Genomic DNA, 72089 nt, shown 5'->3' with positions numbered 1-72089 from the left:
AGTAAACATGGCATGGTAGAAATTGTGTCTACTCGATCAAGCAGCTGTACCTGGGTTTACAGATGTCTACTTGACTACCACAGAGAACTTTCAGGTTAGTTCCATGTACATATGAGAACAGGCTGATGGTGCCCAGGAATGTCTATCAGTCTGAACAAAGATCCGGGGGGGGGGGTGCTGAAGCTTGAAATCGGGGCCATGTACCTTCTAAGCTTGCTCTCTACCTCATGAACTCCCTCCACCCTCGAATGGTGCGATATTCTCAGACAAATGCAGAATAATACATTTTCGGTCTGACCACAATAATGGGGATGCTGCAGATCGAACCCGGGGCCATAAACCTACCAAACATGCTCTCCACCTCCAAGAGCTACATCCACCCTTGAACGGTGCAAACTTTCCCATCATTACACATTTTATAATTCGAATCGCAAACGAGGGGACAGTTTCAGTATGCTGTGCTCATCCAATTGAACCGCAGGAACTGAACACTGCCTGCCACCCCTACCGCAAGCAACCAGCCATCTTGGCTACCCCAGAGCACCCACGGCCGCCACCAACGCAAAGCCCGAGTGCACACCAGAAAAGGATGGGTGGGGGTACACAAACCGTTTAACACAGTGGCAAATACTGACCCGCTCTGAACCGAGCAGAGACATAAACCGTAGCCATCTGGACTCAGTAGGGCGAGTGCGCATGCTAACCAACCACGATCTGGCACACATGGCAACGTAGACCCGCTGCCAGGTGGAGGGATTTGGAGAAATTCCACCCGCCAGAAAAAATTTTGGGAGAATATATGTAGCACGACACGCGCCACATGTGTAGGAGCGCTTAACAAGAGCTCCCGAACATTACACAAGGACACCTTCATCGTGTTGTGAAGATTTGCCCAGAATCGCAGACTAACGAGTGACCCTGCAACCCTAGACTCGAACCCATTTCCCCAGCTCCGAGGTCGGCCGATAGGCCACATTCTCTCCCCAGATCGGATGAAGAATTTCATATTACAATGCCGATGTGTCGGACCGCTACCCTAACGCCTAGTCCAAAACGGTTTCTGGCACTGGATGGGTCAGCGTGGAGTCCCCTCATGAATTGATCATACGCGAGCTCCGACAATCTGCCTAAAGTACACGTCGTGGAGCGGGCTGTCATGTCTTAGATTCACTGTGCATTATTCTGCTCATTCCTCATAAATAGCCACACCGTAATAGGCGCTTGAATGGTGTACCGCTGTACAGACCAGCAAGCTGTGCTTAGCAGAGGTCTACTTCATGAATGGCAATCGTACGAAAGGTAAATACAAGAAGCCACGGCCAAGATGGCGACCAGAGGCGACCTCGAAGAACCAGCACCCTGCTAAGGTGCACCTCTTCCCCCGAGCCATTCAAAAACACTAACTCCTCCTCCTTTACAAAATCCAACAAACCACTTGCATACGCCTATGCAAAATCAAAATGGCTGCACCTGGCGCTATACCCACATGGGTGGAACCTCTCGCCAGATATTGCCCCTGGGAAAAGCCAGATCCGGACGCCATTACCCACGCGCGCCGGACTTAATGGGACATACTGCCCCTAGAAATTGTCCACAAGCGGATCATGTTACCAGCAGACTGAGAATATACCATCCTTTCACATCCCCCAAATAAGCCCAGGAGGCATACATGGTGAATTAGTATAAACATAATCCGCCCGAAACCCGTTTTAAAAAAGTCAACACAAGACTACGTGAAATCATCGCATCGTGATGGGGCGCAGCGTAGGTTGTGTTGGTATTTACACGGAGCTTTCCTCCCCCCTTGAAATTCTTGTGAATGTTTTATGGTTCAAGCGCCTTCACCCTCCGGGTAATCTCTGTGCGGTATCTTTGGCGGTGGGGGAATTGGCGCGAATGCCCGTCGGCCTTGTCCACCGCCCCCCCTCCCTGGTGGCCATTTTGTTAAAGGGTCGGTGCCCCACCCTTTGTACCAGGCTGGCTTTTGCCTTCGTCATGTCTTTTGGCGCGTTCGCTAAGTATTTATTTGATTTATTTATGGGTTTTCTAGCACAGACTCTACCCGATGGAGTCACAGCGCTTCACAATAGGGCCGGGATTTTCTAGTAAACAATGGGGACAGCACTGTGGCACACTGGCCCCTGGAGTGTAACCGGTAACTTATCAGGACAGACGAGCCAAGGTGGAATGGGCTACGCCTCCCGCCCCCGTCTCCTAAGCCAAAACGGTCCAGGGGTATGTGGCAGGGAATGTGCTTCAAACCCTTCGCCTGCATTCCGACGCTTGTCGCACCCAGCGGGACGAGGCCCCGAAAAGGGATTGCCTATTCGTCCACTAGCGGTGGAAGTAGGGTGAACAAAATTTTAAAGCCAAAACCGGGACATTTACAGAATAGAAGGACCAAAATTTTACTTCAAGGATGAGAGCGCTCCTCAGCAGAGAATTACAGCACAGGCGTGAAGAACATACATGAAATTCAATTTTTAAAACATTAGCTCGCCTGTTAATTAAATTGCTTTCTTAAAACAACTGCTAACTACCCCTTTGTTCGTAAGACATAAACAACACCTTCCACCATTTTCAGTCGACCCCCTCTAAAACCGGGACATAAGAGAATTTCTTGCTATTTGCTGGGACGGCTGGCTAAAACGGGGACCGTCCTTGCAAAACGGGGACGCCCGGTCACCTTAGGTGGAAGGCTAGTGGCGCGCTCCGCCACAACGGCTCCAAACCTACTCTAGGCCTGACCTACTTTCAAATTGGCAGGCCGGGAACCGCATGTCGAGCAGTTTGGTAATTGGTCGCACATACGATTTACACTGACCCCCTAAGGATGAGCGCCAATCCAGCCTGGAAGCAGCGCATCTTGCGTGCCCTGATGAACCTCATGGACAACGCAGGACCCGGCACCCGCACGCCTCCTGTCCAACTATGTAGACATGGCTACCCTGCCAGACACCCGGTGCTACTAATAAATGACATGGCTGAATAATAGCTAGCCGCGTGCAAAGCATTACCGCAAGGGCAGCTTGTCCACAAGGTAATGTGGACCACCAATGACATTTCTGCGAGCTCCTGCGCACTTTCTGGCTTTGCAGACTGTGGTCTGCATGTATTCTAGCAAAGCTCCCACTTAAAGCCACTATAGCCGGGACTGCAGCGCGATCCTCTGAGCATGAGCAAGGACTGCCCGTAACTCACACACAGGGGGGGGGGAGCATATGCCCAACCACTTCAACACGCCCCAGGGGGGCGGGAGGCGGTGATCATATGGTAGCCGGATGGCGCCCGCAGTGTTGGGGGCGGAGCGATGTATCCCTTGGAAGTGCCTCGTGCATGGGCGATGGTTCTCTCTCCGGGCTGCCCGTGGATGGAACAGAGGCTAACAGAAGCTGCCGCTGCTGGCAGTACCGCTGCTCTCCTTACCACTCCCCTTGAAATGACTGCAGCACAGTTACAAGTATCCCGGCTTGGATGGAAGAGACGCAAGCGGCCCCAGGCTCCGTCCCCCATGCTGCGCGCAGGGCACACCAAATCCTCTAAATCCCAGAGCTGGCGACCTAATAACACAGAGCGAGTAATATAGATCTCTAAAGCGTGTACACCCATAGGTCTGTAAGACGCTATTCGAACCCAGCTCAATGATGCTTCGAGGGGTCACGGGGTCAGTGGCGCTGCCGCACTCCGAACCTGAGGCCATGATGCGCGCGCAGACAGGATGTAGGAGCCCACTGGCTAGTAGACTGGCTACCAGACACGCCTCCCCGTGTAGGCACCGAGCGTGTGGAAAGTCTCAACGGCGATGCCCCGTAGGCCCCTGTCGCCCCCCCGCCCCCTGAGCGGAGGGGGTAACGGCCAAGCTTCCCCCATAGTGAGCGAGAAAACCGGGTTGCTAGTTCCGCAATCGCTCCCCAAATAGACCCGCTCGGGGGCCAGGTGGGGTGGGGAAGGGAACCCCGTGGACCAGGCGAGGACTGACCAAACTCGACCCCTTTTTAGGCGGCTCACCAGCATGGCCGGGCCGCCCTGCCCTAGTTGCAAAACCACCGGGAAGGCTGGGCAAGGGGGTGGGGGCGATGCCAGTCCGGCACAAATGCACTCACTGTGCCACAGCTGCTCCAGAGCTGGCCGCTCCCAGAGGCCCGTCGTCCCCGAAGGGCAGCAGACCCCCACCTCCCTTGATCAGCACGCCAAGACTGACACCGCGACGGCCGAGCACAGGATCAACCACCACGCGGCGTGACCCACGCGGCAGCGGCCATGCGAGTCCTGGTTGGGAGGGAAAATGTGTGTCTTACACGTTAACGGGGCAAAGCAGACAGGATACGGGTGGGGGGGTGGAGAGCCACCACGCTTACCTTGGTTGGGGCCCTCCCCGCAGCCCCGGCGCTCTCCCGCCACTCCGACCGCTGATCTCGCCGGACCCCTGCCCCCTCAGCGGCCCGCAGCTAAGCAGGCCGCCGCGCCCTGCTCGACCTCCCGAGCGGAGGGAGTAGGCAGAGGGGGTGGAGGAGAAAAGGCCCGATGATCCTCACTCACAGCAAAGTAGAGGATGTGATCAGAAAATGTGTGTCCCCCCACGAGGACACTCCGACGCGTCCGGGGCGGCAAAGAGGCAGAGAAAATGGCGAGGGGGGCTTATGTACCCCTCGCCCTGCCTGCCGCACCGGACGTGCCCATACAGCTCCTCCTAGCTCCCCTTGGGACTCCGCCTGCCCGGGGGAGGAGAGGGGCTAGAGAGGGGCGGGGGGAAGCCCTCGGTATCTAAGGGGCCGCCCTCCTGATGGCCGTGGCGTGGCCTCGGGCAGCCGCATAGTCTTGCCTAATGTACCAGAATGGAGAGAAATTAATAACTGTATGGGATTATGATCACTATGAGGAAGAGGGAACAGTCTGAAGAAAAGAGAACAAATCTATTATAGTAACCTTACCTCTTCCTGTAAAAGTAGGAGGGATTGCATTGCCCTAGCCATAAACATCTGAGAAAAAGGTTAAATTGTGTGTAAAGACTATGGGACATATTATCAAGAACGGAGTTACAATTATCGCTGGTTTAGCGGCAGAAAAACTGGAGAATTCCAATAGAAGCCCATGCTCACACCAGAACATGGACTTCTATTGGAATTCTCAAGAGCATATTATCAAGCCCATTATCGCCGCCAGTTTTCTGCCGCTAAAACGGCGATAATTTTTAACGCCATTCTTGATAATATGGCCCCATCTGGTTTAAAGCTTCACCATGAATCGAATGTATAAAATAGGTAGTGTCAGCCCCATGGTCATTAGAAAACCTGCATATGTGGTTCCCACTATGAGTGCATTTAGTGATATCAAAATTGCCTGCCTTTATATTTGATATTTGATTTCTGTGTATATTCAAACATTTTAAAATTGACTTCCCCAACCCTTGGATGATGCCTGTGGCTTGTACAGAAACAAAATAAAAATAAAAATGTATTAATACTATATCAAACAGTTTTAGCAATTGGAGATCTAAAATTTGGTAACATGACCAAGATGTTAGCAGTGCTTAATTTGTAAAATAATAAGTGCAGGTGCTCACATTTTTTAAGGAGGCCACACTCACTTCCCCCTGCTCCGCCCTTTCCTCCAGTGGCTCCATCCACTTCACGTATTAGCCCCACCCACACCCATAAGCCTCAACACATCAAAGCCGCCTCCTCACTTCTTGAATCCTGCAAGAAATTGAAGCCCTGGGTCTTCACATAAGCACCTCGGCGGCCTCACACCTACACACCTGTCGAAGTGCCTGGATGCCCTCTTGAGTGATTAGTGCACTATTTAAATCAATGTAACATATCATAATATTATATATGGGAACAAGGCTGAGGTGCTCCTGGTTCTGTGTATAACCGAAGGTCGAGTTGTGTGGAAAGATTGTTTGATGAATAAGTGACCGCCAACCTACCGCCGAGAAGTCTTCAGCGTCGATGGTGGCTGGCATGGCTGGCAGGATGTAAACACAAAACCTGCTGTGTTTCTGTCTTGAAACACTCTAACACTTAGCAAATATTAACGCCAAGATATCGCACCAAAGCTTTTATTGATGAAATAATAACTCATATATTCCGTTTTTAAAACATATATTGTTTAAAGTGCTGTGTTGCGGTCTCAGTGATTACAAATAGCTAGTCATTATGATTTTGTGTTTATTTATTGACGTGGCCAGAATGTCAACTTAGTTTTTGCCTAATACGCACAAACTGTACTCCGTCCTTTTCACTTTTCATTTGTATTTCTTAAAGGAACATAGCTGGTAAGGTTTCAAAAAAATCAACTTCTGTGAGATTAACTTTCTTTCTCCTGCCATGATTGGTCATTCTTCTGTTCTTGTATCCAAATTTCTCAGATTGGTACTGATGCAATAGAGTTTTCCGCTAACATTTCTATAGATTGCCCACAGTGCAATCAATATCTATTGAACCTGTTAAAAGTTGCAAACTTTAATTTTCACACATCATTCAGTAAATAGCTGTTTTTGCATATCAGGTAAAATGCAAATGTCGGTACAAAATGGTACAGCAGGAGAGCAAAGTGTATGAATCCTGATCATGGCAAACAGAAGTGGGACACGGAGGTTGAGTAGAATGATCAAGGAACTATCTTATTTGGAATGGGAAGCCAAGGTTTGATTGTAGAACATTTTGTTCCAATAGTGTAGCCAGTATGTCATGGGCCCTAGTGCAAAGCAGAAAATGCCCCTACCCACACCCCACTCCTAGCTGCTGTTAGGATTGTAAACAATAGCAGTAGGCCAAATGAATGAGCCTCAGTGCCACTGCACCTGCTGCATCAATGGAAACTATGCTCCTGGTTAATTTGAAACCAAGAAAAGTAGTCAACATCAGCCCCTGCAAGTAAAATCCTAAATAAATACTCTGTTAGGTCCTTTGATAAAACTGAGACACATATATCTCTCCCTGTCACCACAACAGAATCATATTTCCGTGCCAGCTCCTCGCTGAGGAGTCACGGGACCTGGGAGTTAAGAGTGTGCTTGAGATATGGAGGGGGGGGGGGGCTCTTCCTGTGTGGAGCTTGTTCTAGAGTGTAACGCTGCTCTCTGTGGGATGCACATTCCTGTGGTGGCCACGGTGGCGTGTTGATATTGCTCGTCATTGCAGCATGAATGACTGGCCATGCACTCATGGCACTGTTCTGTGAAGCACGAGTCCTGTGCCGCCCCCTTGTGCACGGAGTATAAGCGATAGTGAAAGGTAGCCTGGAGTCCTTGACACACAACATTTGCCTCCGCCAGCGCCAAGCACTTTCTCTGACAGAGCGCGCACCACATGGGGCCTGAGGGCCAACTGCCCCTTCGGAAAATGACTGGAATGACCAACTGTGGGTGACCGTTAGAAACGCTGGGCTTGGACTGGCCTGTGTGCGCCTTTTTCCTTATAAAATATTCAGAGACAGATCTTTTAAGGGCACACCAGGCTCTTGGAAGAGACTACTTCTGCCAGGCTGCCCCGGGCCACCGAAGGGGGCCACCTGAGAGGGCAGCCACCTTTAGTGCCACAGGATGGCACAGACCCCCAAAGAGCGGTCTAGTGTTGGGGACCCGGAGGGTCTCCAATGAGGTCACTTCTGGCAGGGGAGGGGCGGAGCTGAAGGGATATGGCCTGGGGTCGCGGGCCTGGCGCCCTCTTTGACCCCCGATCGGCCGCGTGTACGGACCCTCTCCCCCCTGTCCCGGACGAGAGGTGCTGCCCGGACGCTGTTTTCCCTGATGAGTTATTTCCCTCCCGGTCTCTCTGCCCCCCCTTCCCCTCGCTGTCGTGGGTACCTCCCTCGGGGTCCCCGGTTTCAGTCACTGTCCATTTGATGTGGGAGGTTGTTTGCTCCTTCTGCGGGCCGTGGGCGGCTCGTTTCAGGCGTGAGGAGGGTGGCGGTCGCGGGGTGGGGGTCGGGCTGGGGGGTCAGGGTGCCGTTGCGGTCTGCTCTTGGGTTCGTCCTCGGTTGTCGGGGATGCTTGCCTGGGAGGGCTGCGGCACTTGGTATGGGACCAGGGCGGGTTTTGCCTGGTGGATATGGGCATGGTCTGGCAAGCTGTGTGGGGAGCGGGGGACCGTCTGGAAGCGTGGCCTGGGGTCAGGTTGGGCGCTCTTGTGCGCGGCTGGGTCCCATGTGGTGCGAGGCTGTTGGGAGGAGTTCGGATGGGGCTCCGGGCCAGGCGTTAGTGGGTGGCCTCCGGGGGAGGGGGGATGCGCTCCCTGGCCGGGTGTCACGCGGGCAGGGCACCATGGTGTGGCCATGCGGACTAGGCCCAGTGCCGAGTGGGGGGGGGTCATTGTGAGCCCGTAGCGTCTGCGCTTTCCGGTGCCTTTCGCTCCTCCACCACCCCTGGCCCATGCCCTCCGGTTCCTGGTTGCTCCCTTCTTGCCTTGTGTCCCGGTAGCGTTTCCTGACACGGGCCGGAGTGCTCATCGGGCTTGTGGGCTCGTGAGACACCAGGTGGAGGTGAGGCCTGCTTTCGAGGTGCACTTTATGAAGCTCAAGGGCGTGGGGGCGGGGTCCGCTGCGGTATTTACGGGCTATGGGAGGGAAGAGTATTTGGCGCATGCAGGGGCAGAAGGGGCCGGAGGGCTTTGCGAAGGTTCAAGGTGTGGTTAGGCAGCAATGTTGTAGCCTCCCTGAGACGTTGTTAGAGCTGTGCATGTGTGGTACAGGTTGTGGGGTGAGCGTGTGCAATGCTCGATGGTGTACGAGCATTTTTGCCGGAGGAAAGGTTCCTGTCAGGCTTGGTTACTGCTTCCCTCAGGTGATTTATTTGTCTCGGAGGAGCTTTGGATAGCGCGGACGTCGCCTTGGGGTCGGAGCGCTTCGCGGTATGGGTGGAACTGATGCTGGGGAAAACATTGCAGGAAATTATGTACATTAGCTAAAACGGGGGGCTACATTGGGCAAAAGACAATTGTGAGCAAGCTGCATACAAGAGGTGTAAACGGTGAAACACAAGAACTTACATTACGTAGGCAATGGTTGCACGAAATATTGGTTGATTTTACGCAATTTTATATAGCCCGTGACGGTAAGCGATTAGGTGGGTGTCAAATTCATACAACTTGCTCCTGCATAAAAACGCACTTTGGAGGGAAAATATTATAACGTACTAATAATTCAAAATGCAAATATATCATTCAAAGCTACAGTTTAGTGCAAAATATGTGACGGACAATATACAAGAGGTAGCAAACGATGCATTAAAAGGCAGAGAAGTGGCATGTGTGCAGGTTACTAAGGCGTTCTTAGTACAAGGAGAGGTATAATACTGCAATAAATGGCAGACGCTCGAGCGCAAGAGCGAACGTTACGTAACGATGTTCTTTAAATACGTTTATAAGTAGCATTAACATCACCCGAAGGTGTACGATCGTCTCATAGAATTACCAGCTTCAAGTTGGGTAAGTAATGTTCCTGCCTCCATCAACATTTAAGCAGGAATCGTGGCTAATTCTTGTTAAATACGAGTGGATATAGCCCGAACTTTACCCGAAGGTGGCAGAAGCGCTTCACACAGAATTGTGGATATCATGAGAATAAAGGGGAATATTATGATAGAGTTGCTGATGGACAAGAGGCGAGGGGAAGTGTTTCTATTGACACTTACAAGGTGAATGCTAATTTAGGTGTGCATTGTAAGACCCGCGTACAAACTTTCTGGCTCACGTCGTGTAGGTACTAGGTCATGCGGCAGATATAAGTGCTATGGCCCAAACCATGTGATCAGTTAGCGTCCATTTTTCTCTAGCCCATCCAGCCCCCCCAGGGCCGGGTGTGATGTCTATGTTGGGCGGGGTTGGGGCTAATTTCACGTGTTATATGTCCATGCAGGCTACCATCCAGAAACGGACTTTGGGGCACGCCTCTTTGGAGGTCACGGTAGTGACCATGGGTAAACAGGTGTCGGCACACTGGGGTCCGTGGGCCCGATGTAACGGAAAACAGGTGTGGTTTGAGGCTAACATGTTTTTCTAATTACAGATTGTCTGTTGGCATATTAGACGACTAAGAGGACGTGGGATTTGATTTGGAGCAGGTATTGTTGGACATGTGGCGTGGAATGTGGTGGTTGGCAGCGGGAGGGGCCGTGCCTGGGGCTCTACAACCAGCTGGTTTCTGGAGGCGAGAGGGCGTGGAAAAAAGTGTCATGTGTGCAAGTTACAAGTGCGGACAATGTACAAGTAGAGGTAACTCACTGCATTACAGGGCAGACACATGAACAAATGTTACGTAGGCAATAGTGGCACTTGTGCATGTACCAGAAGCGAAGACATTGTAAGGGGTAGCATACAGTGTGTTACAAGAGGAAAGTGACGTGTGCTTGTTACTTTAGAGTACCAAACACAGGTAGAAGGATAATACTGCAATATTTGGCAGACTCTCTAACCACAAGAACACACTGGGAAGACACTTCCATAGTCAAGGAGAATAGAATTTTCTATATTAAAAGGTCTTCCGTCAGATGAGAGAGCATAAATGAAATATGGAAGTGTCTTTGAAGGGGGAGAACTTTGAAGTCAGATTTAAAGGCCTGGGGGAGGATGTGTTTATGAGAAGAATAGTAAGGGGACGAGTGAGAGGTGACACTAAATCACACACTCCAAAGTGCAATGGTCATTCTCTGACTTAGTATGTGACGAATTGACTTAGTTTCAAGACACTACACTTCTGCATCAGGCGTTGGAGGTACGCTAGTATGTGCCCCACCCAGTGCTTAATTTGTAAAAAAAGAAGTGCAGGTGCTGAGAATTTTGCCAAGGAGGCCACCGCTCATGTCTTCCTCCGGTGAGCCCCACTTTCAATACTCTCACTGCCTCAGTCTCTATCTTCTAATCTTGATCTGTTGTCTGTCCCCTAAGTCTTTGCTCTAAGAGTCTATCCTCTCACCTCTCTAATTGTTTTCTATCACCTTTGTCACACCCTGTATTTCTTATTTGCCCTCTATTCGTTTTAGCCCTGCCCTTTTTTGTCTACTTTTATCCATGCTCCGCTCTCTCTCCCCTCCATCTTGGCTCTTTACTATCACTCTCTAGCAGTGATTAGCTATGTCTCCATTGTATCATTTGTCTGCTTTTTTTCCTCTGGCCTGTCCTCCGCATCCTTTCATTCTATCTTCTCTCTTCTTAATGCTCTCTTCTTCACATCATGGCTGCTTTCTCTTTGTACCTGATTTGCTCTCCTCCTTTTCTTCTACTTTGCTCCTTTTTACCTCTCTCCTCTCTTGTTATTTCTTCTCCTCTTTACTCTTGCTGTCTCTCATCTCTAACACTGCTGCTGCCTGGGACCCCTGTCAGCAGCCTGTACATGTGTCCTGTAACCGATTCTGAACCACCCAATACTGCGGGAGCGAAGATAAATCCCACTTCCCTACCCTAGCACCCGTCGCCAACACTATCAAAAATTACAGTGATGGCAGGCAAGAACCATGGAAGAAGGTGGGGATCAAAAACGAATGTTCGGATATCCCTGGACCAGCATTCATGGACTAGTGGACCCCAGAACACCTACAGAAGGTGAGAAGAAAGAAAATAGATTAACTCCATGCATTCATATTCATACGTGCGTGTTTAAGCATAACTCTTTGAGCAAACACAAGGAATCTCTTACCCTCTTTTTAGGGTCCAACTGTTTATCTGTGTCTTTGAAGGTAATGTCTTTAGGTCCTCATACAGGCTTCCTAGTGTGAATATCCTCATAGAGTATATTTACAATGTCAATTTCCAGATATTCAATAACAGATATCCGAAAGGAAAATACACCTCTTCACTTTCAATATCATAAAGAAAGAGGGAGAAGGGGAGAAAAAGGCCAGAAAATACTGCAAAGATCCCCCGCTACAAATAAAAAGACAAGAAGTGAATTCGGGTGCACCCACTTTTGCCACGATATTGACGTCGTGGCTAAAAGTAACTCTAATAGCGTTGTCCGTAAAACATACAAACTGAGGAAAGGGCAAAAAACAGGACCCCCCCCACAAAGAATGCAGCCACATTTACCTTGTCAGTCGATTTGACCGCACATAGGATCCCCTACGGTGGCGGCAAAATGTGGTACCAATATTCACCAAAAACAGAACCACGAGACAAAAAAAGGGAACAGAAGAATAGGTAATTTCTACCTAAATTCTTAATCTTCGGAAAACGCTACCAAAATCCCAGTGAATGTCCCTTACAAATCCAAAATGACGAGGCTCCTCACGAGTGAAACAATCCACCAGAAGTCAGGGAAGACGGAACAACAGGAAGCTACAAAGAATCCGGAAGCACCAGGAAAGACTTTCTGGGTCACAGGACCGGGATAGAAACCAAGCGCTGACTCAATGGGAGCAACGCGTTTTAACTGCGTATAGCTCCGCCAAAATCAAGCACGCATACAAGGCATGCAGGCAAGAAAGAATGGTAAGGAAACCCGCCTTTACAAATTCCCAACAACATGTCCCTGTTATGTTAAACTCTGCGTTTTCCTGTTGTCATTCCTAAAGAAGCGGAAGATGACGTGTTTTATTTTCTTACCTGCACAGAGTGCAAAAACAATATTTACACCAAATTTTTATTGCGGAACAGGCGGCTGCTTGAGCACAGCAGGTCATGTCACTGCTAGTGCTGCCTGTAATTAGTAAGTCCAGTGATGGAGACGGCATCTGCATCCACTGCTCAGCTTGCTGTGATCCTGCCTGCTACAGCACAGGATTGTCCCCAGCAGTAATGCTGCCAATGCCGGTAAGTATGACTGTGGTGCCTACTGGACTCACTCACGCTCAGCAATTACCATGCTGGGGTGCAGCGCACAGATTCTACTGGTGACGCCATGTCGCACAAAAGTTGTGTTGGGCACCAGCCGCATCGAGCACATTGAGGATAGCAGAAATGCAGGGCTGCTGGACATGCTACTCTGGCTATGCAACAAGTGGAAAGTCCACACTTACTTTCATTTATTCTTCCACAAGAGCCCTCACTCCCAAGTTCCAAATGCGCTCTTGCAGATTCCTTGCCTCAACTCCATCATGAGCCAGCGCCCAGCTACAATTATTCAACGGGAGGTTTAGGCTCAGGCAGTGGCAGGGAGCAGCAGACTAGGGGAATAGAATGCAAGCCATAGTTTGTCGATAACTTCTTGGATTTGTGATCAGCATAATGACATCATCACTAAAGTGGTGATACACAATCATGCCTGCCTGGACAGGCGTATGCCGGCCTGCCTATGAACATTTACCAGCCCGTCACCATGCAATGTATATTATTCTTTTACTTTTTAACTAGCTTACGCGTTGCGCGTTGCTGCGATCTCCGAAGAAAGGAAATTCAAGGAAACTCGTTATGATAACATTCAATTTACATTGTGTCATTTTTATTTAAACTTATTCATTTTAATATGGAAAACATTTCAAAGTGTCGTTTTAATTCTATTTATTTATTCGAGTGCTTGTGGATACCCAATTTTTAGTTTTTCCGTCTTGTGCGTACATCAGTATTCAAAAGATTATGAGGGCCCTGGAGGGCCGATATTTTAAAAAAATGTATTCCAGAAACCTTCGCGGGAGTGTACTCAACAACTTCCCAAAGTTTCCTGGCGATCGGATGAATGCTGTTTTAATTACATTTATTTATTCGAGGGCTTGTGGATACACGGTTTTTTGTTTTTCCGTCTGGTGCGTACATCAGTATTCGAAAGATTATGAGGGCCCTGGGGGGCAGATATTTAAAAAACATTTATGCCAGAAACCTTTGCGGGAGTGTACTCATCAACTTCCCAAAGTTTCATGGCGATCGGATGAATGGTGTTTTAATTCTATTTATTTATTCGAGTGTTTGTGGATACACGATTTGTTGTTTTTCTGTCTGGTGCGTACATCAGTATTTGAAAGATTATGAGGGCCCTGGTGGGCCGATATTTAAAAAAATGTTATGCCAGAAACCTTTGCGGGAGTGTACTCAACAACTTCCCAAAGTTTCATGGTGATCGGATGAATGGTGTAGTAATGCATAAAGGACAAACAGACAGACAGACAGACAGACATTAGTTTTTATATATATAGATTGAACAATTAATATTGAGACCACAACCTGCGGGTTCAGAAATTGTAGCCCCGGCCCTCTGAAAGAAGTGCAGGTGCTGAGCACCTGAAAGCACCTGCTCAAATTAAGCACTGGCCCCACCCAACTCCTTACGAGTATGTATGGTGGGCAATGTAGTTCTCGTAAGTGACAACAAACTGGGCCTTGGTGGGGTGGGGGCATTGATAGCCCTGTCCCATTGCAAAGAATCCATATTGCTATATGGAGGGGGGCAGGGCTTCTAATGGATGTTTTATGTCTCAAATGCAGGAACCGCGCTGGAGAACCGCCCCACTCACATGGGGGCCACCTGAATTATCAACAGGTAGAAGGGTCAAAGCACACTGGGGGCAGTGTGCTAGGGTCTGGGACACCCAGGTTCTCCCCAGGTGTCAGGACTGTCCCTGTTGTGGGGCCCACAGGTTACACCCCATGGAAGTATTACATTGGTAGTCAACTGGTGGATCTAAGCTTAGCAGATAGCTCCTGTACAAGAGTTGGAGGTTTTATCTTGTAAAACATCGGATGAACCTTGGCAATTTGATTTACTGGGCAATAATTGGGGTGTTCTGTTGGTAAGCAGTGGGAGACTGTGGGCAAATCATGCATGCCTTGTGACAATAAATTGAAATGCGTTTTCTTTTACACATGTGATGTGTCTGGGGATAACCATGCTGCCCATGTGCAATAACAGAATGTGATCTTGGTACATCACCTGGTGTGCAAGTAAGGGGCTCTGATCCTGGCGATCGAGCTAGCAAACTAGTTCTCGTAAACGACAAACAGGCTTGGCCTTGGTAGCGTGGGGGGCACTGATGGCCCCTGTGTCATTGCAGAGAATCCATTTGGTATATGAGGGGGGCATGGCTTCTAATGGATGGTTTATGTTTCAAATGCAGGAACCACGCGGGTGAACCGCCCTACTCACATGGGGGGCCATCTGAACTATCAACAGGTAGAAGGGTCATAGCACACTGCGGGCAGTGTGCTAGGGTCTGGTATTCCCAGGTTCTCCCCAGGTGTCATTACTGTCCCTGTTGTGGGGCGCGCAGGTTACACCCATGGAAGTAATACATTGGTAGTTAACTGATGAGTCCGTGCATATAGGTAGCCCTTGTGCGATATTTGGATGGTATATTGTAAAAACAACTGATGCGGCTGGCGAATTTGTTGTTTTACGGGGCATTACTAGGGGTGCCTCTCTGTAAGCAGTCGCAGAGTGTGGGCAAATCATGCATTCCCGGTGACACAAATGGAATGCGTTTTCTTGAACATACTGGTGTATCTGGGCATATCCTGAATCCCATGTGCAATAAGGGAGTGTGAGGTTCTGGGTCAGCAGGTCCAGGATTGGAGTGTAACCTGTTTTCTAATTTCAGGACAATCGGATCAAGTACACAGGCACCACTCTGAGAAGGACTGATGGGTACGGAAGCAGGAATGGCCAGGGGTGCTCCGGGCTCGAAGCCTGATTGCTGTTCCTGGTTAAGTGCTCTTGGGGGGCAAGGTGACAACCCGGTTATGACTTCCTGTAGGGGGGAGTAGAAGCAGGGTTAAGTGTAGCGGTTGCGCATTTACCATCCCCCCCTTCCACATATGCCCCAGTTGTACTCAAGTACTTTATGCAACTGCTGGCCTCAGCTCATAGGTGACAGGAGGGGTAACCACAAGGGTAGATGGGCGGGAGACTGGTAGGGTTTTCATTATGGGGGTGCCCCGGGGTCTTCTCCAGAACCTATCTGAAGGTCAGTACTTGTGTCTCACTATAAGGTTGCACACAGCAGGGGAGAGGGCCTGTCCAGGAGGTCAGGGGAAACAGTATTGTCAAGTCTGGACTTACGTAAGCGCGTCTAGGGCCCGCCAGGATCATGAGGGACAATTGCCTTTGGCCCAGGGCATCCTTTGAGCCGTAAGGGGGCCTGGTTCACTTCTTTTGACACACTGCTGTGGGATACAAATGGGTCAGTTCTGTTGGGATGTATGCTCCATTGGGTAGAGCTCCTTAGAGTAAGGCGGGTGCAGCATGGACCTGGGGTACCCAGCTCAGGCTTGCCCATGGGTGTAAAGTGGATGTGCTGGGCCTACGGGTGCTGCACCAGGTGTAAATGATATAGTACAGCATCTAGTTTACCAGCTCGGTATAGGACCATCATTAGCAACAGCAGCTGCTTATATGGATAACAGTATAGCCTTTCTTAGTTCGCCCAGGGTTGGTGCGGGCAAGGTCAGCAGCTTGGCAGCCGGAAACGGAGTAGAGAAAAATCATATCCGGGACGGAGCAATGTGCACTCGGCAGTCAAGCAAGCTATGTTTCAACAGAACCATGATACACTGTCGGGAATAAATGCAAGGTTACGGGCCACTCATAAATAGGCCTTTCTGTGTGCAGGGGGGCGCGAGTGAGCCATTCCCAGGAGGGTGTGATGGGTCTTGACAGTGCTGAAATGGAGGGGATGGAGCATTAATACGGACATCTCCAGAGCAGAGTTTGCAGTGTTAGTTGAGAGGTTCAGGGACATTACGGATACAGTTCTCAGTCCTGATGAGCGGCAGAACTGATAAGGGGTTTGGTTGCTGGGCAGCACTGCTGTCCAGAGGAGGAGAGGCATGATCTTGCTTGAGCCGAGGGAGTCCCTGAATGAACAGGCTGTAGGTTAATGGGTTTAGAGGGCCACTCATTCCGTTTTTGTAGCAGCTCTCTTTTCAGCAACTTTTGCGCTGGCTTTCTGTGGTGCATTTAGAATGAGGGAGCTAGTGGCGAGTTTCAAACAGGACACATCAGGAGTAGCCTTGTGCAGACGGGATGCTGTCCTGACAGGCGAGGTCCTGGCTCTAAGCTGGAGGAGATCTAAACGGACCAAGAAGGGGCAAGAAAAGTTATATTGTTAAACAATTTGGAGGTGCCAAGTACTGCCCAGTGCGCCTAGTTGAGAGATACCGGGTGCTGCGCCCCCCCCAGGCGAGGGTTACCTCCTGATGCATGCTGATGGGACAACTTTGAACAAATACCAAGTACAGGGCATAATGGAGGTGTGTTTGGAATTCGCAATCAACAAGGTCCAGGGCAAGCACTTTTGCAGCCACTCCTGTAGAATAGGGGCAGCAACCATGGCTTGCCAGGCAGGCTTGCCTGTAGAACACATAAAACAAGTGGGGCGTTGAGAGTCAAGTTGCTACAAGAATTACATACGTCCTTAAGAGGCAGGTTTAGGCACGGATCTCGAATTTTGATGTGCCGTGGTTGTGCGACCTGGAGTCGGTGTAATCATGTTTGCAGTGTTTGAAGAATTTGGTTGGTGTACATAATGAACAATGTGCAAAACATCTGCCTGGGGCGCAGGGGCCTATGGGCGAATTGGGCAACTTGCTGGGGGACCTGTGAGATATGGTGGTCCGATATTCCCCGAGGCTATCTTGGCGGGGCACAAGTTCAGGGGAGGCATTGGAGGCCTCGCGCAGGTGGGTGAACAGCGCAACGCGCAATTCACTGAGCAAAGAGGATTTGGTTTTGTCACTCAATAGGTTGCTACATGCAAAATGCACAGGGTGCTTGAAGAAAATGGCATACACCTATCCAAGTGGTCTGGACCTATTCCTGCTAGATTTAGCGGAAACGTTAGTAGCGGCAGGTTGTAAATAAAAGAGCAATAGAAGGTGGGGGGGCTCTGGGGCGGCGGCGGCCACACCCAGAGCCATGGCGGAGTTACAGGGCGATCCAACGCTGGAAGGTACAGAAGGGTACCCTCTACAGGAGCACAGTAAGGTTGCGAGAGACAATTATCCCCAGGGAGATCCTCGGTGGGATCCTGGAGGAGTGACGGCGCCCCGTTAGTCCTTCGGGCGGTTGTGGACCTGAGCAACCGGGGGTTGCCTGCAACGCTCAGCCCCCCATAGTGGGGAGTGGCGTGAGTAAGGGGTGGAATGGAGGTCCGCCGGGGGGAGGGGCTAGCCCTACCCCCAAAAATTGACAACACCCCCGCGGTTAACACCACAGGGGGTTTATGGCTCATCAGGTGGGCAGGTGGCGAGAGGCGGCCTGACCCTGGATCGCCCGTAAGATAACCCAAAATGTTGGCATAGTGTTTATGCAAATAAAGCTGCAACAACTTTCTCCAACAAAACATTGTGTGGTGTCTGTTATTATGGGAAATTGTTGTGAGCGGTTTGGGGTATGGGCCGATATTGGCACTATGCCAGGCTGCCCCGGGCCACCGAAGGGGGCCACCTAAGAGGGCGGCCACCCTTAGTGCCACAGGATGGCACAGACCCCAAAAGAGCGGTCTAGTGTTGGGGACCCGGAGGGTCCCGAATGAGGTCACTTCCGGCGGGGGAGGGGCGGTGCCGAAGGGATATGGCCTGGGGTCGCGGGCCTGGCACCCTCTTTGACCCCCGATCGGCCGCGTGTACGGACCCTCTCCCCCCTGTCCCAGACGAGAGGTGCTGCCCGGACGCTGATTTACCTCCCTACCGCTAACCCGGCTGTCGGGCAGCAGGGGGGGTAGTCATCTGATACTATTTTGCTTTGTGTTGCAGGCGGAGTTACAGGGCGATCCAACGCTGGAAGGTACAGAGGGTACCCTCTACAGGAGCACAGTAAGGGTGCAAAAGCCAATTATCCCCAGGGAGATCCTCGGTGGGATCCTGGAGGAGTGACGGCGCCCCGTTAGTCCTTCGGGGGGTTGTGGACCTGAGCAACCGGGGGTTGCCTGCAACGCTCAGCCCCCCGTAGTGGGGAGGGGCATGAGTAAGGGTTGCACTGGAGGTCCGCCGGGGGGAGGGCTAGCCCTACCCCCAAAATTGACAACACCCCCGCGGTTAACACCACAGGGGGTTTATGGCTCATCAGGTGGGCAGGTGGCGAGAGGCGGCCTGACCCTGGATCGCCCGTAAGATAACCCAAAATGTTGGCATAGTGTTTATGCAAATAAAGCTGCAACAACTTTCTCCAACAAAACATTGTGTGGTGTCTGTTATTATGGGAAATTGTTGTGAGCGGTTTGGGGTATGGGCCGATATTGGCACTATGCCAGGCTGCCCCGGGCCACCGAAGGGGGCCACCTAAGAGGGCGGCCACCCTTAGTGCCACAGGATGGCACAGACCCCAAAAGAGCGGTCTAGTGTTGGGGACCCGGAGGGTCCCGAATGAGGTCACTTCCGGCGGGGGAGGGGCGGTGCCGAAGGGATATGGCCTGGGGTCGCGGGCCTGGCGTCCTCTTTGACCCCCGATCGGCCGCGTGTACGGACCCTCTCCCCCCTGTTCCGGACGAGAGGTGCTGCCCGGATGCTGTTTTCCCTCCCTACCGATAACCCGGCTGTCGGGCAGCAGGGGGGGTAGTCATCTAATACTATTTTGCTTTGTGTTGCAGGCGGAGTTACAGGGCGATCCAACGCTGGAAGGTACAGAGGGTACCCTCTACAGGAGCACAATAAGGGTGCAAGAGCCAATTATCCCCAGGGAAATGCTCAGTGGGATCCTGGAGGAGTGACGGCGCCCCGTTAGTCCTTCGGGGGGTTGTGGACCTGAGCAGCCGGGGGTTGCCTGCAACGCTCAGCCCCCCGTAGTGGGGAGGGGCATGAGTAAGGGTTGCACTGGAGGTCCGCCGGGGGAGGGCTAGCCCTACCCCCAAAATTGACAACACCCCCGTGGTTAAAACCACAGGGGGTTTATGGCTCATCAGGTGGGCAGGTGGCGAGAGGCGGCCTGACCCTGGATCGCCCGTAAGATAACCCAACATGTTGGCATAATGTTTATGCAAATAAAGCTGCAATAACTTTTTCCAACAAAACATTGTGTGGTGTCTGTTATTATGGGAAATTGTTGTGAGCGGTTTGGGGTATGGGCCGATATTGGCACTATGTATTATTAAAGATCTGGCAAGAGGACTTTTTTTTTTCCTTTTGCTTAAGTAAACAGACTCCCCCAGCTCCCAGCACTCTTCTCCATCTCTGCCTCTTTGGCAACATTTTTTCCTAATGCGTACATAAAATATGGCATTAGACTCTCTGCTAATCACGGTTGTTCATATTCATACCATAAACAAGCCCCTGCAGCAATCTACACGTTTGTTAGAAAATAAGTTTTAATGTGTCACCTTGGAGAAAACTGAAAAAGTATATAGTTTTAACATTGACCCTATTTTACAAAGAAGACTGAACATCAGATTGTTTTTAGTTCTGAGGGTGTATCTCTTTCTGGTACTAACATTGCTTCTCTTAAATCTCTCACCTCCAACTGCACTGACCTTTTATCCAGCGCTCTCTTGCCAGGAGGTTTTAGGGGATTCACAACGGTTTCCTCTGCCACTTCATCTGCTTGCTCCACGGCCTCTCATCGAACTCAACTGCTCCTTCTCTATTCCGGAAGATTCCTTCGCGGCTGGGCCCGGGGGCTTGGATAGGGACAACCAACCAGCTCTCACACTGCCAGGAGTGCCCCGGAAGACCATTTGCGCCGAGGCCTGCCTGTTCCATCTGCACTGATGCCTGCCTGTCCCTGCAGAGCCTTGAAGCTGCCTCCGACCACAGCCCCCCTCACCGCTTCACTACTTGCTCAGCAGCTGACCAACTCCGATCGAACCTCAAACAATGAACGAAGCTTCACAATGAAAAAGTAGGCACCTGCAAGACTCCTCAGCCTCTGGAGCATACCCATGGCTCTCAATTCTATAGAGCCGGCCCTGAGAAACAGGTGCCGGTGCTTAGTAACTGAAAGCACCGGCACAAATTAAGCACTGATGCTAAGACTTTGACCTTCAGATTTCTAAAAGTGCATGACACAAAGATGGCCCATCTCCCTTTTTCTTGTTCCAGCAGGTGATGGGGTTGCATGAAAACAATAAGAATGTTGCATGAAAACAATAAGATTTATAATCATTTACATCAGTTGAGTCAAAGGCCCAGGTCTCCTAGCAACATATAATAAAGACATTCTGAATAAATGTTCACCAGTCCTCGCTATCAAGTTTCTGGCAGACCCTCACAATGTTCCAGGATAGAAACTGTATGCCTCGCCCCATGAAGGGCTATGGGGCAGATTAATACTAGTCCCAAATTTTGCAGTGTCAGCAACACAGACACTCTCCCTTGCATGATGTTAGTAATTTTCTTTTAAGCCAGAGAGGACCATAAACCTGTTTATAAAAGTGGATAAAAATCAGGTTGGAGTCTAAGAAGGGTTTGATTGGAAGTTTGAACCCAGATTTTCTGTGGGGTGACTGGGGCTAGATGCTTATAAAAGAAGCCCAGTGGTAGGACCCTAATAAAACTTGATTTACCATCCTAGCTCTTGCTTGTGCCAAGACTTCACCAACTGCCTTGGTGTTCTGAACATTTATGATTATGGTATCACCATGGTGTTGTCTTTCCAGGGGCCCAAATCCCCTACACGATGCACAAAAAAGATCTCATTATGAAAGTCCCTCCAACAACTCATGTTATTGTCCAGCCAATAAATCATTGAGATCTTGGGTTGATTTAGGGGAGTCAGCAGGCAAACTGGGTACATTGCCTAAAACAATTACATACGGGAAAGAAGCAGGGGGGAGGGCAATCACAGGTCAAAGATCCGAGCGTATGCAATTTCTATCAGGCAGGCTTTCAAGATGTGACAAAGGGGCCGAGACATGCCCCCCTGGATTATCAAATTAGGAGTTGCTCCTGAAGTTTTAGCCAAGGTTTGGTTATCGAAACCAACACTTTCCTCTGGTTCGCTCTTAATAATTAAAGATTGCAGGACTGGTATAGACTTTAATGTGGGATTATACCAGCAGCTGTAGGTGGCTGATTCTTCTGTAAGCTCAGGAAGCCATTCTCCCCATATTTTACCAGTTTACTTGCACTGGCCTCAATGGTGACAATCCAATCATACAACGGGCATAATGTATCATTCAGAAATTTGGCACGGTGCCCACTTAAAACGCCCCTCAGGTCAACTCCATGAGATGATAGAGTCTCTGAGTCAATCTGCCTTCGTATCATTGGTATCTGCTTGGGATTGGGCGGCTTTCATTTCTGTGTCCTTTTCCTACGTTTAGCCACAGACCCTGGGTCAGGTGAACAGGTAGAAAATATGGTGCCATTATTTGGTTCAATCCCATCTACATATACAGTACGAGCAGAGCCACTGTAGCCAATACTGTCCCCTTCAGATAAAATCCTGACACTAACAGGGTATACTGGGGGTGGGGGGCAATGATGTCATCATTAATCAGAGGGAGGGCTTGAGCGGCATAGTCATGTGCAATGGAGATATAGAGATGTAACCGGGTCCTTGGTTATAAAAGAGAGCTGTTACCCCATCAGCTTTATCTTATTTGAGACAAGGTCCACAGTCCGCACCAAGAGGCTAGCAATTGTTGTGCATGAGTATACTTGAAGACCCATTGCGGTCGCAGATATAACATTTCTTTTCCCCATATTGACCATAGTAGGAGAAAAAGGTGATTAAATGAACAATCCCTCATAAGGAGGCAGGCAGATCTTCTGACATCCAACAATGCGGAGGAACCAAGGGGCACTGGGCCCGATTCACAGAACTAACTTACTACAAAATCCTAAACTTACTACCATTTTGGTATTCACAGTATGCACTTACTCATTTTGGTATTCACAGAATGCACTTACTCATTTCGGTATTCACAGAATGCACATACTCATTTTGGTACTCACAGAAGGCACTTACTCATTAATGAATAGGTGCCTTCTGTGATTACCAAAATGAGTAAGTTACACAAAATGAGTAAGTTACTCATTTTGGTATTCACAGAAGGCACTTACTCATCAATGAATAGGTGCCTTCTGTGATTACCAAAATGAGTACGTGCATTCTGTGAATACCAAAATGAGTAAGTGCATTCTGTGAATTCCAAAAAGGTAGTAAGTTTAGGATTTTGTAGTAAGTTAGTTCTGTGAACCGGGCCCCAAGAGTATTAGCACGGATTGGCCTCTGTCGGTCTATGACCGGCTAAGACGGGCCCGCAGTGTGTCACCACACAGCGCTGTATGAACAGGTTGCTCCAAGGTGTGCACGTCCAGGAGCCCATCAGGAATCTGGGACTCGTGGTCCCGCAGAAGTCACACATTTCATTTTCCTTAGATTAATCTCTAGGCCCCATAGATTGCAAAAATCATGGAATTAGTTTAGCAGTTTCTGAACACCAGCTGGGGCTCTTGATATGAGCAGGGGGTTTTGGCAAACAACAACCCCGTGATGGGGAGGTCATTGAGTTTTGGGGGCGTCACGGACACATTCAATTAGATGTTGGAATGTATCATTTATGTACAGGGAAAACCGACAGGGCAAGGACGCATTTGTGATGCACCCTGCGAGTAACAGGAAACCTCTCTGTTAGATCCCCACCCATGCCCCACGTAACTTGAGCATAGTTCATCTCATGGAGTCTCAATAAACTTTCTACCAGAGCAGATAAAGCTCTCATTGACCTGAGAGAATCCCAGAGCCAAGCCCTGGAGACCTGATTAAATGCTGCTCTCAGGTCGATGAAACCTACATAAAGGTGTTCCTTCTGGATTTTAATGTATTTCCACAGGATTAGCATGAGCCTAAAAACTTGCCCTATTGTTCCAACTTTGGTTCTGAACCCAGCCTGAATTGGGGATAAGAGGATGTTTTCTAGGGCCCATTGCTGGATTTTGGCTAAGATCTAGCGACAGAACACCTTTTGGAGAATGCCTAATAGGCTACTGGGCCAGTAGTTGTTTGGATCAAATCTTGCACCTTTTTAATAAATCGGGATTATTACAGCCCCTCTCCAGGAATCAGGAAAGGGAGCAACCGACATAAGAGACAAGATATTAATATTCAGGGCTCAGATCTCAATCTCCGATTGATATAAGTCACCAAGTATACAGTAGCGGCTCGTGGAGGGAGTGCTGCGGGGCGGGGCGGGGAGGAGCAGGGTGGGGGGTAGTAAACTACGGCATACAGCCGAACAGAGGTAAGTAAACAAATAAATTAAATAAAACGAATTTCATTGCATTGCCAAATGCGATGCAGCGCGCGCAACAAAATTTCTTTTATTTATCTATGTGTTTACTTACCTCTGTTCAGCTGCATTCCGTAGTTTACTACCCCCACCCTGCTCCTCCCCCGCTCCGCCCTGCCCCGCCCCACAGCACTCCCTCCACGAGCCGCTACTACAAGAATAAGGTCCAGACCTGATGCTTTCCCCAGCTTCAGGGACTCCATCGCCTCTCTTGTATCAATTAAGGAGAAGAATTCCAAGGCAGACACTTCGAAGCAACTACTGGCTGAAGTGCACTGGTCTTTGCTATGTAGCGCATGGTTAGTTAGGGGTGTATAATAAAGATTGACCTGCTGTTGGATATTATGTATAGTCGGAGAACGACCTTTCAGACTGCCATGCGCAATTATTATACACCAAAATGAGGACATAGCCTTCCCCTTGGAAACTTCTATCAAATACTGCCTGTTCTCATCGTTTCAACTTCTATTGCTCTACGCTAGTACCCCTTTATAATGATGTCTAGTGTCATGAATCTGTGAAGGACTCAGAAATCTAACAGCAGTCAACAAGTGTGCTTTAGCTTGTCTATATTTCTTAGTAAACCAGAGGGATGATTTAGGGCATCTTTTTGGTCACACTCTTTCCTGCCTCAAACAGATGTTTTAATTAATCAAAGAGGTGGCCATGAATGTCTGAAATGGGAATTGCACACACATCAACATCCTCAAATGGGGAAAGGGCTGAGGCAAAAATATCATAAACTGCAGCTAACCGTGTAGGACAAGATTGTATTTTGGCCACTTGAGGACCCTCGTAGTGTTCCCAATAATGACATTACCATATACACTATTCGATGGAATAGGATCAAATAATCCCTCTTTCAATGTTAAGTGCTGGTTATCAATTTCTTTCCTGATCATTGCTCGAAAATCAAACAGGTGAGTCTAGTGGTTTAAGGACATCAATATATAGTCGATTCTACTTTTCGAGTATCCCCTAGTGAATATATATACCATACCCATATTGGAATCTGACCTTTCGCTGCATGCACTCATCCTGTAAGCGATAGTAAATGAAGCTCATTGAATAGCAGCAGTTCTATAAGATGTTAGAATTGCCGCATTTAGGGAAGTGTGGCTCAATGGTTAGAGCGGCAGACCCTGATGCAGTAGTCTGGCCAGGACCAGGGTTCAATTCTCGCCTCGGCGGGTCTTGGGCTCAATTTCCTCGAACCTGATAATTCTCGCTTCGGTGCCTATTCTAATCATCAGTCCCACTCTGCACCTCTGGGCAATAGCTTGCTTAATCTCTACAACGGCCCCAACAACGCTGAGGATGCCTGACTTCACCTTGGGGGTGCCCAGGAGTGGGTTCCTCACAGGGAAAGGCCAGGAAGGGTTCCTCTGTGGTATTCGTACAAGCGCCGAGATGCCTACGGGTAGACGTGCGCTATACAAGTGCATAATCATTCATTCATATTATCAAGGACGGCGTTAAAATTATCGGGCTTGATAATATGCCCTGGAGAATTCAAAGGTGAAGTATCGCCGCTTTTTCGGCGAATTGTGCCCGAGAAAGCGGTGATAATTCTAGCGCCCTATTAACAAGGGCATGCTAACGCCTGCCTCAAGCCTCATACCGCCCCACTTTGCATGTCAGCGATAAGAATCGCTATTGACATGCAAAGTGGGCGTTCCCACGTCCAACTACATGTAAAATGTAGTTGGCGGTGGGAACGCATTATTTTCAAGGCGGCCCGTGACAGGCGTTGAGAGACAAAAACCTGCGCTAAACTCGTTTATCGCAGGTCTCCCAAAGCCTGCTATTTTTGGGTCTTACTCATACTTTGCATGGGGGGGTGGATTGCAATGCGGAATCTACCCCCCATATTCACAAGGTGAACATTAGCGCGTGAAAGCATCGCTTGTTTTCACGCGCTAATGTTCACTATCACCGTCTATCGCCGGTTTGGACATCGCCTGTTAGCTGAGCATTGATAATACGCCTCTAACAGGCCAATGCAAATCGGCGATAGACGGCGATAGGATTTTGAGCGCTAATCGTATTTAGCGCAATTCTTAAATAATATGCCCCTCAGTTTTCTGACGCTAAACCGGCGATAATTTTTAACGCTGTTCTTGATAATATGCCCATTAGTTCTCTGACTGAGCAGATGTAACAATAGGAAACAGGAACTTGCAGAAAATATTTGCATTCTGACTAAAGAGGTCCTAAATTTAAAATCTCTAGTAAACTCCCTCAAGGTGTAGCTGATTACAAGCACAGTAGTACCCTCTAACAACCCACATGTAAGAAGTACGAAGTTGCCCAAATTACTGATTAAACCACCGCCTAGGTGCAACCCAACATCCCAGCCAGCACCTAATAGAGCACAGGATAAACCCCTACAAAATGAGATTGGAGGGAAACTAGAACGAAGGCAATCACCCATGTGGCGTAAGAGAAATGAGTACATGCTAGGCATTCAAATAAATAGCAGGAATATGCCAAGGGGCCTAGAAGGAAGAGAAACCCCACTAACACAGCCCCAATACTTGTTATACAACATCCAATTAAATATCCTTAGCATGCACCAGGAAAGGTACAAGCACATGATGCTATCAAGGACACAATGGAGAGGTGACTATATGCCTAAAAGCATACACTATACTAAATCCCAAGAGAGAGCTGGAAGACAGAGAATATATCTATTTAATGTACCTAAACTCAGCAAGGGAAGCTGGAAGGAGGAGGAGGCGCTTAAAAATAAAGTAACCTACCGGATCAGACACAAACAACACTGTTTGTCGATTGTGCACTCAGATATATAACAACGGCAGAGCGCCTCTGGGGGGGGCGGAGGGGGGACGAGAGCCCAAATATTATCCAGCTGTCCATCATTAACAAAGAAATAGTGGAGTGATTAATTGCAATCGACTTAAGAACAAGTGTAACAGCTGAGAAGATAATGTGATTTAAACGGCATAGACATCTTATATACCACAAACAAGATGCAGACAACCCTGGACCAACAAATCACTGCAGATTCAAGCTATGTCAGATATTGAAACTGTAGATTGACTGAGCACAATAGACCAGCCAAGCCCGAATATAGAACAGACACAAAACCAGCGGGTATTATTACTCTGATCTTGGAAGAGACAAGGGCCCCCTTCATAAGAAATAAAGGAAGCGAAGAACAGATTGGAACTAGCAACGCAGAACTAATGCCAGAAGGACAACCCAATATCCATAAAGTAGTGGCAAAAGGGCATAAAGCCAAAGCTATAGTCTTTTAGAATGAGGCAGGTCTAACATATAAACTTGAGGTTCCAGACTGTCACAGTTATATAGAGCAATTCAACATCTGTCTCTTCCACTAGGCATGGCTGGTAAACCTACCACAAAAGTCGGGATATAAAACATACTACAGAAATGCAATCCCATCCTCGAGTGTTAGGCCCCCAGGGGGTTGGTAATTTGTGTCAAAATCACTTTGATTATGGGAACTAGCATTTGTAACATAGTTTCACCCGACATACACTCAGTGTACTTAGATACCAAAGATAAGACCCACCTTCACCTATTTAATATTTATAATAGACTAGCTAGACAGAATCAAAATTCTCAGATCGTTGATTCATTAAACAGTGCTCTTAACTGCATAAAGCTACACAATACAGTAATCATATGTGGTGACTTTAACTGTACATATGAACCACTGAATGGCCTTGAAACATTATCAGAGGAAGGGGGAATGGTTAGGGGTCACCCCCAGTTAGACGCAGGACCACCAGCACTATGCACCGTTGCTGCAATCCAGCTAATGCAGTTTACCTTCGAGCACGATCTAAGAGCTTGTAACGAAAGGATGAATAACAACAATGGCGATAATCCCCCCTATATACATTCAAAAGGGGTAGAGCTCAATCAAAGTTAGATTACATCATGCATAGCACACACAGCTGGCATAAGATCGTTGGCTTAAGCTAGGTACAAGAGAAGATAGTGACCACTATCCCCTCTACCTCGAAATAACAGGGTACACAACTGGAGAACAGCTACCTAAAAAAGCCGACCACCAATACAGCCTTTGATAGGGAACAATGGCAGAGTAATCAAATTACCATGTATTACTGACAATAAAGAGAACTTGGTTAACATCTACAAGGCATTTGCGGATGTAATAGGCCCCTATGCACAACAAAATGGAACCCCAGTAATGCTAATGCACTAATTGTTGGTAACAACTCTAGAACCCCTTTTAACCAGAGCTTCTAGAGGAAAATGTAGGCATAAACCAATAACTGACCCCAAAAGCAATCCCTGTTACACCCTGGATTGCTGGAAGTCTAAGACATTTTTGCTGGAAATTTAAAACATTGGAGCACTCATTTGACAAGGGGAGCTAGGTATAGCTATAGGAAAACATTGGCCAATGCAAAAACGAACTGGGAGGAAAATAGTTGGTTGGACCTCCTCCTGGCAGCAAAATCCACCAATGCGGTAGTATTTTGGAAAATAGTAGTGCTTGGAGGCAAGGATAAGTTGGCTCACACCGAGCACCATTTGGTTTCTGCAACCTGGACTGAACATTTTACCAATCTATATTCAGATTCCAAGATTCCCATCCATGACCATTACTGTTTTGCAAACAGCAGGGGACATACAATCCATTTTAGCCTGGAAGAAACAATGCAAGCAATCAACACTGTCGAGCTGGGAAAAGTGCCAGGACTAGACAAACTGCCAGGTGACTTGTTCAAGCATGATAAAGAGGTGCGGGCCCCTATGTCAACTTGGTCACTAATGTTATAGCTTTGGGAGCGCCAATCCCAATTTCATGGAAGGTTGGAGAAATATACCCTATTTATAAAAAGGGAGTAAGCGAAAACCGGAGAACTATAGGCCCATCAGTTTAATTGATGTATTGCAGAAAATCTATGCTAGACAGCTCCTGAATAGGCTAAATGAAAGGATGGATGATAACAACATGCTATCCTCATACCAGGCTGGATCCAGAGCTTGCACAAGCACAGTATACCATGTATTTAGATTCCTGTGCATTCTCTGGAAATGCAATAAAATAAAGGGGTGCCATATCTACATAGCTTTTGTGGATCTAGGGGCAGCATTCGATCTTCAACTGAGAGGACTATTGTGGGCCTCGCTGGAAAGCCAGCGAGTACCTGCAGATATTTGAGACCAGATAGTAAGAATGCTCCAGGACAACCAGGTGAGAGTCCGCGGGGGTATGAATGGGGAGCTTACCGAATCAATTCCCACAGACAGTGTGAGGCAGGGGTGCATGCTTGTGCCCATTCTGTTCTGTTGATAATTCTGTCGACTACCTTAAAAAATCAAAAAACAACCCCCGTAACCTCAGCGGGAATGTGGTTCCAGCGCTACTATTTGCAGATGACACCATCTTGATCTCGCAGATTCCCTAGGGGCTCCAAAATCTATTGCATTAGTTTCATATTTATGGAAAAAGGTCTAAAAATAAATATTAGAAAAACCAAACATATGGCCATAAATCCTCAAAAGAATTTCAGGAGAAATATCATGGTGGGCGATCAAAATCTAGAACACGTACTAAATTTCACTTATTTAGGTATAACACTCATTTCTAGGCTGTTATGGAAATCACAAATAAACCATTCCACAATGGTTTTAACGCAGGGTTCTGGTGCCATCCTCCATAAATACATCTCATCTATGAGTAAACCGATTACACCAGTGTTAGAGATTTATATACACAAAGCACAGGCAGCTGCCTTATACGGATTTTAACTGTGGGGCATTGGTAGCACTAAACAACTAACATCTGGGGAGAACACGTTCATGAGAAGGATATTTGAGCTACCATTGACAACACCACTTCTCGCTATGTTCCATGACCTAAATTTTATGCGGATAGGGCATGTGGCAACACTACGTTCGCTGCTTTATTTGATTAGAATATGGACAACCCTAGAGTTGGTGGACAATAGAGAGTGAATCAAAGAAATGTTAGAACTTGATATACACCTAACCTTTCCTTGCCTTAGGTACGTCAAGAAATGGTTTATAGAACTCAGCCTCCCCTCCTATTGGATTGAACCGCAACAGCTAGTGCACAGTTCTAAGAAAACCCTCAAACAAATATACTGGGAACTTATTCTAAATGCACTCCATCGTTACCCCAATCTAGGCAGACTAACAACACAATTTCTTAATATCAAACTAAACCCATGTCACGAAGAGTTTCTTGACACTATACAGCCACACTTGGCAAGAAGCTTGTACATGACATTTCGGTGTAGGACTCTCCAAATCAAGAGCATACCGCAAAATGGGTAATACAGGGAGAAATAACCTGCACTTCATGTACCTTAGGCCCCACTGAAGACATTGCACATATCCTGTTCTTCGGCCCAGCATATGCTAGGGCAAGGAAGAAATGGATTCGCCTGTTATGCAATAGGCTAGGGTTTAGGAAACACCAAGACGCCCTCAGAGTGGTGATACATAAAACAACACCATAAATAACTTTTACCATGTCCAAATATTTATTATCAGTAGGATTTATACGGGGCAAGATGGGGCTGAAACTGTGATGATAGAGTGAACAATATGTTCCTTCCTTTCAAGTACTAAATTGTGTATGATGGTAGTTTTAACCTAAACTTTGGATACAAATTATTGCATTAGTATGAACTGACTTTTACATATGCATGCACTTTTAATGGTTTTAACCAAAACAAAAATCCATCAAGTGGGTAGCAATCCAGGGTTTTTACAAAACAAATACATCATAGGCTCAATAACAAGCATTTACTCTTCCATTAGGTATGGCAGATGATATAAGGTTTTTGTCTGTGGCTTTTTCCATGTTTTAATATCCTGGGCCGATATGTAAATAGATAAGTCTTGTATGCTATGCCCACCATGAACTATGTGCAGCTTGATGACAACAAATTGTATTTTAACTTTGTTTTACTGCAAAACATTTATGGTCTATGGCCGAAATAAAGTAGTAGTTCTGGAATGGTCAGAGCCTCATCTTCCAATTCGGATGCTAGAATAATGTAGCCCAGCAGCTCATAAGTGGTGTTAAAATCCCTGCGAGAATAATCTTGGATTGTTGGGCAGGTACCCCAAGTCTCTAGGGGAATAAGTGTTTGAGAGACCTTGTTCTTGGTCGCACTGCCGTTGTAGATGTTATAGATATTAATTATGGACCCCTTACTGGCCCTTATGGATATTCCAATTACATCAGACAACTCAATAGATAGCTGTTCAATAGCCCATTTAAGTGAGATTTCAAGAGAGAATCTGGAGCTCGCCATGAGATACAGTTTGCTGGGCAACATGGCCTGTCAGTGGGTCTTTACCACCTAGTGGGACATTTACCTGGACTTCTGGCACACTCGTTCTAGCTTTGCTTGGATCAGATAAGAATAGGACAGTAACATCAATAGGCACAGGCCCAGATTGTCAGTCTATGCTGCTCAAATTCCGCTCCCTTCTAAGGCCACCCATCCCTAGTCTTAGACACCAGCACGCCCTTAGGTGTTACAATAGGCAAGATGAATCCCTGTACAGGTGATTCGGATATCTCAGGCTTTTATTGCCAGTAGGGTGTCTATGATTTCTCTAGAACCCACCTCAACCTCGATAGTATCGCCCATCCCTGACTCGGAGGATCTTCTACATGCGTTTGTGATATCTTGCATTATGATTGATTTAGCAAACGATTTACAATAGAGGTCTTGGATATGTAACTGCACTTATGTATGTCTCGGGAGAAAATTATTGTGAGGTGCAAAGATCAAAAGAAACAAGACCTCATAGTTTCTTGACTGCGAACAATTCACATCAACAATATACAGAGAGAGTCTGATAAGCACACACTAAAAGTAATGAACAACTTCACAGAATGAACTTTTTACGAATGTTCCTTTATTCTTTATTCGTATTTTCTTTACAGGGTAGCCAACGCGTTTCATCCTTTTGTAGGACTTCTTCAGGGCTACAAGACATAGACAACATACATAATGTTTTTTAAGATCTAGTTATTTTACATATATCAAAATTCAAGACATTTGTGCTCCACATGTATACATTATAATTCATATTCTATTTACATATTTATAAAAACAATGAGAAATTGCCATTTGTTAAAAAACACAAACAATACATTTTGACAGGCCATGATGTTTGCATTGGTGCAAGTCAATAAATTACCAACATAAGCGTCAAATATGAAGTACATGCCTGCACATTATAGAGCATACCAGTACCTGGAGGTCACTGTGATTTCCCAAGAGCACAAAAATGGGTTTGATTGTGAGCTACCACATAGACACAGGAATGTTAGATGTGTTCTTCTAAGTAATGAAGGAGCTACATGGCCTTTATTGGCTCCATATACATCATATCCACATCCAGAGAACCTACTTGTTACTGGCCCTGTATTCTTAAATTATACAGTCTCTGTATATATGAAACTTATAAAAATATGTACTATAAACCATGAATGCTAGACAAACTCTAGTAGGATCAGTCATACAGGTATAGGTTGCTGTTCAAGCAATCAGTCCACAGACAATAAGCTCTATTATGGGAAAGATGTTTACAAGACATGTTGAAACTGCCTTCTGGATTGGTTTACACTTACACAACACCCCAAGACATGCATAGAATTCTGACTATGTGTCTTCCACTTGGAATGGTGCCACCCAAAGAGGAGTGCTACTCCCAGGGAAGTATATTTAAATGTATTTACACTAACATGCATGGTACACCCTCATTAGCAGTTCTTCCTAAAGTATTAAGACAATACAAAATGAGCATGTGGCTGCACTTGTTCTGGACCTAGGCATGAAATTAATAGGAAATATTTTTACAGTTTGCACAATCATTCTAATTAGCATTTGTGGAGAAGCATCAGGAATGTGAAAGAGAATTAAAGTAAATAATTTCTGAAGTTTATACATCTGTGTGTCATAATACCTTAGGTACGTGAGCCATCAAACCACATCTCGAACCTAAGGGCAAGATTGAGAATCCTTCTAAAGAAGTACCTGCAACTAAAGGTAACAAAGAAATGGAGAGGGACAGAGAAAAAATTGACTTATTCTCACATAGCCTATGAGTCAAGCCAGGGTGGTTACAATTTGAGGGACTGCAATAAGATAAAAAGCCAGGACGGTATCGGTATTCAGATAGCCTCTATTTCCATTTTATTCAAAACTCTGACGATAAACAGACAGTGAGAGGGGGTCGGACCGAGTACCGAAGAAGAGATGAATATAGCAACCACAAAATTGACTCTGGACGAGAGACTGTGGTTAGTGTAAAGATAGAAGAGAAAGATTCTGAACCTAAGACTCAAGTTAAAAAGGAGAATGTGGCAGGATTTTCTAAGAAGCATGACAAGCCATCTACTGATACTTGTGCAGAATGGGATTTGGGCAAGAGCACTGCTAGATTGTGCATCAGAAGTGATATTAGTGCATCAGACTATAAACGATTTTCTAGTGGTGAATCAAACTGATGAACTCATACAGGTTGCGAATCATGAAAAACAATTAGATCCCCAGGAGAGAGTTTATAGTTTAGAAATTCATATTGAGGGGGAAATGCTGCACACTATTAAAGCAGTATTCTGGCCACATTTTTCTGAAGCCTAAGATATTATTTTAGCAGAGGAGAACTGTCCGCCAATCTTTATTCAGGAAGAATCCCCAAGAGAGGATGTAGCACAAGTAGCCTTTTGCTCCATAGCACTTGAGGATATCAGGGAAATGTATGCAAGAAACTTTGCTGCAAAACAAGCCCCAGGTTTGTACAAAAATCAAGCTGGTAGTATTAGCACTCTTTTCTTCATGTTATTCCCTTATGCAGTGAACTCCAAATTCAGGTTCAATGATCCCACTCTTTGAACACGAGAATTTCTCCATTATGGACAAAACATACCACACACAAAATATACAGCAAGACACCTTGCAGTGCTGTGTGAAAGGGAGAGGGCTGAGATGTGCCATATGTAACATTATGTGGTGAATTTCTGACCGTTGCTTGTGCTGGCTCACTTTTGGCAGCCTAGCGCCGACAAAGATACCCTTGCGTGATGGTACATTGGTGCCTGCGTTACAAGCAGGATTGTTTTCGTGCTGCAAGGCACACCTTACTGCACAAAAACAATCCTCTGAGCCATTTTCTTCTTTTACATGTGTTGCAGAATGCAGCACATGGAGACAAAGGAAACAAGGAGAAATACAAACAATTCTCCTGGAAAAGCATAGCATTTTGACACATTCCCAGGTCTACTGCTTATGGTAAATCTGGAAATGCGCCAAAATCCATGGGTGGATGCGTGGGAACACCCATGCTTCACCCATGGACTCTTCAAAGGGGCAGAGTAACGCAAGGTAGCGACTTGCGTTGCCTTGCATTACTCCAGATTTACCAAGCACCACAGGGCCAAGTAAAGGTGGCCTTGCATGGCTTGGCAAATCCGACTTTAGTGTTGCACTGTCTTTACGTTACCTTGAGTGATGCAAGGGCAGTGCAACACATTGAGAAATATGGCCCAAGGTCCCTAAAAGAACAGTACCACAACCCATGGTTTCAGAATTAAAACTGAAGATTTCTTCCCACAAAGCTCGGTGAGATCTCTACGCTGCAAATTCCAGTTTATCCTGTACTGGAGGTCATGGTTTGTGAAAGGGTTCCTTATCAGATTGTAGGACCCACAGATATATTGCAATAGCTGTATGTGTTCAAAGTTTCAATGAATGATGAGATTATTCCTGATTCTATTTCAGATGAGTGGGATACTGAGACTGTAAAACGCATGCTGTCAGTTTTGCAGGCATATACAGCCTTTATTATGCACACCATTACTTCTATTGAACTAGCTATATCTGAGAGCTGTAGAAATGTACACAATGAGGGCATTTTGAGGCTGAACCCCTTAATAGTTATTGCCATTTTTCATAAAGATGTGTCCCTATTTTCAAGTGAAGACAGGTCCAATCCTCCAGCTTTCGATTTTACACAACATCCAGAACAACATCTGAAAAACGTAAATACCGCTAACAAACTGAACTGTTAGGAGGAGTTTAATCAGAATTCCACCATTCAAAAATATACGTATTGGAAAGAAAATATTGGTGAAAAAAATATTTGTAGAGCCAAATATTGACAAATGTAAGGTAGCTCTATTTCAAGCATGCATTAAACCCAAAGAAATTATTTTCCTGAGTGAAACAGACTGCTTGTCTATGATATAGAACCATTAAATACTGTTTTAAACCCTCTATACCAAAGGTTTACCCACCACAGTTCACATACTGACAACTGAACATAAATATATCAGATGCAGAATTAAATAAAATGTTCCAAAATGAAACTTGCAACTCCTCATTATTATCTCCTAAAGGCTTAGCCCTATGGTACAATGACTCTGATACAGGCATGCACCATTTTCTTTCAAGTATTCTTTGCCCAAAAGCTTATTGCCCTGGTTCCCGATATAGCAGATGCATACCTGTAATCATTATTATGCATAGTGTGGGTAAACAGTGCCAACGTTGATTAGATTATTCTTGTTTACCAGCTGTGACGAAGCATTGTCCCTAGTTAAAGGAAATATGGATTTTTTTTATTTCCTCCTGTGACCCAGCTCAGCAAAAACTAAACAGTGTATAGCAAATGGAATATACGCCATTTACATTTCAGAAAAAGAAGCTGATGAAAGAATTTGACAAATGGATAGAGATAATATGCAAGTAATGGAAATTGACTTGTACACACTCTCTAAAAGAGTGTATTCATTAAATACTATAGTGTCCTCAGCATTATATCTCTTCAAAGGAGACTTAGGTCTTTTACAACATGGCCAGACTCAATTAAGATCCATAATATAATTGCATTGTACGTAACAAACTCTTAGATCAGTCCATGTGCCTTCGTCAAAGCCTAAATGAAAAAAGCCATTTTGAAGTCTTATAATTTTACATTAACAGAAAAAACAAAGACTACAAAAGAATCAACCTACACCTTGTTAAGTATTGAACAAAAAGAGGGAACCCCATTTTCTGTTAGTGAAAATCCACTTGGTACATGACTTATACATGGAGTCATTTCCTTTCCATTGACAATGTTTCACTTTCATGAGTGCCAGAAATATATAAACCATTAGGCCAGTAGGAGAAAATCCACAATACACATTTGGATGATACGTGACATTTTCATTTTTCCCATATTTGTTTAAATTAAGACTTCTAGCTGTAGAAATCCCCATGGTCACTCACTATCATTTGATTCTATTCCTTTGCATTGAATGTGTCACCCTTTGAAGTCAGAGTTAAGCTGTAATTTAATAGCAACTTCTTGTAGGAAATTGTGTTATTAGTTGTGTGGTCTTCTGTGGCCTGCACAAGTATTAGGACCACATTGTCCCCTTACTGGGACCAAGCACACCATTGTATCGTTTGACTCCCAGAGGGTAGTGAGGCATAGCAGTCCAAGGTCTACCTAGGGGAGTTGATGTGGGTTAGTAATCACCATACTCTGGCATACATTAATAACACTCAATAAATAATTGTCCAGTCAGTGCTTTTACTCTAGAAAAAGGAAAAGTACATTTATTACACATAAGCACGAATAAATACTTCACATTAATTTAGAAATAAATACATTAGGCAGATTTGAAATGCCATAAATGACATTGCAAAATCACCTTTGAACCCAACCCCCCCAAAGGGTCAAACAAACTTAGAAGGTAAGCCTACTGGCTTGGTCAAAGGTTTAAGATCAACAAATCACATGTTAAAAATACCATCATTTTGAATGTAAATGCAATCATCAAGAATAACCATGAGCAAAGTCACTTATTAATATCAATAACGTTTATTCACCTTTGCTCAAATACTTACTACCAACATTATTATGTGAATTAAGCATTTTAAAATTAACAAAAGATGTGACTGTGTGCTTTTTGTATACTTTAAAGCCGTATGGCTTTCATAAAGGCAATCATAAAAACACCCCCTATAGAGCAGAACTTTCTGATCACATAAAATGCAAACATAGATTCAGCGCCTAGAAGGTGATTCCTTTTTTGTAGAATTCCTTATTTCTTCTACTGTGGTATCACCATCTTCTTTCTAATAAAACAAGGGTAGCAATCTCATCAACATCATGGCATACACTATCCAGCTGACCAAAACTGTTGAGAAACCTGAGCACACTAACTGGGAAATAAAAGGCTTTCTTAAAATAACTGAAAGGTTGATTTTCTTATTTTGCAAATTAGAAGCTCCGCTAGTAAGACCAGTTTCTTGGTGTATAAACAGCACATTTGAAATAATTTTGGAGTTACATTTGAAAAATCTCCCAATGGCTTTCATAGACATGGAAAGGCTCCCAAAACCACCTTAATCACCCCAGAAGTATTGCCAAGAAATGCACACGCCTATTCTTCAAAATGCTCATTATAAAGGACCAGCTTCACCCTTAGAACCTTAGAAGCACTTTCTGATGATTGACTTCCACCTCTGAAGCACTCTCACTATCTCTGAATGCTTTGGAATCGCAGCATTGGCTCCAGTGCTCTGTTGTCATTTAAGCCACCGATCAAAGTACTCCCACCACCTTTGAATGATCTGGAGCAATATAATCAACGTAATAAGACATGCCACTGTTCATCAACTTCACAAGCAGCCAGTACCATTCCTATGGTGCCAATTCATCTCTTTGATCACTCAAATTTTGCCCGTGATCACTTTGCTGTAGAAAAAACTTCCATCGTCAACTAAAGTTGATTATACCATAATTCAACCGAGAAAACGGACAGAAATCGATGTTGAATGAAAGAGACTCTTGTTGGTATACTGAATCCCAGTGAAATAAAATTTCATAGGACTATTTTGTCTTCTTTCTTAACAATCCCACATTCTTTAATTTGAGACATTAGAATATCATGCCTGGTCTGTTTAATTGTCAAAACGCTTCTCTTCATTCGTTTTTATTACTGATGTATCTTTATGATATTATTCATATATTGCAAGACAATAATGTTTAGTATTCCTGCATTAAATATGCAGGGCTTGAAAACAGTGTTCATAATTTTATGATGTTTTATTTACAAGTAACTTGAACATCTATTCATTTATGCTAATTTTAAAAATTAGTTTACTGCAGATGTAAAACTTTTTAAATGTTCTTCTTTTAAGGGCATGGCTTTATTCAGCCTATTATAAGTTTATTCGTATCAGATAGAAATACATTTTATTCCTAGAATGATGTCGTCTATGGCTATTTAATTAGGACTCCCTCAGATGGTGTGAACTCCCAAGTCAGACTCTATTTTAAACCGTTAAGTTGGCCTGTCTTCTATTGGTCCATATTTTGTATGCCATTATCATTTGCAGAACTTGTGAAAGCGCAATCCCATCTAAACACTGATTTGTTAAAAGGTGACACAACTCTCCAACAGGCTACTCAATATCTACATCTCAAGGTTTAACAGTAAACATGAAAGGTGAACATGGAGACCGAGTTGACATATTTCCATCTTGCTGGGTTAGACTGATTGCATCACATATTTTGTAAAATCCCCACTTGATTTTGCAATGCAGGCAAACATTCAGTGGTCAGTATTCTTTAAAAAAAACTTATACTGACCACTAAATCAGACAGGGCTTCGCACCATGTAATCACGAGAGGTCTGATAGATAACATGTCCATATTTAGTGCAGAACTTTGGATTGTACGATATGAAATAGTGTGAAAAATGTGACTATATAATTAGAGGACTCTGGGTCCCACATCGTGTACCTTATACACATGTTCATACCTTTATCACAGCCAAGGAGAAGCGCTCCAGTAACAGAACTAATTATAAAAATTGAGTGGATTGAAACCAGTGTGACATTCGATACCTAAAGCACTGATACGATGGGTATAGTATTAACTATAGAAACATGGCCATAAACTAAATGGACCCTTTTTTATGTGTAGGATTTTATCATTAACAAACGACGGCTTGAACAGTGGTATTACAGAGATAGTACCAAAAAGGAGTCCCACAGGTAAATAAAGGGACTATCAATGTTAATGATAAGAATTTTTGATTAAAGGTAACAAAAATGATACAACAATCGGTTAACCCTTATGTCCCCACTTTAGAGAATATAACGATAGACATTTGGTGCATCGTCATAAGGGAAGATACATAACCTTATGGAATGACATTTTAACTGAGTGCTTCAGCACCAGTAAGTCACTAAACGATTGAATGTAAGTAAAAACTTTGGTAGGGAGTGTACCAAACCTCCATTGCAGGAACAGTTTCCTCGCTAAAAGAGGAAAAATAATTTCTTACAGAAGCTATACTATCTGTGTATCCTGATGAGATAGTTCTGGCGTGAGACTTTTAAGAGTGTGCAACCTGATAGATATATCTGCTGAAGGCTGGGCCTGTGAAACATATATATGCAGGAATTTAATAAATCTACTGGTCTTTAATTCTGGGATTGTTAATTGCAAGCTATAGGATACATGTAGATATGTGCAAAAAGGACATTAACCCATAGGCCTTACTCTGATGGAATTGGTGGCCTATAGGTATTGCACTACACGGATCTCTGTAGTATATCGGTAAATGCTGTGCATTATCTTGAGATCTGCACGTTGCATCGAGATCTCTGCAGGATTTTCATTATTCCTGCAACTTCAATGTGTTTATTATCACATAGGATCTATGCTTCATATTAAGATTAATAGGAAGCTTTGTTAGTGTTTATCCAATAATTGCAACTATTAACAGACTAAAACATTGTCACATTCAAAACAGACCAAAAATGCAAAGTGTGCTTTAAAATCTCTATACTCGGCTAGCATGTTGCTATTTGTTTCCTGGGGGCCACGCCCCCCACAGCATATACTCCTGGCTACAGGCCTGCCTATACCAACGTGGGTTGCATAATTACCATTCTTCGTGTCGCTCCTCACACACTTACATGTGCACCTTTCAGATCACATACCATGGCGCGTTGCATAATCCCCATTTATAGGGGTTACTGCCTGCCAATCCTGGGTGACACTCCTCAGAGAATATACCATAGTTGGTTGTATAATTTCCTATTCCTACTGGGGGTCCTTGGTGGGCTCTTCTCCGGTGATAGTATGGCTGGTCTCATACCAGCGGAAAAGAAGGCTTAAGCTTGTTGGACTATATAACATGCTAATTTCGTTTGTGCCCTGAGGCCTGCTCCTGTCCATGTAACATACATGGTTCAGAAACTGCTCTGTGACCTGGGAAGGTCGCACCAAGCATGCCCTCTTTAAATGGTATTTGGCAACTCTCCATGTCCTGAGCTGCTGACATGTGGCAAGTGGTAGGGTACAGATTTACGTGTATTAATTGTCTTGAGCAGACATTTGTAATGTTATATATAGAGCTTTATTCATGACCCCACTCATGCAAAGTTCCACTGAAATGTGGTACCCAGACCATTGCACAGTGTTAGACCTGACATCCTTGGCATGGTTTTCCCCCATCTTTTTGCCTCTGACTCATGTATTTTTGATGCTGTGCTGGATTTCGTTTTTGCTGGTTTAGATGCTTTGGACCCTCTGCCACTGCTGATCAGTGTCAGAGGGTAAGTGCTCCCTCTGTAAATTGTCATATTGATTGGGCATACCTGATTGGCATATCTGTATCACCAGGAGGTCCCTAGTAAAGTGCACTGTGTGTGCCAGGGCTGGTGATGACAGATGCTACTAGTGGGCCTGCAGCGCAGATTGCGCCACCCACATGAGTAGCTCAAAAAGGGGGTCTCAGGCCTGCCAGCGCAGGGCCTGTGTGCAGTCAGTGGACTGCCATGTCTGCCTGGCCAGTGTCCTCACTGGCTGGGCTTAACCCTCCCCTGTCTGTGCACATCAGCCACCCCTATGGAAGGCTCCAGGTACCCCCCTGGGTAGGGTGCAGTGAATGGATAGGGTAGAGCGTGTACTAGTGCAGGTAACATGCTCTGGTAGAGAGCAGCAGCCACTTTGTGTGCTCACTGCTGTAGGGCTGTAGGGCTCCCTAGGGTAGCCTGGGGAGGCTGGTCCCATTGGATCCCAGCCTATCTCCCTATAGGAACAAGATGGAACATCCATGAAAGATATCCCTGAACTCAGAATTAAATGACACATCTTTTGGTGAAGGTTGTTTTTGGATCCTGGGGTTGAGAATAGCATTTTTAGAAGTGGCTGTTCTTTTGTATAAACCTTTCTGTGTGCCTGGGCCTGTGTGTGGAATGCCTGCGTGACAGGAGCTGCAGGGCCCCGGAGGGGGTTGGAGTCAGCCCAGGGGTGAAAGGCGACATCTGTTGCCCGGGGAAGGGGAGAGAGAAGAGCCTGATAGTGCTGGACTGTGCCTGCCTGACCACCGTGCTGGCTAACTCCCCTGCCGACCCACTGTCACCTCTGGCCCTGAAGCTGTCAGGAAGAAGAACACCAGAAACATTCCCGAGCCAAGGATCCCCTTGCACAAAGGACTTCAAAGGCGTTCAGGGGTATAAGGGAAGGACCCCTTACTACAGAAGATTAGATTCTGAAATTCTACAATCAAGACGGACCCTCTGCTGGAAGGAGGACGGCGAGGACGGCGAGAGAACTAAAGGAAGATTGCCTTGCTGTGTGCTCTAAGGGCTGACCTGTTCTGCTGTATCACTGGAAGCTGAGGAGGAGAAAGGGACTTTGCTGTGGGCTGTGTCCCTGCCTGCTTGAAACTGCTGAGACTTTGCTGTGTGCTGTGCCTACAGCTTGAATCTCCAAGGGCCTGAGAAGAGCTGGCTCCCTGTCTGCAACCCAGGAACATAAAGGTTGCCCAAGGCTACAAGAATCTGCTGTGCCCCCCCCCCTGAAGCTGCTGTGTGGCGAGGAGATCGTGCAACCGTGTGGTTTGCCTGTTTAGCGCATTGGCTGCTCTCTACTGCTTGAGAGCGCCGCGCTGACCCAGCCTGCTGCAGGGCCAAAGTCGACGTGTTCATCGACACGTGTGTGGGGCAGACCGGAGACCTGTGAGCCTCTGCAGCGCAAGGGGCGCTGAAAAACAATTGCTGGCCGTATCACCGCCGCTGCCCGGGGCCAGAGAACCTCCGAGGGAAGCGCCATCCTGATCGGCGCTGAACCGGCGAAGAACGAAGCCGCCGCGCTCCCATTGGTGGAGGGAGCCGAGCCCCCTCACTAACGCCGCGACGGGATTGGCCCGTGCGGCGCAGCGTCATCAGCAGTGCTGGGCCGTGATTGGCCTAGGGAGCGGAGCGTCATCGTTGCCTGTCCCGGGAGCCGCACTGCCATTGGCTGACTCCCGGGTGCTGTGGAGGCTCGCCTGAGGAGCCGCGAGGGGATTGGCTGCCTTCGCTGAGGCAGCTGAAGAAGCCGAGGAATCAGCGCGATCACCGCCGGGCCCGGGAAGAAGTGACCTGACCTCGCCGAGGGATCTCCGCATGTGCTCCAGCCCCTGGCCTGCCGTCTCTGCTCCCCGCTGCTCTTTGAAGGATCCAGAGCGGGCGGAGAGCGTCCGGAGACCGGCCGGGCGGGAGCCACACTGAGCCTTCCCCCGCGAGGTGCCCCTGGGGGACCCGCGTCACCGCGAGCACGGGGAAAGAAGTCCCCCCTCCCTCAGGATACCGGGTGAGACGCGCTAGGAGCGCTTGTGGTCCCTGAAGCCAGGGGACCATTGGGGCATAGTTTAATCACGCTGGCATTGTTTCTTTGCTCATTTGGAGAGCATTGTCAACCCAATAACTCTGGCATATCTTCAAAACGCTGGCATTGTTTGGACTGCTCGTTTTTAGAGCGTAGCCATTATAAATCGGTGGCATTAGGTTTAATACTGATTTGAAGAGACTTGAGACATTTGTTTTTATGTGACAACTTCCTGAAACTACGTACCACCATTAAGATTAAGTGCCTCATTTTAATAATGAAGTGATTATCGTGCAACTGCTTGATTTACCTTGCTGAAACTAGATAAAGTTATATATTTTTATAAAAATATACTTACCTGTGTGGTCTCAGTTTGTGGTGGATTGGGGATTATTGTTGTGTTAAGTGCAAATGTTATCCACATTGTCTCCGAGTTTAGCCTAGACTGCTCGCGCCATGCTACCTAGAGGGTGAGCAGGGGTTATCTCAGAGGGTTATTCCGTCGCCCTGACCGGAGCTAGGGGTCCCTACTTGGGCCAAGGTACTTACCTTTGCCAACCAGAGACCCCCGGTTCTAACATTGGTGGCTCGCGGTGCGGATTTTGAACTAATAATTGCACTTGACCGGCAGTGATTTCTTGTACATCACTAGTCTAGTTTAGCAGAACAGGTTGCGCAAGACTTTTTCTTTTTGGTGAAACCTTTTTAGTTGAAAAAGGGTAGTAAGCATCATGTCTCGGAAAGCGCCAAGCGTGAATGGAGACGTGGAGGTGGAATTTGAAATCCAGAAGTTGTTAACCTATAACAAGGAGCAACTGAGAAAAGTCTGCAAACAGCTTGAATGCCCAGTGAGGGGCGGCGCAAATAAGGAAGAGCTAAGGACAGCTCTGAGGGCCTGGTGGGAGGCCAAACATGGTGTCCCAGAAGCTCCTATTGAAGAGGGTGGCGCACAGGAGATTGGGTTTTTGCCCAGTGAATTGCCAGTGGCGAAGCCAGCGTCTAGGGCCGGCAGCACCCACTCCAGTAGGAATATTTCTCCAGAGGAAGTGGAGGAGAATCAGAGAACTAGGGCCCATGAGATTGAGCTTTTGAAACTCAGAGCGGACGCCGATGAGAAGAAACTGCGCCTGGAAATTGAGAGAGAGGCGCAGGAGAGAGCGGCGCAGGAGAGAAGGGATGCTCTCGCTTTGGAGGAGAAGAAGCTCGAATTGGCTCATGAGAGGGGCATGAAGGAATTGGCCATCAAATATAAAGAGAGGGTGTCCAGTTCTAATGGTGGCAGCGCACAACCAGTACAGGCGGGTAAGGTATACATACCAAAGGATCTGGTACAGAATTATCAGAGGGGTGATGATATTTATGCGTGGTTTAGAGCGTATGAACTAGCCCTAAGGATGAATGAAGTGCCTGAGAAGAATTGGGGAGCAGGATTGTGGAAGCATTTTGAGGCCTCTGGGAGGGATGTTTTGGCACCCTTAGAAGCAGAGGATGCTTTGTCCTACTCCGCCATGAAGGAGGCTTTGTGCCTCAGGTATGGGCTCACTGCTGAACAGTACCGCCAGAAGTTTAGGAACTTCAAGAAGCTTGATTCAAGTACTTGGGTGGAGTGTGTGAGTATGTACACGCGTGCACTGGAAGGTTGGATGAAGGGCAGCAAAGTTACTGATTATGTGGGGTTGTGTCACTTGATTAGTAGGGAGCACTTAAGTAGTTTGTGTGTCCCAGAGCTGCGCCAGCATCTTTTGGATAGTAAGTTAACTGATCCCAGTGAGCTTGCTAAAGAGGCGGACCGGTGGACTAGCACCAGGGTCCACAAGGGGGTGGTAAGTACCCCAGCCAAGGGTGGACAGGGTCCCCAGCAGAAGAGTGGGGGGGACACGGGTAATCAAAAGGAGTCTTCTAAAGGGCCCCAAACTGGTTCCCAGGAGAAGGTGTCTCAACCCCCCAAGTCTAAGAAGTCCTGGCCCCGTAAGGGCAAGCAGGACAACAGGCCCCCGCCTACCTGCTTTACATGTGGGGAGGTGGGGCACATTGCCCCCAAATGTCCAAAGAAACCTCCAGCACCCTCTGGTGCTCCAGCACCGGCATTGGCCAGTGTAGCTTTGGGAGGGGATTTGATTTCTAGTGGGGAGGAAGGGTTAGCAGTGATGACCCTTGTCTCTTTAGGAGACCAAGAGATGGCCCAGGAAGCCTTGCTGCCCTTAAACACTAAGAAATATGGGCAGAAGGTGACCATCAATGGAAAGGAGATAGACGCTCTGAGAGACACCGGGGCCAGTGTGACATCTGTCAGGTGTCAATGGGTGTCTGAAGAGCAGATCATCCCCAATGTACTCCGTCCTGTGGTGGCAGCTGACAGTTCAGTGCGCCTCTGCAAGTTGGCACGGGTTCCATTCGAATGGGGAGGAGTCTCCGGTACATTGGAAGTTGTTGTAAGTGATGCCTTGCCTGTAGATTGTCTATTAGGTAATGACCTGGAGAGCTCTCCATGGAAAGATGTAGAGCACAGGACTCACTTGGAGATGTTGGGTTTGCCTGCGTGGATCTGTGTGTCCACCCGGGCCATGACAGCCAGAGAGGGCGGTCTAGCAGAGCTGGAGCCTGGAACAATGGCCCAGGAACCTACCAAGAGAAGAAGGGGTAGAGGGCGCGGGAAACCGGCCCCCACTGTTCCCACGGTCCAGGAGGAGGCAGACCCAGAGGGGGATGCCCTGGAACCTACGGGGGAGCAGGTGGCCGAACTAGGGGAATTGCCTGAGCTGTCCCAGTGGCAGCAGGAAGGTGGTCCCTCCAGGGAGGAATTCTGCCAGGCTCAGAAGGAGTGCCCTTCTCTCGTTGGTGTGCGGCAGCAGGCTGCCGACCAGGCCGCAGGCCTGGGGTCCAAGGAGCATTTGATCTACTGGGAGGATGACTTACTTTATAGTGAGCCTAAGTTCGCTGAGCCCGGCGCAGCCCGAGTGCTGGTAGTGCCCGAGCGCTTCAGGAACTTCCTACTGGGTCTGGCTCATGACGTGCCTCTCGCAGGACATCTGGGGCAAGACAAGACCTATCACAGGCTTGTCACCCATTTCTACTGGCCCCAGATGAAGAAGCACGTCGCTGCCTTTTGTAAGTCTTGTCAGACTTGTCAGGCCAGTGGCAAGAGCGGAGGGAAGTGCGTGGCACCCCTCCAACCCTTTCCCGTGGTGAGCACCCCTTTCGAGCGGGTGGGCATTGACATCGTGGGGCCCCTGGATCCCAAGACAGCCCTAGGCAACAGGTTTATCCTGGTCTTGGTGGACCATGCCACTCGGTACCCGGAAGCCATCCCGCTCAGGACAGTCACAGCCCCCGTGGTGGGCCGTGCCCTGATGGGGATCTTTTCCCGGGTGGGATTTCCGAAGGAGGTCGTTTCGGACCGCGGGACAAACTTCATTTCTAAATATATGAAGTCCCTGTGGAGTGAGTGTGGGGTGACATACAAATTCACCACTCCTTACCACCCTCAAGGAAATGGTTTGGTTGAGAGATTCAACCGCACCTTGAAGGGCATGATCATGGGCCTGGAAGAGCCCATGAGGCGGAAATGGGATGTCTTGTTGCCATGCCTGTTGTTTGCCTACAGGGAGGTGCCTCAGAAATCCTTAGGGTTCAGTCCCTTTGAGTTGCTGTATGGCCACCCTGTCAGAGGGCCTCTTACTCTGGTGAAGGAGGGGTGGGAGAAATCCCGTGGGAAAACCCCTCAGGATGTGTTCAGCTATGTGCTGGCCATTCGCAACCAGACCAAGCGCTTCAGGAAGCTCGCGCAAGAGAACCTGGAGGCTAGCCAGGAGGAAATGAAGAGGTGGTATGACCAGAACACCTCTCTAGTGGAGTTCCAACCTGGACAGAAAGTGTGGGTGATGGCGCCTGTGGAGCCTTGTGCGCTCCGTGACAAGTGGTCTGGGCCATATGAGGTGGTGGAGCGCAAGAGCGAGGTTACCTATTTGGTTAACCTGAAGACTCCCAGGCAGCCCCTGAGAGTGCTACATGTGAACCGCCTCAAACCCCACTTTGAAAGAACTGAAGTGACTATGCTCATGGCTACAGATGTTGGAGGGGAGGAGGATAGTGATCCTCTCCCTGACCTCCTGGCAGTCAAGGAGCAAGATGGGTCAGTGGATGGTGTGGTCCTCTCCCCCACCCTGACCCCAAAACAGCGGGAGGACTGTCGCCAAGTCTTGGGTCAGTTCGCCCCACTGTTCTCCCTGACCCCAGGTGTCACCAAATGGTGCGTCCACGACGTGGACACTGGAGACAGCATGCCTGTGAAACAGAAGTTTTACAGGGTGGCTGACAAGGTCAGAGCTAGCATCAAGGAAGAAGTTTCCAAGATGTTGGCGCTTGGGGTTATTGAGCCCTCCAGCAGCCCCTGGGCTAGCCCAGTGGTCTTAGTGCCTAAGAAAGCTGCTACCCCCGGTGGCCCCCCAGAACTTCGGTTCTGCGTGGACTACCGTGGGCTCAATGCGGTCACGAAGACTGACGCGCACCCCATCCCCAGAGCTGATGAGCTGGTGGATCGGTTGGGAGCTGCCCAGTACCTGAGTACTTTTGATTTGACTTCAGGGTACTGGCAGATTGCCTTAACTGACGGGGCAAAGGAGAGGTCAGCATTTTCAACGCCAGAAGGACACTTCCAGTTTCGTGTCATGCCCTTTGGGTTGAAAAATGCCCCCGCCACATTTCAGAGATTGGTCAACCAGGTACTGGCAGGGCTGGAGCAATTCAGCGCCGCCTACCTGGATGACATTGCGGTGTTCAGCTCCACTTGGGAGGAACACCTGCAACACCTCACTGAAGTGTTGAAGGCTCTGCAGAAGGTAGGCCTCACGATCAAGGCCAGTAAATGCCAGATAGGGCAGGGATCTGTGGTGTACTTGGGACACCAGGTGGGGAGCGGCAAGGTGGCGCCCCTACAGGCAAAAATTGATACCATTCTGGCTTGGGAACCCCCCAAGACCCAGACTGAGGTGAGAGCCTTTTTAGGTCTCACCGGGTATTACAGACGGTTTGTCAAAGGCTATGGCACCATTGTGGCCCCTTTGACAGAGCTGAAATCTAGGAATCAGCCCAGGAAAGTGAATTGGACTGAGGCCTGTCAAACTGCTTTTGACACCCTCAAAACTGCCATGTGCACAGCACCGGTGCTTAAGGCACCTGACTTTTCAAGTGAGTTCATTGTGCAAACTGACGCTTCAGAGCAAGGCGTGGGAGCAGTGCTCTCACAGATCAATGATGAGGGAGGAGACCAACCTGTGGCTTTCATTAGCCGGAGGCTAATCCCCAGGGAACAAAAATGGAGTGCCATTGAAAGAGAAGCTTTCGCTGTGGTCTGGGCTCTGAAGAAGCTGAGGCCCTACCTGTTTGGGACTCACTTCCGCGTTCAGACCGACCACAGGCCCCTCAGATGGTTAATGCAGATGCGGGGTGAGAATCCAAAATTGTTGAGGTGGTGCATTTCCCTACAGGGGATGGACTTTACGGTGGAGCACCGCCCTGGTACAGAACACGCCAACGCTGACGGTCTGTCCAGATTCTTCCGCCTTAGTGATGAGGACTCCCAAGAGGTTGGGTAGTTCTCCCCACTTTCAGCTGGAGGGGACACGTGTTAGACCTGACATCCTTGGCATGGTTTTCCCCCATCTTTTTGCCTCTGACTCATGTATTTTTGATGCTGTGCTGGATTTCGTTTTTGCTGGTTTAGATGCTTTGGACCCTCTGCCACTGCTGATCAGTGTCAGAGGGTAAGTGCTCCCTCTGTAAATTGTCATATTGATTGGGCATACCTGATTGGCATATCTGTATCACCAGGAGGTCCCTAGTAAAGTGCACTGTGTGTGCCAGGGCTGGTGATGACAGATGCTACTAGTGGGCCTGCAGCGCAGATTGCGCCACCCACATGAGTAGCTCAAAAAGGGGGTCTCAGGCCTGCCAGCGCAGGGCCTGTGTGCAGTCAGTGGACTGCCATGTCTGCCTGGCCAGTGTCCTCACTGGCTGGGCTTAACCCTCCCCTGTCTGTGCACATCAGCCACCCCTATGGAAGGCTCCAGGTACCCCCCTGGGTAGGGTGCAGTGAATGGATAGGGTAGAGCGTGTACTAGTGCAGGTAACATGCTCTGGTAGAGAGCAGCAGCCACTTTGTGTGCTCACTGCTGTAGGGCTGTAGGGCTCCCTAGGGTAGCCTGGGGAGGCTGGTCCCATTGGATCCCAGCCTATCTCCCTATAGGAACAAGATGGAACATCCATGAAAGATATCCCTGAACTCAGAATTAAATGACACATCTTTTGGTGAAGGTTGTTTTTGGATCCTGGGGTTGAGAATAGCATTTTTAGAAGTGGCTGTTCTTTTGTATAAACCTTTCTGTGTGCCTGGGCCTGTGTGTGGAATGCCTGCGTGACAGGAGCTGCAGGGCCCCGGAGGGGGTTGGAGTCAGCCCAGGGGTGAAAGGCGACATCTGTTGCCCGGGGAAGGGGAGAGAGAAGAGCCTGATAGTGCTGGGCTGTGCCTGCCTGACCACCGTGCTGGCTAACTCCCCTGCCGACCCACTGTCACCTCTGGCCCTGAAGCTGTCAGGAAGAAGAACACCAGAAACATTCCAGAGCCAAGGATCCCCTTGCACAAAGGACTTCAAAGGCGTTCAGGGGTATAAGGGAAGGACCCCTTACTACAGAAGATTAGATTCTGAAATTCTACAATCAAGACGGACCCTCTGCTGGAAGGAGGACGGCGAGAGAACTAAAGGAAGATTGCCTTGCTGTGTGCTCTAAGGGCTGACCTGTTCTGCTGTATCACTGGAAGCTGAGGAGGAGAAAGGGACTTTGCTGTGGGCTGTGTCCCTGCCTGCTTGAAACTGCTGAGACTTTGCTGTGTGCTGTGCCTACAGCTTGAATCTCCAAGGGCCTGAGAAGAGCTGGCTCCCTGTCTGCAACCCAGGAACATAAAGGTTGCCCAAGGCTACAAGAATCTGCTGTGCCCCCCCCCCTGAAGCTGCTGTGTGGCGAGGAGATCGTGCAACCGTGTGGTTTGCCTGTTTAGCGCATTGGCTGCTCTCTACTGCTTGAGAGCGCCGCGCTGACCCAGCCTGCTGCAGGGCCAAAGTCGACGTGTTCATCGACATGTGTGTGGGGCAGACCGGAGACCTGTGAGCCTCTGCAGCGCAAGGGGCGCTGAAAAACAATTGCTGGCCGTATCACCGCCGCTGCCCGGGGCCAGAGAACCTCCGAGGGAAGCGCCATCCTGATCGGCGCTGAACCGGCGAAGAACGAAGCCGCAGCGCTCCCATTGGTGGAGGGAGCCGAGCCCCCTCACTAACGCCGCGACGGGATTGGCCCGTGCGGCGCAGCGTCATCAGCAGTGCTGGGCCGTGATTGGCCTAGGGAGCGGAGCGTCATCGTTGCCTGTCCCGGGAGCCGCACTGCCATTGGCTGACTCCCGGGTGCTGTGGAGGCTCGCCTGAGGAGCCGCGAGGGGATTGGCTGCCTTCGCTGAGGCAGCTGAAGAAGCCGAGGAATCAGCGCGATCACCGCCGGGCCCGGGAAGAAGTGACCTGACCTCGCCGAGGGATCTCTGCATGTGCTCCAGCCCCTGGCCTGCCGTCTCTGCTCCCCGCTGCTCTTTGAAGGATCCAGAGCGGGCGGAGAGCGTCCGGAGACCGGCCGGGCGGGAGCCACACTGAGCCTTCCCCCGCGAGGTGCCCCTGGGGGACCCGCGTCACCGCGAGCACGGGGAAAGAAGTCCCCCCTCCCTCAGGATACCGGGTGAGACGCGCTAGGAGCGCTTGTGGTCCCTGAAGCCAGGGGACCATTGGGGCATAGTTTAATCACGCTGGCATTGTTTCTTTGCTCATTTGGAGAGCATTGTCAACCCAATAACTCTGGCATATCTTCAAAACGCTGGCATTGTTTGGACTGCTCGTTTTTAGAGCGTAGCCATTATAAATCGGTGGCATTAGGTTTAATACTGATTTGAAGAGACTTGAGACATTTGTTTTTATGTGACAACTTCCTGAAACTACGTACCACCATTAAGATTAAGTGCCTCATTTTAATAATGAAGTGATTATCGTGCAACTGCTTGATTTACCTTGCTGAAACTAGATAAAGTTATATATTTTTATAAAAATATACTTACCTGTGTGGTCTCAGTTTGTGGTGGATTGGGGATTATTGTTGTGTTAAGTGCAAATGTTATCCACATTGTCTCCGAGTTTAGCCTAGACTGCTCGCGCCATGCTACCTAGAGGGTGAGCAGGGGTTATCTCAGAGGGTTATTCCGTCGCCCTGACCGGAGCTAGGGGTCCCTACTTGGGCCAAGGTACTTACCTTTGCCAACCAGAGACCCCCGGTTCTAACACACAGATATTCTGTTTGCATGATGAGTGTTTATTTGCCTGGCAGATGTGTGGCACATGTATGATGACAAGACAATATGTGGGGTGAGAGTGTGGGGCCAGTGGGATCCATTTAGGATTGCCCCTGGTTTAGCATTGCATAAGATGGACGAAAGGATACAGACTCCCTGTACAGTGGAAGTGCATAGCATGCATTCATGAAGCTATAGTATGGAGGTTCCGATACTGAAGTGAGGAAGGATGAAGAAAGGGTTGCCTTTAGAAATTCTTGAAGGACTTCGTATCAAGGGATTCCTGGTTAGTTCTGGCACAGCACTGCAATGTGGTGGGTGGTACGGGATAGAGGGTGTGTCCGGAGATTCTATTGTTATGGTTGAGGAAGTTTCTAGGCAGGGCCTGCGGCATTTGTGGCTATCACTGATTTCTGGAAGGCCGATGACAGCCAGGCGCTGTAACTTCACACTTAATTGTGCCCATGTTTTTAATAATCCTGCTTGGAGCAAGCATCATCACTACCTACTGTGAGAACCACCACCTTGCACATAGGCTATGTCGGCACTACCAGCATAAACTGACATCTAAAAGGGAACCACCACAAACTGGTTCCAGGACATTAGGCAGTGGAAGTGGATCCACATCCCTTGTCTGGAAAATGTGTATAAAAATGGGATCCAAACCATCCCGCTTTCTTCAATTTCCACATGCTGCTTTAGTGCAGGGAAAATAGTGCTCCACAGAAAGCTGGAAGAGCTGTTGTGAGACCTTGGCTGGTGTTTACATGACAGCCAGTCTCGCACAGGTAAGGGCACATCATCCGAATTCTGCACAACTTGTTGGAGAAGCTGTAGGTCTTCCTAGTACCTAAAAGATGCATGCCTGCTCAGAATGGGAAGTAGAGTGCCTTATCTTGCAGGGCAATAGACTGTCCTGGAGAAAAATCCTATTAGTGTACCCAGTTTGTGGAGCACCCAGAAAAAGCTGACTGAAATGGGGAGTGCACCAGCACCGACACTAGACTAGACCTGGCCAACATTTTGATTGCACTTGTGTAATCTCTTTTAATTTCCGGCATTTTACTTTTTGAAATGCCTCCAATTATGCCATTATGTCATGTTGTATAACTAATCCTATTTAGCAGCATAGGAGCAAAGTAAATGAATAGAAGGTGAGCGAGCGGCTGTTGTTGGGGTTATATGCAATTTTGCGATTTTGTTTTGAGCACGAAATAGTTCATTGTATTCAAAGTTGACGAGAGAATGTATTGTATAATAAAATATAGCACAAACCGCCAGACTGACATTTTGCATACATTTGCTAATTTTTCTATTAATTTGTGTAATTTCTGCAAAGGAAACTATGCAAAGTTTTTTCAGGCTCACCCAAGACATTATAGGTCATTCAGTGTGCCTGTGTGGTAAATGTGGCATGAGAAAATGCATGCAAAAAAACTAAATAAGACCAGCAAGGTGCTGTCCAGTACATCTGCCATTGCATGACATGAGGAGTACACTGCAAAGATCGTCATTGTCATCATATCAGCGAACCTGCCGCATTGCCCATAGAATGCAACAGCAGAAGACAAGACATGCCTGCTCGGTGTTCATCCAAGCATCGCGAGTGAGTAGCGAGGCCCCTGGTTGCTGCCCTGTACTGCTCCTGAGCACTCAGCCAGCTCCTACCCAACAAGTGTACGATCTGGCATCGCCCGAAGCTGTGTCCCTTGCGAGCAAGTAACATGAGGCTTTGATGATATGAAAGACAGATTCTGTGTCTTGAACTATACGGTTAAACCTAATGTTAGGGAAGTAGCATTTCCATTGTGAAGTATTTCTGATAAAGATCACACCAACTGACCTAGTGGTTGCATAGCATGGTGGTTGCTTGAGGCCATATGTATCATCAACCCGATTTGCGAATCGCAAATAGGTATGTATGTACAAAATCACATTTTTTTTGCGATTTCTTCAAATTCCTTAGTTGCGATTAGCAGATTGCGAATCGCAATTAAGGAATACTTTCCCATTCATTTCTAAGGGTCAGGAGGCCCATAGGAATGAATGGGAAGTTATTCTCAATTTGCGATTCACAATTTGCTAATCGCAAATTGAGAATAATTTGAAGGGTGCAGGGGTGTCCAAAGGACACCCTGTTGCACCCCTGAAATATGCAAGGGTGCACATGTGGCGCACATACAGGCCCTAAGGGCATGTATGTGCGTCACATGGCACTTTGAAAAATGCAAAAATGTGCATTTTTCAAGGAATTCCCAACTTATCACCAACTAGAAGTTGGTGGTAATTTGTGATTCCTTAAGGACATTTTGCAATTTTTTTTGCTTCATACATTGCATTTAAGGAATCGCAAAATTTGCGATACCTTAAATGCAATTGCAAAATAAGGAATCACAAATTTTGCGATTCCTTGTTTTGCACCAGATTTTGCTTTATACATACCATTTAGAAAATTCGCATTCGCAAAGGCCGAAATTCTGGGAATTTCGGCCTTTGAGAATGCGAATTTGCTTGATACATATGGCCCTTAGTGAACTTGTATCTCTGAACACTACTCACCTTTGTAAATGTACACTAAATATTTCCTGCAATTGAGCCTGCAGGAACCACATGCTCCAGAACGGTATTCTGAGTGTGGCGCCAGTGTGGTGCCTATATTGCTGGCACTAAGCCAAGGCTCTGTTGAAATTCTGCACGCCTGATCTTTGCAGCAGCTGGAAGGCATGTAGTCAGACAGTCTGAGTTCTGAGCCTCTAGACAGTGAATATAGCCATAGCTTCTGGACCCCTCACCATGAGACAAAGGGTAGTTGCCAAATGTTCGACTTCCTCAGATACCAATATTAACAACCACTGAGCCCTAGTGACAGACATGGTGACAGAGAGGGCTGTCCAAGAGGTCTGCCTCGCATATGTAGTTAAGACGAAGGTGACTAAAGCTGGAAAATATACTTCTCATTGCACCACTTTTTATTAGGCCGAGCCTGGACAGCGCATGTACTGCTCTGTAAGGCATGTTGTGTTCAGGTGCGGACTTGAAGCTCGGCCCACTCCCTGCCCATATTTTTCATTGGCTTGTGTCATTGTTCACTGTAAACTGTGGCTGTTCAATGGTCAAAAGGCTTAGTCCCTCCTTAGTACCACATTGTCTCATTTTGTAACCTCCCGTGGCGAAACCCCTTGTTACATGTGTTGTAATTGGGTAGGGTTTGATTCCAGCCTCCGAGCACTATTTTTTCAAATAGGTTTGTCCTGCCTGCTATTGCAGGCACGACACGCTCTCTCCTGATATTTAAAAAAAAAAATGTATAGCACAGGCACTGGCAGTTGCAATGCAATAGGTCTCGCACTTGCAAGAGTTTAAGCTATTGGTATGGTAAATAAAAATGTCTTTTATTTATATGTTTTAAAAACAACACATAAATAAAAGGTATTGAAATTTACAATGCCAATAGCTCAAACCTTCGTAAATTCGTAAATGCAAGAATTATTGCATTGCAAATGCTTGTTATTTTTACATTTTATGTGTCTTACTTTTCAGGTGTCTGTGGCACTGTTTTATTTCGTTTCTATTATTCTATTTAAGTGTTCCAGGAACCTCTATGCATGGAAATACCAATATACCAATTAATATACTTGAAGAAAGTATAAATTTTGGCAGGAAAGTTTGCCGGCCATCATTTTAAATAAGAGTGTTCCTACTCATAAGACTACACAAACATAAGCTGTTTTCAGACCTTGCCGTACCACATTTGCTCTGCGTGCATTGATAATTTGTTCTGTTTAGGTGAAATTCGTCTTTGTGAATAGAGCTCTGTAATTATTAAAACTGTTGCGTTTAGTCAGCTGCATTGATGTTAGTACTGTTAAGTGTTTTATTTTAAATCCAGTCGGATTGTATCCATTGACCTCACTATATGATATCCTTCTCACAGTGGCTTCACAGGCTCATTTTATCATAATTATATATTGACTAATATTTGTTGTATTGTTTATTATTGTATTTAGTGTACATACATTTTTATTTCACACACAATTTGCCTGGACATTTACACTTCATTGTTGCTTGGTTATTGCGTCATACCGTACCCAACACCATCTCACACACCCTTTCTTGAGTTTGCCTTGGATTGCTGCCCCATGTCAACAGAGAGGTAAGGATGCTTAAGTATCTCAACTTTCTGTTGCACACTTAGATGCATATGTATAATAGAGTCACACAGGCATTTTCCTCATTAATGCAGCACACACAGAAAGAGGACAAAAATAGGAGAAATAAAGATATTTCTCCTAATTATGCCTCACCTGGGAAGGCACAGCATTTTGTTGCATTTCCAGGTCAACGAGCAATGGTAAATCTAGGAATGGGTCAATATCCATGGGAGTTGTCTGGGAACACCCACGCACCACCCAAGGAACTCCTCCTTGAGGCAGAGTAATGCAGCGATTTGTGCCGCATTGCGTTACTCTAGATTTGTCAAGCCACTGAGGGCCATGCAAGGCCCAGTAGTTGTGTCGTACTCGCACCCCGTTGTTTGGTGCACATGCGACTCAACTGTTTGATAAATATGTCCATGAGTGCTTTGAATGCAAACCAAGTTATCTCTAGTTTAGAGGGCTCTGTGGGCCATTCAGGGAGCCATGCCTGAGCACACTGTACTTTGAGATTTGCATCCTTGATGCATTGATAGACGCTTGTATATATTTAAATATAAATATTACCTGCCATCATTCAAAGTCATATAGCCATTATTCACATAATTCTAATTGCACATTTAAACGTGTCTTTTTGTTCATTAATCAATGGAACTTGAAAGTATGCCTTTTTTAATTAATTAATCCATTTGATGATGGGTTTGATCTTAAATTACACTTGTGTTCTGCTAATTTAAATTACCCGGGTTCCTATGCAGTATGCCTCTTGCAGGTTTTTCAAGATACTCACTCTGAGAACTGAAAAATTCTCCTCCTTATTAGTAATCCACTAAAATCTCATTTTACAATAAATCACACTGCCCCAGCCCCAAACCACCCCATACAGTTCTACATTTTATCAGATTGTAAAACACAAACCTGTGCCAGTAATGCATAGTCTCCAGCATATACATCAGCCCCAAAGCAATTATCAACATAGGACCAGCATGTAAAGCATTGTTCTCATACCATGGCAATTTTCATGAATCCACATACATTCATTTTTCAAGTTTTGGGTGTATCAGGATGTGTAGCGAATTTATGTTTGTACTAATTTTATGTATAATACACCAACACTGCCTGAACAAGTCAATATCCAAGGCATATATAAACAAAATAATACACAAGCAATATAATTTAATGTAAAACAAGATTCAAACAACGTCAATCACTGGAAACTACTATCCCGCTCTCCACCAGGCAATCACACAAGCAATAAAAATGTAATTTTCATTTTGTATCTAGAATATTAAAAATGGTTATTTTGTGAATTTGAGCTGGCAAATGTTTCCAAAGTGTGACAACAGCGACACCAAGAAGTTTCTTCCACTAACAATGCGTTCAACTACAAGTAGATGATCAATTGGTGGTCCATAGCAGATATTTTACTCTTTAATAAATGAAACGATCAGGCTAGACATCCTGGGGGTTTGACCTTGAACAGATAATTAGTAATCCAGATCAAAGAGTTAATATTATATTTGAGCTCGCCCTTTTAACCAGAAGCAAGTCAAGATCACAATGGTGGTTCAAAATGTGGCAACATTTCCTAATGGCAAATACTGTACAAATATTTTCCCTATTAACAACTTGAAGCGCCTCCATTGAGTGCAGAGTAAAAATTGTAATACACAATCAAAAAATTACAAAATTAGGGCCACTGTTCCTAAAGAGAAAGAGAGAGTATCAACAGGTTGTCCAAGCCAGGGGCATATGTAAGGTGGCAGTCAGCAGGACACTTTCTTGTTACCCTCACAAATCCCAAAGGGATGTCATGCTTCATAATAGGGCTGTTGCTCCTCTTTGGGCTGGTGCAGCAATGCCTAACAGGTACCCTGAAGGGTCACTTTGGTGGAGATCTTTTGTTGGTAGGCCGTTTGATGAGTGCAAGGTAGAGTCTAGGTCGGGTGGTATTTCATGTGTGATAGTGTGGATTATAAATGATCAGGCAGGTCACTAACCACTTTTAAATGCAGGACCGCCCTGTCAGATTAAAAACCTTTGTAGGTAGATACTACCAGTAGGATCATAAAGTCCTTTGGCAGTCTTGAACTGAGTTGCCTATTTAGGGTCCAACCCTAGTTGCTCAACATGTTTCGTGCTGCTTTTGGTCAGGAGGATCCCTGGCACTTTGTAAGAACAGGAATAGTGAGTGAATCTTCCTAATTCACAAATGTGTAAAAAGTGGTGCAGTGATACCTACTTATTTGGAGTTGGTTTTCTTACCTGTCAGGAGAGAGAAATGAAACAGAATTATCATGTTCCAGGCATAAGAAATACTTATTGACCAGGATGGCCATTAATATGGCCCAAAACTGTTTGTCTGGTGCTGGAGTAGCTCCCAGACATGTGAAGACACATTAAGACAAATGCACAACATGTGTAACATGAAAAAATAAAGAGCTGATCACGATAATAGTTGACATGCAGTATGAAATGGAGAAAATGTCATTGTGTGAGTGGCACCAGCATACACCCATCCAATGCCACTGTGCAAATAGTGTGGATTGCCAGTGAAGCAGCCAACTGTTTAATACATATATTTAAGAGATCACCTTAATGCTTGCTGGTATCACATAAATGGTCACTCCATTAAAAAGGGGAGTGTGGTGGTGTATCCAATGCTTCCCTTTCTTGCGCATTGCCAAGTACATAATCTTACCTTATCTAAGTACTCCCTAGGATCTGGCAGAGGTTCTGCGCTCAGTCATGCTAGACTGAAAAAAAGTATGTCAGGTGTGTAAGGGAGATCCTAACCAAAGGATGCCATATGGCATATCAGCGTACAACGGTACAGAGACCGGTATTCGGTACTTACGGTTTCTGAGAGCGATCAGATCATCATACCTACCCTCATCCTCTGCTGGCCCCTTAATGTGGATGCGGAAGATGAGGGAACCTATTTTAAAAGAGCATGTCTGGTGAGCTGGAATCAGAATCTGTACACATTGGCACACATATGTAGCGGCCGTCTTGGATTAGTGGTGTAAAAAAGACATTGGGTGTCTGCGCATGTCTGGCGGCCATTTTAAAGTGGTGATGTAAAAATAGTGGGAATGTGTAAGGAAGTTCATCGCGCCCTTTTTTGTCGGTCATCATGAAATAACGTACCGATGAGGGACAGTAAACATCTATCGAGAAACTCGTAACAAATATGTCCTCATACGGCATTCCAACAAAAGACCTCCACCAAAGTGACACTTCACTGGACCCATTGGGCATTGAAGCGCCGGCCCAATGATGAGCACCAGCCCTATGATGAAGAATGGCATACCTTTGGGATGTGTGAGGGCAATATGAAACAGTTCTGCTGACTGCCACCTTACATATGCCCCAAGCTTGGACAACCTGTCGATACTCTCTCTTTCTGTTTAGGAACAGTGGCCCTGGGTTTTTGATTGTGTCATAAACCAAGGAGCCCGGGCCCTTCACCTCCTACCTAGCTCCTAGTCCCCCTCCTCCTTTTGTTAGGGAAACCGTTGATGCATAAACATTTTAATCTGCTGTTGACATTTTTTAAAGCTTAGAATTCTCAACAGTTTGAACCAAAAAAGTTCAATTAGTCATACTCATAATAGGTCCGATTTTGGATACAATAAAAGGGTATTATTGGTTTGCTTTAGTCTCATAAAGAACTTATGGTTTGAAAGGATAGTCATAGTCAAAAATAACTTCTAAATTCCACTCTCAGGATCTGATTCTCAAAGTCATTTACAATTTTGAGTATGTTTACACTTTGGAGAAAGTTTGTTACTTTTGGCATCCACAGACTCCAAGCTTCAACTTACTACAAAAGTGTAAGTTACATGTCTCCACACAGAGAATAATGCAATTGGCTTATTATTGTATGGTTGGGCGAAACCCCAACCTAACCCCCCTCCTAACTCTCTTACTCCTCCGTAACTCCATTCCCTTTTTGTAGTAAGTCTGCCCATTTTCCCACCCACTCCCTCAAATCCCTCCCACATTTACTACCAACATGTATACCTACATATGCAGAGAGTCGACAGTCAGGGCAGAGAACACTGTACACATTCGTATAGGTAATGCGTATAGGGAAAAAATCTGCATGTACATTGTTAATTGTATTACATGTTGTGAATTAGGCTTTCAAAACATAACCGAGGGACCGCACCCATCACAATGAGCAATGCAAAGCCTAGGGCAGATGACAGAGCAGGGCAAAAAGGCAGGATTTCAACCTCATCATCACTGAAACATAAATTGTTGCCAGATAAATAACGATAGATGAACCATCATGCAGGTCTATCATCGACATACATTTGAAACCATAGTCCATGAACATACATCTGCAAACGCTGTTCCTACTCCAGCATTACTCATTCTATTCACTTATAGAAACTGATGCAGACTAATACTTAAAAAAGAAAGCATTGTACTCCCTACAACATTGGAGCTTTGGTATAGCAAAGAATTAACTTAGTTTAGGCAAAAAAGCAGAGTGACAAAAGTCTTATAATTATTTTACTAAATTTACAGCCTCAACCTCTCTTTTTCAGTAGTCATATTATCATTCCACTATTTATTTCTCTGTTGTATTCATTTATTTTCTTTTTTGTTATTTAAGTATGTGATTAAGTGCAAACCTACTTCTGTGGTGCACCGAAGTCCTTTACAGAGAACATTTCTCTACAGAGCATGCATCTCAAATGCAAGGAGCTGCAGTAAGAGTAGGATATCTTATGGGGCCTCTGGTTGACAGTGGTGGCTGCTACATAACACGGGTGGAGGGACGGAGGATCGCAAATGGGGAAAAACACCTACCTGCAGACTGACCGACTGCCGCCTCTCACTCATCTTCAGCTCCTCAATAGCAGGAAGCAGGAACCAGGAAGCACCCAGGCTCCTTACTCCCCTAGCCAATCACAACGCTGCATTGTGAGTGGTCTGAGCACCGTGTTTCAGCACTCAGACAGGGAATGGGAGCTTGGACATGTTCTTCACCCAGGCTGTAATGCATTCATGCGCACTTGGAGTGATCAAACCTCTCTTCGCCCCTGATCTGTCAGACCCGCCCTGCACCAGGAAATGGAAAACTAAATTGATAACATTGGTATGCTCGCAAAGCAGTGGGGCAACACTCCTCCGCATTAGCGCAGAAGCTGCTGCTGTTGGTTGATATCAGCCTACGCAATCCAGGTTGTGATGCACATTAGTGAGCTGTAATATGTATGTGGGCACTACAAAATAGCTCATTTTTTTCAAGTCACTAATTTATAAATTACATAGTTGGACATTCTATGTTACATGACATATAATATATGTGAGGAACAAGGACATAAAATGATTGGCACATATTCACATTAATTTTAGCCAAATTCAGAAGTCAGGATTAGGTCTCTGGTATGAAAGGGAGTCTATTAAGCCTCTAGATTAGAACAAGTCTTATCCTCCTGATTTGCTCTAGGATGTTGACAGGATTTTTGGTGGTGAACCTGGCATTTTCTGTCAAGAATAAAAATGTTAACATTTTGCCTGACCCTCTTTCTGCCAATAGTGATGCTTCAAATACAATGGAATGGACTTCTTACCAACTGCTAATCCAGTGGAGTTTCAAATTGTTCCTGAAGCTTCTTTCATTTTCCGACCTTGTGCACTCTGATCAAATCACCTACTTCAAGACCCTTCATCCACTTCCATTTTCCATCTTCCAAATTATGCAGCTAGTGTGTGTATTCTTTTTAAATGATAGCTTTCATATTTGTCACCTTTTTCCACACAATTTCCACTTCCTGAATTTCACAGCATTGATGATTTCTGCCCCTCTAATCAATTTCTTTTTCAAAATTACCATGCAACGAAACAAAACAAGCATTTGCAATGCAATAAGTCTTTGTGAGAGTTTGAGCTAGTAAATGTTAGTAAATGATAATACCTTTAATTTCAGTGTTAATTTTTAAAACATAAATAAAAGACATTGTTATTTACAATGTCAATAGCTTAAACTCTCACACATGCGAGTCCTATTGCATTGTAAATGCTTATTTGTAAAAGCGACCCATGCCACCCTTTCACTTTAACGGTTGCCATACCCCGTGTCTAAAGAAAGGTGCGCCACCGCCATTAAAGTGAAAGCAAGATATGGGGCGCTTTTACAAAAAAAGAAGCATTTGTTTGTCAAATTGACAAACAAATGTTTCTTTTTTTGTAAAGGCGCCCCATGCCATGCTCCCACAATAATGTCAGCCACGCCCCTTCCTTTAGACGCGGCTTACACCCAATTGGCAGATTTAATTTACTTCCAAATCCCTAGTAAAGTAGTACTACATGTACCCAGAGACTATAAATTAAATGGTACTAGTGCCTCATTGTGTAACTGTGACGGGGCAGGCAGTACAAACAGCGAACATTGTGCGTGGTGGGAGTCTACTCCCCTGTTACCTGCTGCTTTTCACTCTCAACAGCGGCCGGACCCCAGTTGGATCGAAGGGCAGGTATCCCATTGGCCCAGCCTGGACGTGGACGGCGATCCCTTTAAGAGAACCTCTTGGGAGGTTGAAGCCCCGCCCCTCGACGACCCGGAAGGAAGGTCAAAAGGAAGCCCAGCCAAGGAGTGGACGGACTACGACCCGGAAGAGGTGGAAGCCGGAGAACCGAAACAGGAGAACGCCAGCAGAAAGCGAGAGGAAGAACGAAGACGGGACGACGAGAATTCCGGACCAGAGACGAAGCCAGGAGACCAACGGTCCCACGACTCGCCCTGTCACGCACCCACGGGAGGGGCGTGGCTTCAACAGGTACGGGGCCGCGTAGCGGGTTGGTTGGCTCAAAGGGTCCAACCTACGGACTGAATGTGCGCGTGAGCATCTGTAGCCTGATTCCTTCCTTGCACTCCTCCCTCACGAGCACGACCTTGCACTGAGTGTATCGAGTACTCACCCGCACTGGTGTCCCTCACTCCCGGCCCCCGTCATTATAGTACCAACGGTGGTCTGACGAGTTCTCTCTTTTCTCTTGTTCTATGTCCCGGCGAGAGAGAGGAAAGAAGAGACGAAGACTGTCCTATGTGTCCTGAGCAGCACCCTGGAGACCTCGAGGAAACCCCCGTTTGACTCTGCAGCATTTGCTCGTGAAAGACTAACGAGTCGGCAGAGACGCAGTTACATTAAAATAAAACCCTCTTTACGTTCCCTGATAAAAGACTCAGTATCTTCTTTGTCCTCACCCCCCTGGGACCAAGTAGAAGCCCCGGAGCAGAGCATAGCCGACGCCCCCCTGGGACACGTGGTGTCAGAAGTGGGATCAGCAACATCCCCCATCTGTAGTGACAAGATGGACACCCTCATCGAGCATATAATTAAAGGTCAACAAAAACTCGAGTGGGTAGTAGAACGGCAGCTGGCAGCCGCCCAAGCGGACAGGGACCTATTCAAATCTTCACTGACGGCCCAACTGGAGGGAATGAAGAACGTGACGCCTACCCTCCCCCTGTCGACGGGAGAAGCACGAGTGCATTCTCCCCACCCTTCCGGCATCGCCTTACAGAAATATATCCCGGGGGAAGACCCAGATGCGTTCCTCCTCAATTTTGAGAGAGCCGCCAGAGCCTTGGGATGGCCGGAAGACAAGTGGCCTTTCTTTCTCGCCCCCCTTCTGACCGGAGAGGCCCAGTCGGCCTATCAGGCCGCGAATGCACTGGGAAACACCCCGTACGCCATGGTCAAGGAGGTGATATTGGACCATCTAGGCCTAGACCCAGATGCCTATAGAGTGAGGTTCCGAAAGGAAAGGGGCCTGCCAGGCGAAAACCCAAAGACATTCTTCTTTCGTCTGCGGATGGCCGCCAACAAATGGCTGAAACCAGAAACCTGCTCCAAGGAGGAAATCCTCAACAAAATATACTTAGAACAGTTCATGGAGGCCCTATCGTACGCCACCCAACGATGGCTACGCCAACATGTTGGGCTAGAGGTGGAACACGCTATCGAAATGGCCGCTCAGTACGCCAGGGCACAACCTCGACTTAGTGCTATGGACTCCGAGAAACCCGGCAAAGCCATCACCACCCTGAAGCATGACAGAAAACCGAGACCGCCTTTTGACCCGCCCAGAATGAGAGTCCCCGGGATGATGCCCCCCATGTTGAAAGGTCCTCAATGTTATGAGTGTGGTGAGTGGGGCCACATAGCTCGGATGTGCCCACAGAAACGGCCCTCTGAAGAGCCGATGGAGGTCGGATACCTCCCAAAGACAGTGATGTACTCCGCCGAACTGGGCACGGCCTTTCGCGTGAGTATGAGGATGAATGGTTTTAGGGTAAGAGCTCTCCTAGACTCTGGGTGTAAACAGTCCGTAGTGCAAGTACACTTCGTCCTACCAGAGCAGTACATACAGGAGGCCCAGGTCTTTATCAAATGTGTTCACGGGGATGTGAAGCCCTACCCCGTGGCTTCCATCTCTGTAGAGATACCAAATAGGGATACACGTACTGTTCGGGTGGGAGTGGGTGATTCATTGCCAGAAGACATGATCCTGGGCACGGACAACCATGAATTCCTTTTGCTTTTTAGGGAAACCCTTACCCGGAGCCACTCTGAAAAAGGGCATTCCTCTCCAGGTTTTCTAAGCCCCGAACCCTGGATAATCGATAGGAGTTTTAGGTTTGCGCAGACCGAAGACAGAACCCTATATAATGCCTGGGATAGTGCCCACCAAAGCCAAGGGGACCCCTCCCTGCCATACCCTAGGTTCTTGATCAGAAATGACCTGATATATAGACAGGCCACGGAGACCAGCCCTTGTCAGTTGTTGGTGCCCTCCTCCTTCAGGGAGCAAGTGTTGTTTTTCGCCCACTCCCACCTCACGGCCGGTCATTCAGGAAAAGAAAAGACGACCGAGAGCGTCCTAAGACATTTTTTCTGGCCAGGGATATACCGGGACGTGCAGGAGTATTGCGCCAAGTGTGAGTTGTGTCAACGGAAGAACCTCCATCGACCCAGTGCAGCACCGCTACAACCCATGCCGAGCATCGGGGTACCATTCGAACGTGTCGGTATGGATCTCATAGGCCCCTTACCCCGGTCCAAAAAGGGGAACATGTATGCCCTCGTAATCGTGGACTATGCCACCAGATTTGTGGAGGCCTTCCCTTTGAGGACCACCACTACGACAGCCATAGCGGAGAAGTTTGTGGAGCTGTTTTCACGGGTCGGGTTTCCCAGGGAAGTCCTGACGGATCAGGGTACCCCCTTCACGTCTAAGCTGATGAGAGAAGTGTGTAAATCCCTCGACATAAAACACCTGAAAACCTCAGTATACCAGCCCCAAACTGATGGTCTTGTCGAGCGGTACAACCAATCACCGAAGGCGACCCTGAAGAAAATTCTATCATCAGAAGGAACGAACTGGGACCGCCTACTGCCCTTGGCCCTCTATGTCTTAAGAGCGCAGAAACAAAGTAGCCTAGGGTATTCCTCATTCGAACTCTTATATGGGCGACTCCCTAGGTCCCTCCTTGAGATGACCAAAGACATGTGGGAAACAGAAGAGCTACAGGAACAGTCATCCATGTTAGAATACACCACCCAGCTCAGGTCCCGACTAGGCAAACTCAGGACTCTGGCACACACCAGTCTGGAACGACACCAAAACAAACAGAAAAGGAACTATGACAAAGGGAAAAAGTTGAGAAGCCTTGCCATAGGAAAATGGGCTCTGGTGCGGCTCCTTTCTTTAAGCAGCAAAGCAAGACACGAGTGGCAGGGGCCCTTTCAGGTCATTGAGACTATTGGCCAGACCACTTACCGACTACGGCTATCCCCTAGCAAAACCCAGACTTACCATATCAATCTGTTGAAGGAGTGGCTGGGTCCCCCACCCCAGGACTCCCATTGGGTTGAAGCGGCCTCCCCTTCGACCCCCTCCTCATTAGGCCAATTGGTGGTGAACCCGGAGCTGACTGCCTCCATGAGGACCGGTCTACAGGAGACGCTAAAGTCTTTTGCGGATATCTTCTTGGACCTTCCTGGGAGGACCAACTTGATTGAACATAGCATTAACACCGCCCCGAAAAAAGACAGTGAAGATACGACCGTACCGCGTCCCCGCAGTCCAAAGAGAGGTCATACAGAAAGAAGTACGAGAGATGCTTCGGTTGGGCGTGATACGACCTTCCACCAGCCATTGGTCCACTCCAATAGTCCTGATACCCAAACCAGATGGTTCCAAGCGATTTTGCATGGATTTTAGAGTCCTGAATGCCATCTCTGATTTCGACACATATCTGATTCCGAGAGTGGACGACTTAATCGAAAAAATCGGGGATGCCCAGTTCATTACCACCATTGACCTCACGAAGGGGTATTGGCAGGTGCCTCTTCGAGAGGAGGACCATAAGAAGACTGCCTTCATCGCCGACAATGGCCTGTATGAATTTACCGTCCTCCCCTTTGGGCTACATGGCGCCCCGGCGACATTTCAGCGCCTCATGAACGCCGTATTGCAGCCCTATACCGCGTTTAGCTCAGCCTACCTAGACGACATAGTCGTCTATAGCAAGGATTGGACAGAACATCTCCAACACCTGAGAACCATACTAACATCACTTAGACAAGCAGGACTGCATATCAACGCCAAGAAATCCAGAGTCGCCTTCACCAGCGTCAAATATCTGGGGTACGTCTTGGGGGAAGGGTCTATTTCCCCGCAAAGCGAGAAAGTAAAGGCAATAGCGAATGTCCCTTTTCCCTCGAACAAAAGAGAACTGAGAGCCTTCCTAGGCCTCATCGGCTATTACCGAAGATTCATCAACCGGTTCGCGGAGAAAGCTGCCCCCTTGACCGACCTCCTGGGCAAAGAGAAAAAGAACCGAGAGATAACTAACCCTTCCCCAGAAGCCCTCTCGGCCTTCCAACACCTAAAGAATTGTATGACTTCGGCCCCCGTACTCATGTCCCCGGATTTTGAGAAACCCTTCATCCTCGCCACTGACGCCTCGGGGGTGGGCATCGGGGCTGTTTTGTCCCAGACCGGGGCTGACGGGCAGGAAAACCCAGTGCTATACATTAGCAGAAAGCTATTTCCCCGAGAGAGTAGATATTCCACCATCGAGAGGGAGGGATTAACAATAAAGTGGGCCATAGAAAAACTGAGTTATTACTTGGAAGGGAAACCATTCATCCTCCATACAGATCACGCCCCTTTGAAATGGATGCATCAGAACAGCAGTAAGAATGCTAGGGTTTTGAGGTGGATCCTGTCCCTGCAACCTTTCTCCTTTACGGTACAGCATCGCAGAGGTAAAGAGAACGGTAACGCGGATTACTTGTCCCGATTTCCTCCTCCCCCCGAACGGAAGAAGCCAGGGGGGGAGGTATGTGACGGGGCAGGCAGTACAAACAGCGAACATTGTGCGTGGTGGGAGTCTACTCCCCTGTTACCTGCTGCTTTTCACTCTCAACAGCGGCCGGACCCCAGTTGGATCGAAGGGCAGGTATCCCATTGGCCCAGCCTGGACGTGGACGGCGATCCCTTTAAGAGAACCTCTTGGGAGGTCGAAGCCCCGCCCCTCGACGACCCAGAAGGAAGGTCAAAAGGAATCCCAGCCAAGGAGTGGACGGACTACGACCCGGAAGAGGTGGAAGCCGGAGAACCGAAACAGGAGAACGCCAGCAGAAAGCGAGAGGGAGAACGAAGACGGGATGACGAGAATTCCGGACCAGAGACGAAGCCAGGAGGCCAACGGTCCCACGACTCGCCCTGCCATGCACCCACGGGAGGGGCGTGGCTTCAACAGGTACGGGCCGCGTAGCGGGTTGGGTGGCTCAAAGGGTCCAACCTACGGACTGAATGTGGGCGTGAGCATCTGTAGCCTGATTCCTTCCTTGCACTCCTCCCTCACGAGCACGACCTTGCACTGAGTGTATCGAGTACTCACCCGCACTGGTGTCCCTCACTCCCGGCCCCCGTCATTATAGTACCAACGGCGGTCTGGCGAGTTCTCTCTTTTCTCTTGTTCTATGTCCCGGCGAGAGAGAGGAAAGAAGAGACGAAGACTGTCCTATGTGTCCTGAGCAGCACCCTGGAGACCTCGAGGAAACCCCCGTTTGACTCTGCAGCATTTGCTCATGAAAGACTAACGAGTCGGCAGAGACGCAGTTACATTAAAATAAAACCCTCTTTACGTTCCCTGATAAAAGACTCAGTATCTTCTTTGTCCTCCCCCCCCTTGGGACCAAGTAGAAGCCCCGGAGCAGAGCATAGCCGACGCCCCCCTGGGACAGTAACCCACTTAAGTAACCTTTTTAAGTAAGTCTCAGGCCTGCTATTGCAGCCTGTGTTCAGTTTTGAGACTGCCATTTAAATCTGGCTAAATTACCCTTCTGCCAGGCTTAAATATTCCTTTTTAATACATATAAATCACCCCTAGGTATGCCCTAAAAAGCCCTTTCCATCAGAGTGCAGTGTATTTAATAAGTTGGATGTGTACTTTTCAGTTTTATATGTCCTGGTAGTGAACTCTTTAATGTGTTTTTCACTACTGCAAGGCCTACCTCTCCCATAGAATAACATTGGGTTCATTTTTTACATTTAATAAGTGATAACAGATAGGAATTTCAAATTTGGTGTCAAATTAATTACAATTTAAAACCCTCTTTAATGATAAAGTCGGATTTTAAGTCACAATTCTGAAAATGCCACTTTCAGAAATTTGGCATTTTCTTGTCCTAACCCTTGGGACCTGCAGCCTGTATCCTGGGTCTAACAAATTGGTATAGTTGACAGTTGGCCTTTGTGCATTCCTTCCATACTGTGATTCAAAGGGAGACTAGATGTTGTCAGGATGGAAGGGGCGGAGCTGTCGCCTACCACAGCGGTACAAAAGGGGGTGGTGATGGACGGAGCATCTGAACCAATCAAATACTCACGCTCAGTCAACAGATCTGGGTTTAATCCATCACCGTTCTTTAGCCCACTCTGCCACCCCAGTTCAGACATGGCCATATGCAAATCAGTCTGACCCTGTGCCTCATGGGAACAGTCCAGCCCGTACTGCCAAGCCATGCCTTCCCTGGACCGGAAACAAGCGTCCTAGGATCGGTTTCTGGAATTTCAGCCGTCTTCAGCCAGGCTTGATTGAATCCAGTGGCAAAGTGAGCAAGGGACTCACGTCTGAGCATACCCTGCCAACTTATGACGAACAAACCACCCCCTTTTGTACCGCCTACCACTCTTGCACTTCAAAAGGGACTGTCTCAGCACAATCACAAAGGACTTCACTCTAGTCTTTTGCTACCCCAGACCTCTCATTATCAGGGCAGGCAAAATAAGGAAATTCCAGAACCAGTTTCTCCCAGTTCAAATGTGGCACCAGGTATAAATATTGGACCCTCAGACCAACTCTTTCACTCTGGACCTGAGGAAGACACAGAAAAGGTACTAACAGCTGCTGGATAGAATGCCCTACTACCCTGCTGAAAGAAGGACTGCCTGATGCCCTGAAGTCTGAGGAAGAAAGACTGCACCTTATGACTTTATCCCGGTCCGACAGGACTACATAACTCCATTTGCTCTTTTTGGCACTGCTTTTACCTAAGACTTTAAAATTGCATGTCTTCAATTCTATTTATTGGATTTTTGTTGTTGTGGTGCCAAATAATTTATTACATGTTTCTCTATTTTTCTAAATTAGTGAGCGTTATTTCCTTGTGTTGTGTTTTCACTTTGCTACTGTTTAAGCACTACATAAATACTTAACACATTGCCTTTAACCTGACTGCTTTTGTGCCGAGCTACAGGTTAATTTAATGACTTTTGTGGTTCACACTGACAAGAATGGAGTTTTTTGCTCGAGAAGGGTTAACACTTTCCCTACCCCAACCAACAACCCAATTTCTCACAAAAAACCTTTTCTGTTCTTCATTTCCTGTCTGTGATTGGCGATTGGAAGTGAAGTTCAGCGCCTGGTTGTGCCGCAGTGGTTTGGTGCCACACTGATGACCCTACACAAATAAATCCATTAAAACGTTAAAAAAAATTCCCGAACCCTCTTGAAACAAGATGCGTTTTACATTAAAGCGTTTTCATAAGTATAAAGAAAAAAACGTCTTTAGTAAAAGCTGAATTTCAATCTCAAAATACCTATTCCTCCTCCCTCTCTGTGAAAACCTGAAGATCAATTTCAGTGCTTACTAATGTATTTCGACAGATCAGCCACAAAAATCTGTTAAAGACAACCATGCCGAAGTCACAAATTAAGTTCATGCACAGAAAATGGTGCATCTGGCATGAACATTTAAAATTGGGTATAGGAAACATAACACCACCTCCTCCCACTACGATTTGAGATTAAAACAGTTCGCGTTCTAAACGAAATCAAGTGCACAAGTTGAAACTTTCATTTGTCGCCTTGGAATTCACTTTCTGAACATTTATAAAGTAAGATGTTATCAAGAATCTTTGATATCTAACTCGATCGAAGTATGTTCTCTTGAACAAACAATCAGTTGTTTTTCGTTCTATTTCCTATAAAAAAAATGATCCAGATATGGTTACAGACTGCAGAAATCTGAAAGCCACGAGGCGAAGCGGTGACTTGGCCCATATTAGAAAAAGATTTTCTAAAAGCTGACCTTGGCGTGTCAGAGCAGGCGTAGGCCTCCCCCCTCCCCTGTCCGCTTGCAGCTTTGGCTTGGCATGGCCTTACATTCTTTCACAAACTGATCTCGTGAATAACAGCTGGCCTCAATTACACTAAGTACAGTGTGACTGAATGCACAAAGCGGCTGTAGTGCTTTTCCAGGCTGGGACCTTGAGAAAAGAACCTTTCTTTTGATAAAAGGTTAGCACCAGTTGTCTTATACTCGGGCATTTAGACATATTTGTGTAGCTTTGATCACGTGATCTCTGTGATTTTCACACCCGAGCACAGCAGAAATGTTTTCAGTGCCAAAACCTGGACTTCAAATAGATAATATACTAGTCCATCAGTGTGGGAAGAATTTACAGGGACAATCTACAAAATTAAAGATGCTGACAGTATTTTCCTTTCCTGGCGACCTACTGTGTAGGAAGGTAGGATCCTTCTGCATGGTTATCCCCACATTTTGCCTGGTGCTAAACTGTTTTTGACTAGTCTGACTGGGATCCTGCTAATCAGGACCCCAGTCTATCTGCTTTCTCCTTAAATTGTTGTGTTCAGTACTTCGGTACATCCCAGATTAGATACTGGGACAACCTTATAAGTGCCTACTATATGGTACTAAGGTACCTAGCGCATAGGTACCCCAGAGGCCTCCCATGGGCTGAAGCATGCATTATGTCACCCATGAGAGACCATTCAAAATGGAACTACAGCCCTGCCATTGCAGCCTATGTAAATTGGTGCTAGCACCACTTACTAAAGGTATAGGTTTCCTATGTCTAAAGTCAAGGCACTTAAAACCAATAAGTCACCCCTATAGCAGGCCTTTGCAATCCTGAAGGCAGGGTGCTCGGTTCTAAGTGTGAGGGTGCCGCTGCATGAGCTGGACACCCCAACAGCCTACAGAGTCCATTCTCCCGGTTTGTCAGTGAAGAAGCCATATCCCATAGAGAGTATAGAAGGGCACCACGTAATTATGTGATGACCATCTCGAAAATGGCTGCAATGAGTTCTATCATGTTTGGTATCAAACATGTTGGAATCATATGATTCCAAGCACTGGAAGAGCCCTTCGTTAGGCTCTCAGTGTTCCCAGTACCAGCCTTCTTGACCCGGACAGCACAAAATGGTTGCTGCCGACCAGAGACACGATTCTGACCTCCTGCTGCTGAGCCAATCTCGAGCATGGGAAGGCAGAACAATAGGCATCCTGTCACAGGGAGGTGTGACTACCTCCCAGATAGGATGTAGTGTATTCGGATGGGGTGGCTGTGCTTGCCAGCGCCACTTAGTCTTCATGGAGGGCACATTTGGTGTCCCTGTGCATTGTCCAGTTCAAACTAGTCAAGGGAGCTGTTGGCTCCCGCTCTGGTGCGAAACTGGATAAGGGACATGGGAGTAACCTCCCCCATGTCCAGACCCTCCCCTGGGAGTTTCCACTGAACCTTTCCCTAGGGTACTTCAGGGCTTACCTGGGTGTAGGTCCCTAGATTTATCGCGGGATAAGATTCAGATGAGACACCACTACTCTTCTACCGCTTGGGCACTCTGGACTTTACTGGACTTCTTTTGGGCCAGACTTCTCCTCCCTTCCAGTCTGCTGCATTGTATGTGCCTGTGCATCATACAGGACCTTCCAAGACAAGTGAAGCATCAAAGACACTTTATAGAAATCTACCTTGGAAGAGTCACTCACTCCTCTGCATTTGCAGGCACCGCAACTAAGTCAACAGGTCTGCTGATCCTGAGCTCCTCCGGACTCTGAAAAGTTCTGCAATAGAGGTGGTGGTTTTCCACAGCTACCGAGGCCTGCCCTGCCCTTTCACCAAGTTTGAGGCTTGTATCATTTGTTGGGGTTGCAATAACCGAACCCCTGTGCACATTTTACTTGGCACATTTTACTTTTCCATTTTGGAAAGCTTTTAAAAAACAAAATTCAAACTTGCTGCACTTACCAGCACTAGTCTTCTATAACTTTAGTGGACATTCCAGCAGTACCCTTGGGAGCTCCAATCCTAGCTCTGTTCTGCTGCGACTTGTGCCGATTGCCCAGAGGGCGTTTTCAGACCGGAAACACTCTGATTTCCGCTTCCGGGTCATTAGGGGCATCCGGTGCCTGCGCGCCAGTTCCTGCTGCATCCAGTATTTAAT

Source organism: Lissotriton helveticus, chromosome 2_1, assembly GCF_964261635.1.
Source record: "Lissotriton helveticus chromosome 2_1, aLisHel1.1, whole genome shotgun sequence".
NCBI classification, from domain to species: domain Eukaryota; kingdom Metazoa; phylum Chordata; class Amphibia; order Caudata; family Salamandridae; genus Lissotriton; species Lissotriton helveticus.
This window is presented reverse-complemented; position numbering follows the sequence as displayed.